Here is a 72,089-nt window from a genome sequence, read left to right on the forward strand (position 1 = left end):
GATGGGGATGCGGAGGCTCTGAATCGCGGCGCGCAACGGATCAGACGGCTCGATCCGATCCGCTGCGGCCCTGGCTTCGGCAGCCTTCCTCGTCTTGCTCGACGAGGAGGAGGCGCCGTCGCCGGCGACGAAGACCTCCACATGGACGTCCATTGCCCCGGCGGAAACGCCGCCGCCGAGGAAGAGGGGAGAGTCGGAGTAGCTGAGCACCTCGCTGCGGCACTCGTCGGCCGCGAACGCATCGGAGATGCGCAACGCGGCGAAGGAGGCGACAAGCGCGCCGACGACGTCATCCGCCAGTGCGACGGACTCGTCGCCGTTGGAGAAGGGCCCCGTCTGAAGCATGCTCCGGCCAGCTCCTCGAGCTGCCCCACGGTGGGCGCCAACTGTCGTGGTGGGTGCACGGCAGATGCCAAGGGATGGCTAAAGAGAGGAGGAGGCTCGAGGGCGCTGGTGGACTCCAGAGGCGAGGTTGGCATGAGCAGGCACGGGACGCCGGACATACCCAGGTTCGGGGCTCTCCGGAGAGATAATACCCCTAGTCCTGCCGAGTGTAGTTGGATGATCGATAGTACAATGTTGCTCCTAGAGCTGTATGAAGGAGGAAGGAAGCTAGCCAAGGCTTGGGCTGCTCCTTCTCTCCGGTGTTGCTGTTTCGTGGCTAGTCCTCTCGCTCGCCCCCCGAATGATCGTGGGCTCCCGGGGGTTTTATAGTCCAACCCCCCGGGGTACAATGGTAATGTTACAAGTCGGTGGGTCCGTATTGTCGGTGCCCGGTGACCCGGGCTGGGTCCCGCTGAGGGCTTGTGGTTCGCCGGGTTCCCCTAGGTGCGGGCCCCACATGCCTAGGAGGGACTGTGCGCCGTCTTGTCGATCGTCAGGGCGTGGCCGAGTCGAGTCGCGTACAGTGCTCTCCGTCAGGTTGCGGCTTGCTGTCGTCAGCGGTGAGGGCGGGGGCACTGTAGCCATGCCGGCCCTGGTCAGCAGGTAGGTGAGGGGCACTGTTGCCACGTTCCTGCTGACCAGAGGCATGGGCGGGGCACTGTTGCCTCGGTCATCGTTGATTGAAGTCTCGTCCCCATCATACGGCCTGGATGGGACGGGAGTTGACCTGCGGCTGGATTGCGTAGCACGCCATGGGTGACGCTGGCTTGGTGAGGAGGCTTTGGCCGTGCCGGGTTCGGCTGTCTTGCGCTAATTGTTGAAGCCGAGTCGACGTGTCTTGCCGGGTCGGCTAGTCTGGCCGGCTTGCGGGGCTTGGCCGGGTCGAGCGACCGGCCAAGCGCGTGCCGGTATTAAGGAGCGGTGCCAGCCCCGTTATTTTTTGAAGAGGATCCGGATTCCGTTGCCTGCCCGGGGTCCATCCCCGGACAGATGTATATAGACACGTTTTGTTGTTAACTCATTTCAGTTTGTGTGTAAAATATCCAAAACATCTTATAATAATGAACGGATGGAATATTACTGTTTTGCTGGTGGAATTCGAGTTAAAATTTGATGGGGTCGACGCTAAGCTTAAATTCCTTCTGATGAAACATCAATATTTCCCTTTGTTATGAAAATGGCATGCAGAAGTATCAAGTATCGCTTCTAGTCTATGGTCAGTCAAGAAATCAGACAATTTTGCAACTAACACATCAAACTCACGTAACCTGTGGCTTATCCAAGACCTTGCCCCCTTCGTGAGAGAAATCGAGCATTAAAAGGGAGAAAACACAAACCTCTGCGAGTGAAAATAGTGTTAGCGCTCAAAGATCTCACGGTGTCACTGTGGTATATGGATGAACGGAAGAGAGCCCGATGAATAGAGTTTGTGTATAAAGTACTCGTGATTGAATTATTGCATGATCATGAATAATTCTTGAGAGGGTATTTCTGAGAAACCATGTTTATGATATCGAATAAGCCACATGAGCATATTATGTTTATCATAATTTAGCGAGACTTCAACATTTGGGACGCCGGTCAATTGTGAGTCAAATTTATCATCTAAGCTGAGCTTTATAAAAAGGTTTATTTTCCCTTGACAATATTTGGTAATAGAGTTTGTAGGGGACTGTCTATCCTCCGTAATCAAGACGAAAACATGAACATCATTCTCGACTAGATAGCTAAGAGCATCTCCAAAATAGATTGGGGAAATATGCCCCCCATATGGACGCGGACGCGTCTACGGACAGGAGCCGACCGTCCCCTATATGTCCACCCCTACAACAACATCCACATTTTTAAATCTCAAATCCATGCGAACACATGTATGTTGATCCTTGAACGACAAGAATACACATAACAAAATATAACACACAAATAAAACTTATTCGAAGAGATAAATACATAGTTCAAACGTAAAATTTATTCAGAGTGCATAATTCAAACATAAGATTCAATGTTTTTCCGTGTGAATCCACATATGCTCCATTTGAGTAGTTTGTGTCTGGCATGTGTATCTCGAAGTTGTCGATGAATCTAAAGAAAGTTCAAAAAATGCTCTGCATCTTGTTCTGAAAGGCGGACATGAACTCCGCAGTTCTTAAAAGCATGTGTGTAGGTTGCCCCTTCGTCCTAATCCCCACAATCATGTTGTGCAAGATTACACAACATGTCATCATCTGAAACAGTATCTTCAGATTTCACATCATTGCAGCTTCAAGAACAATACCCCAACGAGAATGGAGAACTCTAGATACCCTTTCCACATCCTTCATAGCACCTATTTGCAATTGTGCAAAGAGATATCATCTGTTACCTTGGGGATCAGTTATAGTCTTCACAAATGTCGTCCACCGAGAATAGATACCATTAGAAAGGTAGTACCCATATTACAGTCATGCCCGTTGATGGTGTAACGTCGAACCATCCCTATCACAATGTCTTTTGAATAGCAAAAGCATGGTGAAGTCGTGAGAACCTGATATGCCAAATCCACAAGTACTTTGATGCCACCACTTCAAGTTATAGTGGTCTCTTTGGTGTGACCTTTGGTACTACTTGTGCAGATCTATTGGGGAGTTTTTCCTTTGGCAATGCATGTAATCGACTGAGCCGTGCATATCTGAAAAACCTCTTGATGCTTCAATTGCCAAGAATTTTTCTGTGTCCTAGACATTTGGTTCTCTCAATTACTCAGGTCCAAACACATTCCCCAAGGTGTAGGCAAATTTCTCCATGGCCTCATGCGTGTGCTCTCAACATTCCGGACGTACTTATCAACACCATCCGCAGCTTTACAATATGTAAGCATCCTTGGAGCAACCTTACATTTTTGCAGAGTAGAGGACAGTTGTCCACACCAATCCTTCCGTAGCAACCATATATATGCTTTTGCACCTCCCACAAATGCGCAAGAACAAATGAGTGTTCATCCGGAAGAGAAGCTGAAAAAAAAACCTCATAAATACCGGGTTGGGTTTGAAGTAGTCATTGTAGAGACTCCTCAATTATCCTATCCCGGGCAACAATTATCCTACCCTTTATCAAACCTTTGAAGTTGAGAATATGCTCGTCTTTGTTCTTCATGTCTTCATGGCTGCTCATCATCATCATGTCAACGGAGATTCACTAAGAAGTATTCCGCTATTTACCGGTGAGTGGTATTATTGGACCGATCTTTTGGTGAGAAATGTTCATCATATCTTGAAGCGGGCAAGAATAAACGATTCACAATATTAAATTCCATTACTAGAATACTCCTAGTTATTACTATAACTTAATAATCCATAGCCTTGATTTGTGGTCATTTTATATGAGTAATCGGTCCGAACTCAATTTCAAAAAAACTTTATCCCAGTTCAAATATGAGTGTCACCTGACCAAAAAATTACAACATTTTTGTCGTCATTGATGTCTGAATCTACTGAATCGAACTCTTTGAATATGTAGTCATCAAGCTTCTTGTACTCAAAATCAGGGAGGACGGGGGTCTTAAGGCTGCGTGCACGCCCTGTTCGGAGCCTGTGTCGACAACTGCTTCGGCCCCGACGCCTGGCTCCCCTGTCCTTGCCGATGCCGCCTCGGATGTGTTGCTGCCAGCCCCTGTTGCCTCTATCAATGGGGACGACGTAGGCTGTGAAGAGGAAATGGCCGTGACGCTGCCTCCACGGGCGGTGTTGTGGGCCTCCGCTGCTGACGACGATGACGATGAAGATGACGAAGAGGAGTTGGCTCCCCAGACACCGCCGGCTGCTACCAAGGCCCTCGATTCTGGAGGGATGTGCGTGGGGCTGACGCAGACACAAATGAGGGTTGGCAGGAGGTGCTACCGCGGCGCGGCCCGCGTCGTCCGACTTCGTCGCCTTCCTCGACAATGGCTCCTCGTCCCATCCCCGCTTGGCTTCGCGGTAGATGTTACAGATGCTTCGCTCATGGTCATCGCGCGGCTGTTTGCAAAGAGCCGTTGTGGTGCTCCCGTTGTTTGGAGAACGGTCATCGTGCGCGTGCATGTTGCAACCCATGGCGTCCTCTAAGCTCACTGCCATGCAATGATGTGCCGCTCGTGTCGCAGCTCGACGTCGCGCATCGTCCTGCTCTTGCTTCATGTGAGGGTCCGATGAGATCCGCACTCGCATCCAAGGCGCTTCATCGTGGGTCTTGGGCGTCTGTCGTCTCTGGTACCGTTGGCTCACCAACCTCGTCGGAGTTGATGTTGCAGTCCGCTTTGGTTGATCAGACCGCGTTGCTGCAAGGTTGTCTGGCGTGTGCTGGGAGCTTTTTAGAGCGAGCGGAGGCTGCTTTGAGTAGACTCTCCCTTGCGCCGGCTATGTTGCAGACCTCTCTGACGCCGCACTCTCCTTGTGCGGCCGGTGTTTGCTCCACGGAGGAGAGGGGGGCGGAGTTATATGGCTCCTTCTCCCCTCGTGTTGGAGACAATTCATCCTCAATGCCCACCTCCATCCTATGTTGTCTTCCACTAAGGGCGAGTCCATTGATGTGCTTGTGGCTCCGGTACTGCAGGTCATGCCCGAGCTTAGGGAGCTATGTCTGAGTTTGTCAGTGGATCATATGAAGGTGGACACGTCGACGACCTCGAGCGAGGGTCAGGATTCACCTTTGTCAAGTGAGCAGCTGGAGGTTCCTATGGTTGATGATGCGAGAGGGAAGGCGTCCGTGATATCATGATGGATTGTGCTCGGTTTCTCGTGTTGTCGACGTGGCCTTGGTATTTTGAGTCATCATTGCCGTTTTCTCACCCCGGGTTCCGTTGCATTGTAGAAGTGTTGATGGTTGTGCTTGTTGGGTGTTGGGAGCACTTGGCGGGCCATCTATGTGGCCGTGGTGCTTTGTGTTGAGTGAGTTTGTTTGTATCGGTTTTCGCCCGGTTTTCCGTAAATTAATTGGGCAATTATCTTCTTCTTAATTAATCGATGAGGCAATTCTTTTGCCTCCGTTTCGAAAAAAAATTCTCTGGCGAATTCATCGGTTGCCCACAAATGAGCAAAAGAATATTTAAAAAAATAGCTCAGACATTTCGTCAAACAAATGGCGGGCGAAGTGTAGGTCTGATGAAGTAGGACGTACACCAAAGTGGCGACCGTGTCTGGGGCGGCAAGGACGGACGGGAGCTCTTGGGACCCCTGGTGGCGGCGATGTGGTTTAGGGATAGCGGCGGAGCTAGGCAAGCGGCGGCGTGAACGAGACAAAGAAGAGAGAGGGGGCAGGTCGAGCGTAGGTTTGGTTATTGTTTGCAGAAATTTAGGGCGGGTCTGGCCTGTCAGCTTCAACTTGGCAGATGCATCCGGCAAATTTAAATCCGGCCCACATGTGAGCTGAGTCTCACATATGAGCAGAGTTTAAAGGGTGACGAACAGCCAGGAGATTCGAGCCTTGTTTTAATGGCATTTCTTGGTTCGGCCGGTGTGCGAGCTGCCCACGGGACATACGAGAGCGGAGCAGGAGGTCCGGTTGGAGATGGTCTCTAGCACGACACGAGATCTCTGCGTGCGTGGCCACAGAGACCGCGGCGTCCGCCTCTCCGCAGAAGGATCCCGTTGTCGTGGTCAGCCATGATCGATGCCGCCTCGCGGTTGCACCTAAAAAGCTAGTAAAACAGCCACGGAAGCTCTTCAACAATCCTATCGCTTTCCTCTCTCCCTCTCACACCCTTTTAGAGTACGTGCGGCTGTGCCGAGCCGCCGGGCGAGAGCACTGACGACGCAGCGCCACGACAACGAGGAGGCCGCTCGCCCAGCGCTCGGTGGAGAGCAACAGCAGCAGCACGAACCAGCTCCCGTCAACCTCGTTCATTCTCGACGCGCGTCGCGAGGTGTGATGACGGAAACAGAACGTGAGAGGGTTGACATGGATTATGGAGTGATTAGATGGGTAATTGACCTGATCAACACAAACAGCCGAACTTGTGGCGAAAAGACGCTGTGATTAGAGTTAGAGAGGCTGTTATAGGTCGGAGTGTCTTGCTGCTGCTCGCTGGCTCGCTCGTTCGTTATTTGGTCGTTCGTGGCACTGATCGGCCGGGTACCATGAAAGGGCAGTTTTTTTTTTTTTTGAACTCGTGAAAGGGCAGGTTCATCGAACGTGGACTTCTGGGCAGGTTCATCGAACGTGGATGCCACGGAAAACGTCGACGTTCGAGGTGGGCACGGCCTGCGTGGTGGGCCGCGAAGCAAATTCGGCTGTAAATAGTGCAGGCCTTGAGATCTCGCGAGCGCTATATCTCGCGTTAAGCGAGTGCTGAGAGCAGCTAACTAAAGAGCGCTCGTTTTCAGGGTCCTCAAGGGCCACTTGGGATGGACTGAGAGCACGTCATTTGGCGCTCTCAGCCGCCGCCACGTGTCGTCCCCTGGGTGCTTTCTCTGAATATTTTTATTTTTTCGCACGCGTTTTCGTCTGTTTAGATGGGTTTTTTTGTTTTTTCGGCTTTTTGGTTTTTCATCGATCTACCTTAGTTTTTGGACAAAAAAATGAATTTTTCTACGCGAAAACCCTGCTTTTTCCCTTTTCGCGAGAGGCATTGTTTTGCTTTCGCGAGAGGTACGGCCGTGCCTCTCGGAAAGGGAAAAAATGTGTTTTCTCTTTTTTTTCACGAAACGCGCGGTTTTGCTTCCGCGAGAGGCATGGACGTGCCTCTCGGAAACGGAAAAACGGGTTTCCTCTTTTTTATTTCTTCCGCGAGATGTCCGTGCCTCGCGAAAATGAAAAAAAAACACGATGCACCGTTTTGCATCCATGAAAGGCATGATTTTGCTTCCGCGAGAGGCACGGCCGTCCCTCTCGTAAACGGAAAAAAAATATGTTTTCTCTTTTTTATTTCTTGAGCGAGGCACGGTTTTGCTTCCGCGAGAAGCACGACTGTGCCTCTCGGAAACGAAAAAAACGCGTTTTTCTTTCTTTCTGTGAGAGGCACGGTTTTGCTTCCGCAAGAGGCATGGTTTGCTTCCGCGAGAGGCACGGTCGTACCTCTCGGAAACGAAAAAAATGTGTTTTTGTTTTTTCTTTTTCTTCCACGAGAGGCATGATTTTGCTTCCGCAAGAGGCACGGCCGTGCCTCTCGGAAACGGCTTTCAGAAAGGGGGAAAAAACGTGCTCCCGGTCCAGACTTTTTCGTCCTGTTTTTTCATGAAGAAACAAGTTTGTCAAAACCTATCAACATGGGATCTAATTTTGAAGATCTCGACGCGAGCAATCCAATGATGAAATTAGTTTCAGATTTGGACGCATGGTTTAAGAGATAAAATCGTTTTGAAAAAACAGATCTACGAAAAGGAAAATCTCCTAGGTTGCGACAAGTGGCGCACATGCAGCGCGCCACTTGTCGCGACCAGGGAGATGGAAGTGATCTTTGTAAGGAGTACTTCTCAATCAGTGATTTCGACGAGTGCTCCTTTCATCTCGCTGAAGCTTGTTGCCCCGCGCTGTAGCGACTAGGCCGACCCAGTTCTATCTGTTCTTTTTCTTTCTTCGCTGGTTCTTTCGCCAAGCTCGGTGGATTGGTTAGTTCGGGGCTTTTTTCCTTTTTCATTCATTTTTCTTTGTTTCTCACTTTTTTTGTTTTTCAGTTGTCTTTGCTTTTTCATCGGTTTGTTACTTTCTTTCCGAGTTTTCACATGTTTGTTGTTTTTTCTTTTTTTTAATTTTCTTTGTTTTCATTGGTTTTTGGCTTTTTTCTTTGTTTTTTATTTAATTCTTTCTTGGTTTCAACAAGTTTTTTTCATTATTTGTGTTTTTTTTCTTTGATTTTTATATTATTTTTCTTGGTTTATTTTTTTCTTTTTCGGCCTTCATTTTTTTTGGTTGTTTCTTTAGGTTTCATTCCACATTTTCTGTATATGTCAACAATAATTTTCACATTTAACATTTTTCCAACACAAATTTAACATTTTTTCAGTACATGGTGAACATTTTGTCCGTACACACTCTAAACATTTTTCAAATGCTTTATTAACATTTTTCATATACAAGATCAACATTTTTAAATACATGCTCAACATTTTTTCTATACACACTTTTAAACTTTTTCAAATGATTGGTTAACAATTTTCAAATACAACATTAAGATTTTCTAATACGTGGTCAACATTTTTTATGCACATTTAACATTTTCTAAATACTTGATTAACAGTTTTTTAGTGCAATGTTCACATTTTTTGGACACATGGTCAATATTTTATAAACACATTTAACTTTTTTCAGAAACTTGTTCAATTTTTTTAAATACTCGATTAACATTTTTATATCCATTATCTACTTTTTATTATTTTTTAATAAATATTCAACTTTTTTTGTATACGCATTTAACATTTTTCTAATGCTTGATTAACATTTTATAAATGTTTGATTAAAAAAATTAAATACATGATCAGAAAATTTTCATCATTTTTCTAATACAGGGTCAGCATTGTTCTATACAAATTTATCATTTTCGATATGCTTGCTTAATATTTTTCAAACACTTGTTCAATATTTTTTCGAATGCTTGATTAATTTTTTTAAAGTACATGAGCAAATTGTTCCATACACATTTTAATTTTATACATTTTTCTTATATGTGATAGACATTTTCATCATACACATTCAACATTTTTCAAATGTTTTATGTATAGTGGTTTCTGTAATATATTTTATATTTGGAAGTTTAAACAAAAGTAAATAAAAGAAAGCAAATACGAAAACAAAAAAGTGAAAAAAAAACATAATACGAGGTTATTGTTTCCCGCGTAATTGGGCCGGGCCAACCTGCAGCACCCAATCTTCGGCGATAGGGTTCCCTTTGTCTCGCTGAATGCATCGACCGAGTCGGGCTGCCCCATTGAGGTCTCGCTCGGACTGATTATGCGGATTTCCTATTTTACGCATTCCGCTTCAAATTGTCTGACCGGCTGGTCCATTTAGAAGCGAGGTGTTCCTGCCACCGCCCGGTTCTAGGAACGTTCTGGAAGGTTTCAGCTAGTTTTTTTTTTTGCAGTTTTGGGACCCATCTAAAATGTTCCTGAACCGGTTTTTTAATTTTCTGTTTTTCTCATTCTTTTCTTTTCCTCTTTTTTTCTTTTTATATTTTCTCGCTTTTAATTTTTCTTTTCGTTTCCTTTTTCATTTCCCTTTTTCTTCCTTCCATTTTTCATCTTTTTCCTTTTTCTGTTTCTCCTTTTCTTTCATTTTTATAATTTATTTCATTTTTTATTTTAGTTTTCAACAAATGTTCAGAAATTTAACAAATGTTTGAATTTTCAAATTTTTTTTTTGAAATTTGTTTAGAAAATTGGAAAATGTTTAGAATTTCGAATATTTATTTGCTTCTTATAAAGAAATTGTTCCAAAAAATTTAAGAAGTATAATATGATATTTCAACAGGTTCACATTCAAAAAAAAAGAGAAATCAAAATTGTTCCAAGTTTAGAATCTTGTTCACAAATTTAAAACATGTTCCCACTTACAAATTTTAAAAATGTTCATGTTTTGAAAATTTCTTCTCAAATCCAAAAATGTGTGGGGAATTTCAAAAAATGTTCGCATTTTTATTTTATTTTGTTCACGAATTCAATGCTTGGGAATTTCAAAAAATGTTTCAGATTTCCAATTTTGTTCACAATTTCAAAATATGTTCAAGTTTTCAAATTATGTTCGCACAGTCAAAAAATGTTCACGGAATTTCTTAAAATGATCGTCTTTTGGAAAATTGTTCGTAATTTCAGAGAATATTCCCGTTTCAGAAAAAAGCCTGTTTTCAAAAAATGTTTGAAAATATAAAAAATATGCATGTGTTCATGAAATGTCATTGTTTTAAAGATTTATTCACAATTTGAAAATTCACATTTCAAAAAATATTAGTTTATTAACAAGAAAATCACGTTCAAATTTCAACAAATTTTACATCTGTTGCGGCTTATAGGTCTTATACACCGGGCTGCCATTTTAGACACAGATTCCCAGGAATTATAGTGGCCAGCGATCTAGTTCACTAGCAGGAGGTCCTCGGTTCAATCCGTCACTGGGACTTTAGGTTTTGGGAGTTTTTGCTCATGTTAACATTTTTTCTTGTAGCAGATGAGGCTAATAGGCAATTCGGCTTTTCCTGTATCCTGTAATAAGTATCAACTAAGCATGCTATATACGCAAGGGTTTCTTAATGCTGTGTCATGCTCTTTTCGACAGTTTTTTATATGGACGTGGTGCTCCATTAGCTTCCAAATACGGCATTTGGAAAAGTTATTAATGGTGGAAAAAATGATGTGAACAATTATTAAGACACAACTGAGATGCAAAAACATACTGATGGTTAGTGTTTACTTGGTACCAACCACTTGCAGTAACATGAGTACTTATGTAGCAAATACTTTTATCGTCGTCGTTGCAGATCTTATAACCATGCATTCCTTTTGAAAGAAATATGCCCTAGAGGCAATAATAAAAGTTGTTATTTATATTTCCTTATATCATGATAAATGTTTATTATTCATGCTAGAATTGTATTAAACGGAAACTTAGTACATGTGTGAATACATAGACAAACAGAGTGTCCCTAGTATGCCTCTACTTGACTAGCTCATTAATCAAAGATGATTAAGTTTCCTAGCCATAGACATGTGTTGTCATTTGATGAACGGGATCACATCATTAGAGAATGATGTGATGGATAAGACCCATCCGTTAGCTTAGCATTATGATCGTTTAGTTTTATTGCTATTGCTTTCTTCGTGACTTATACATGTTCCTCTGACTATGAGATTATGCAACTCCCGAATACCGGAGGAATACCTTGTGTGCTATCAAATGTCACAACGTAACTGGGTGATTATAAAGATGCTCTACAGGTGTCTCCGAAGGTGTTTGTTGGGTTGGCATAGATCAAGATTAGGATTTGTCACTCCGTGTATCGGAGAGGTATCTCTGGGCCCTCTCGGTAATGCACATCACTATGAGCCTTGCAAGCAATGTAACTAATGAGTTAGTTGCGGGATGATGCATTACGGAACGAGTAAAGAGACTTTCCGGTAACGAGATTGAACTAGGTATGATGATACCTACGATCGAATCTCGGGCAAGTAACATACCGATGACAAAGGGAATGACGTATGTTGTTATGCGGTTTGACCGATAAAGATCTTCGTAGAAAATGTAGGAGCCAATATGAGCATCCAGGTTCCGCTATTGGTTATTGACCGGAGATATGTCTCGGTTATGTCTACATAGTTCTCGAACCCGTAGGGTCCGCACGCTTAACATTCGATGACGATTTGTATTATTAGTTATGTGATTTGATGACCGAAGTTTGTTCGGAGTCCTGGATGAGATCACGGGCATGACGAGGAGTTTCGAAATGGTCGAGAGTAAAGATTCATATATTGGAAGGCTATATTCGGACATCGGAAAGGTTCCGAGTGATTCGGGTACTTTTCGGAGTACCGGGGAGTTACGGGAATTCACCGGGAGAAGTAATGGGCCTTATTGGGCCATACGGGAAAAGAGGAGGCAGGCCAAAGGGGAGGTGGCGCGCGCCCCCCATGGGTCCGAATTGGACTAGGGGAAGGGGGCGGCGCCCCTTGCCCTTTCCTACTCCCTCTCTCTTTCCCTCTTTCATTCTCTCCTACTCCGAAAAGGAAAGGGATTCCTACTAGGACTTGGAAGTCCTAGTAGGACTCCATACTCTTGGCGCACCCCTAGGGGGCCGGCCTCTCTCCCTCCCTCCTTTATACACGTGGGCAGGGGGCACCCCAAAGGCACTCCAAGATTTGTCTTAGCCGTGTGCGGTGCCCCCCTTCACAGTTACACACCTCATTCATATCGTCGTAGTGCTTAGGCGAAGCCTTGCGCCAGTAACTTCATCATCACCGTCACCACGCCGTCGTGCTGACGAAACTCTCATTCGTCCTCAACTGGATCAAGAGCTCGAGGGACGTCATCGAGCTGAATGTGTGCTGAACACGGAGGTGCCGTACGTTCGGTACTTGGATCGGTTGGATCGTGAAGACGTTCGACTACATCAACCGCATTACTAAACGCTTCCACTTTCAGTCTACAAGGGTACGTGGACACACTCTCCCCGCTCGTTGCTATGCTTCTCCTAGATAGATCTTGCGTGATCGTAGGATTTTTTTTGAATTACTACGTTCCCCAACAGTGGTATCAGAGATAGGTCTATGCGTAGATGTTATATGCACGAGTAGAACACAATGAGTTGTGTGCGATAATAGTCATACTGCTTACCGCCAACGTCTTACTTTGATTCGGCAGTATTGTTGGATGAAGCGGCCCGTAGCCAACAATTACTCAAATAACATCACATAAGAGGGGTTCAAGAATTGTTACAACCCATCACGGAGACCATGATGGAGGAGGGAGAAGGGATGATGATGGTGGTGATGGTGGCAGTGCGGTGGATGATGGTGGCACGACGCCGGCTACCCATGGTCGCGCCCCACCAGCGGCGGCTCCCTCCCGGTCACCTCCAAGGTTGCAACAAGGGTGATGTGTTCTTGATGTGGATGGCGGCTGAACGTGGAGAGATGGAACTATGAATGGCGTTATAAAGATGGCTAGGATTGAAGGTGTATATAATAGCTCTCTGGTACCTCATAGCAGCTCTCCTTTGATCCAAGGGCTCTAAGTGAGACCAATCCTCTCCCAAAACATCCCTTGAAGGCCATGGAAGTCGTAGGAACAAACGGAGACAAAATCCATGAAGAATCCCGTGTGAAGAGGTAATTTTCAGAGTATTTTTTGCCTGGTACATACAAACTCGGAATTCTTCATAAGAACTTGGAATTTGATGTACTTGGGCTTGTTGGATTCTTATGAACAAAGCTGATCCATTTCTCATATTAGATCTTGATTTTGGGAGCTCTGGGGAAAATATTTTTTTCACTCTCTGAAATGGCTAGTTTGGGGCCTGAATGTCCTCCGTTTGAACTCCTTTCATTGTGTGCATGGGAAGTCCACATCACTACAAAACACACAAAGACAAAGAAAACTAATAAAACCCAACTAAGAATAAATAAATACTGAAAATCGTGCATGTGGCATTGTAATTGGCCCAATGGGACATGATATACGGAAAAAATGCTTAAAGTATGGAACCTTCAACCTCCCCAAGCTTAAACCTTGGTCGTCCTTGAGTAAGAAGGTTGACTAGCTAAGCTAATCGTTGCTAATTCTAAGGCATGCATTGAAAAGCAAAGTCCAAAAGTGTATCCATATCTTTCGTGCAAGCTTGCAAATGTTAGCTAGCATGGAAGTAATACCTACAATCCTCTTAGTTCCATTGCCACGGAAGTCAATGAAGAGGAAATATGTTTGTGAAATCCAAATTCTCATTACCATAGGTTTAGAGAGAATATCAACATTATGTCGGAACACAACAATGTCCGTCATAACAAAACAAATTATGCATTAGCGATAGCTTAAAAAACACCAACCCAAGGCATATCAAGTGATGGCTTGCAAGTGCACATGGTTTAGTTGTAGCTCTTTCGAAGTAAGAGTATCGATCCCACAAGGAGCACATGAATTGAGTTAACTGTTACGCATTTAGTTGTAGCTCTTTCGAAGCAATGATGCAACAACGAGAAGCAAATGACGTGAAAGCAATGAACAAGCAGTTACGCATTGTGAGGAAGGAGCTCATCAAGGCAAACTGTTGTGTACATACACCTGATGACCCATAAGATAGATCGCTAAATAGGGAACTGGCAGAACTTTCACTAATCAGGATAAAAACTGACAAAACTTTCGCTATGGGATAATCCGGATGAAAAGCTGTCAAATGCGGTAACTAGTGTGAAGTTTGTTAAACGTGAGGTAGAAACTGGAATTTTACTCTAAAAAAAGCTACTACTACACAGTTTTGGATGCAGCAGGTGAAGGAATCTGATAGGAAGCAGCCAAAGGCGAGCTGGCCCGCCGCGCGTCGCGTTCGATGGGGCAAAGTCTATCACCATTTGCAACTCCTTATCGGGACGGCTGGGCTGGACCACGCACGCGATCGACTTCACAAGACGCGGATCGATGGCGCGTCTTCGTTCCACTGCTTGGAGGGCGTGTGAGGCAGGAGACGGTGTTGGTTCCTGTGGCTTCCTGCAGATCAGTTTGCCGTGAGCTAGCGGCACCTTCCTCTTCCTGGGGTCCTGTATCTTTCGTTTGTAGCTGGCGTATGTGTGTGTGTGTGTGTGTGTGTGTGTGTGTGTTCGGCGTGGAATGAACTACTCTAGCTACGAGCCCTGCTAAAAAGAGTAAACTTCAGTTGTGTTCTGTGCACCAACTTAGCTACTCCTACTAATCTTGATGCTGCTCGCCACGTTTGGTTTTAATTCCACCGGACACTATTTGTTAATACTCTCCTATGAATGTTTTCTACAATAAAGTAGTCTATGTAGGAGTACAATATATTAGCAGTCGAAGATTTTAAACAGGGCTTGCATCCGCATTTGTCTTTGCTCTCCCGATCGAAACTCCGGTTTAATATGATTGTGTTCATTGGTTGTAAACGATACGACATCAGAAGTGATCGTATTAGTAAGATTCAGACAGTTAGCACCTGACTGGAGATAGCCAAAATCGTACCTCCTTGATATTGTTGCTGTTTGTGGTTCTTCTCTATGGCGTTTGTGTTTCTCCGTATGGGTGGCCAGGTCGGCCGGTTCTGCCATGTGCGGGTTGTTGTAACGGTTTTAGTCCGAGTTTTCGTTAATTAACCGGACAACCACCTTCCGTTTTAATGAAATCGAGATCTTTAGGGGCCGAGTTTGAAAAAAAAGAAGATATTGTAGCTGTTAGTGCCCTGATCTTGTTCTTTACCATCCTCTCTCATTCCCCCCTATATCCTACCCCCTTCCTCCCCTATCCGATCTCCTCTTCCACATGGGACTACCATCAGTTGCCCTGGCGTGGCCCGCTACACCCACCACTTGCATTGACTCTAGTTTCACCCCGGTGCCTCCTCTTTCATCATCCGAGTAAAAGATGGAAAACCTAACACTGGTACTGTCACTGGAGTTGGGGCTGCATGCGCCTTGGTTCAAATGGATTTTACATGAATTTTGGAGGATTGTAATTTTTGGAAAACAAATTTTACGTTCGATTTGTAGGAGTGAAAGAAGGAGAGAATTCCATAAACCGAAGAAATTATTCCAAGTGAAGCTACCACTTCTAGATCTAGCATATGGACGTGGCGGAGCGATCCGCGTCAAGGCGATACTACACAGGCATGTGAAAGAAGGAATGATTGGAAGGAGCCAAGCCCGAAGTGGCCCGCTGCGCGTCGCGCTCCGTCTATCCTATCGGATCACCGTGAGCAGATGCACCGTCGCCATTTACAATCCCTTCCTCTTGTTGCCCGTGCCTATCAACCGTCACCGTCTTGACCGGAGCGCGTGCCAACTCAACCATCTGCTTATTTAGAGTATTTCCAACAGACGCCCAAAAACTGCTCCGCACATTAAAATCTAGGGTTTTTGGGCGTCGGACAGCTCCAGCAGAAGCTATAAAATAATGCGCACGCAAAAAAGGGTTGGGCGTGCTGAAAAACGCTATCACATGCTGCAATTTTGAGGCGCCGGATTGCGCGATTCACAATTTACACTGCGTGCTTTTTTGGGCGCGCATTTTTTGGCATATGGTAAAGCAATGTTGGGTCCGACATGCTAAATGTGCTACAGTGGCGCGTTAAAACTATTTTAGGGCGCGAAACTTTTGTGCACGAAGATGCTCTTACGGCAGTTTTTCCCCTTCCTTCTCTGCCTTTGCTTCGACATTTCTCTCCTCAGTTAAGCTGCCAAGTTGCCCGCCCGTCAGGCCATGCACGGATGTCTCCCTATCGGCTCGATCTGGTCCCGTCCTGTCCACTTCGCCGTGGCAAATCTGGATCCCCGGCCGATCGCGGCACCACAAACCGCCCACCCGAAACGGCAAAGACGCTGTTCGAAAACATCGATCACCGATCGCTGAGCTGTGCTGCGATCACCGCATCGCATGTGATTGATTGATGATTCTATCCCCTCATCAGATCAGATCCGTCCAACCAACTGCCATGAGCCCATCAACTCCTCACCACGATCGAGGTCCACTCCGCTTCGAGAAAAAAGAATAAAAATCCATCTCGAGGTGCACGACGCTCACGTGTGCCACTATTGGCCCGAGTCGGACGGTGATTGCCTCCAGCTGTGAGCCGGACCCGCTCCCGCCGTATCCGGGTTACGAGGACGATTTTCTCTGTAGAGCGAGCCAAGCCATGGACGACTCGGGCCAGCTCCCTATATAACGGAGGGTGCGCGCAGCACATAGCCATAGGCAACCATTCATCCCATTGGCCGCAGTGTCCAACGGGTGGGAGGCAGCAGGGAGAATTAATGGGTAAGCGCCAGGTTCTCCCCGCTCTCCTCCTCGCCCTCCTGGCCCTTGCGTCCAGCGGCGGCGGTGCCCATCCGGCTACGCCGGTGAAGGCGCCGTTCAGCAGGCACAGCTTCCCCAAGGGGTTCGTCTTCGGCACCGGCTCCGCAGCCTACCAGGTCCGAGCATGCATTATTACCACGTACTCATCATCAATGGCTTGGCTTGTTGCCGGACACTTGCATGATTCTGTGGTGGCTTGCGTGCAGTACGAAGGCGCCGTCAAGGAAGGTGGCCGGGGACCGACGGTGTGGGACAAGTTCGCCCATACTCCAGGTACACACTCTGCCCGCTCGATCTACACTAAATAATGTGGCTTCCTCCCATATACAGTAGTTCATGTGCTTGCATCTATACACTGATAAACTAAGGCATGTCCATGGAAGCAGTGCTAGGCTCAAATACTACCTCCGTTTCAGTTTACAAGTCCTATGCATATACCTAGGTTGCCAATGTTATCATCCTAATATAAACTATATCACACAAAAATTGTACCTTTTAAAAGTAGAAACTCCAAAGTTTATGTTGGTATATTTTTGTAACATATGACTTGTATTAGGTTGGTCAAATTGACGACCTAGGGGTACACACACGCCCTGTAAACTAAGAGAGAGGTAGTAGCCTCTTCTCCGAAGACATATACATCCACTTTAAGCTTGAGATTATCAGTTAATGAAAAGCTAAAAACAAAGCTGTATGTTGCCCACTTGCCCTGCAGGCAAGATCGCAGACGGTGGCAATGGAGACGTAGCGCTAGATTTTTACCATCGCTACAAGGTGAGCTACTGTCATCTTCATGTGGCGAGTATTTAATCAAAAACTACCATATTTTACGGAAACGTGACAGAAAACCACCACTTTATAATTTTATGCGGAAAACTACCACTTTTGTCTTAATCCGTGGCAAAAAACTATCAAATCTCGAAACCGGTCGCTTGGCCCGCGCCAAGCACCAAACTAACCAGCCGGTCCCATGTTTCAGTTGCCACGGTGGCCAAGCGACGCCCGCCGCGCGTTAACGGCGCGTCCGCGGTCGGAAACGGCGTCGTCAGAGGATCAGCATCAAATGGGCGGTCCCACGTTTTGGTGTATTGAACGCAAACTGACAGCCGCCGTTTCCGACCGCGGACGCGCCGTTAACGCGCGGCGGGCATCGGTTGGCCACCGTGGCACCTGAAACGTGGGACTGGCTGATCAGTTTGGTGCTTAGCGCGGGCGAAGCGACCGGTTTCGAGACTTGGTAGTTTTTTGCCACGGATTAGAACAAAAGTGGTAGTTTTTCGCACAAAATCGTAAAATGGTAGTTTTCTGTCACGTTTCCGTGAAATGTGGTAGTTTTTGGTTAAATACTCTCATGTGGCAGTACCGTAGATCCTTCGCCATTCATTTTCGAAATTAATTAACTTGGCTTCGATCCGTGATTGCAGGAGGATCTGAAGTTGGTGGTGGACATGAACATGGATGCCTTCAGGTTCTCTATCGCGTGGAGCAGGATACTGCCAAGTACGTGACAGATTGCGAGAGAATAGCACTTCTCTAATTATGTTTTTCCTCAGGCAACTCATCAATGTATCATCTTTCTCTCTGCCTTACTACTCGCAGCTGGTTCTCTGAGTGGAGGAGTTAACAGACACGGGATTGCATTTTACAATAGCCTTATCAACGAGGTCATAGCTAAAGGTGCTTTTTTATCTCTCTGTCCTATTGGCTACATATTTTTCACGAAGAAAATAACTGTTGCTTCCACATGGTAGGGTTGAAGCCATATGTCACACTGCACCACTGGGACACACCCCTGGGGCTAGAGGACAAATACGGTGGCTTCCTCAGTGAAAAGATTGTGTAAGTGACGCAGTCACAGGACATCTCGTTTGCCCTACACACAGTTTCAGTGACGTGTGCCATAACATCAGTCAACTTTATAAACAGTTCCTTCCCGCAAAAAAAAAAACAATCTACCAATAACTAGTCTACAGAATGACAGAAACCCTGAGTTTCTAATCAAATTCCAGTGACGAGCTAAATAGTACTCCCTCCGTCAAAAGTTAGTGTAAAATTGAGTCACTTATTTTGAGATGTAGGGAGTATTCAGTTACTGTTTTACAAATCAAGATTTTGGCTACTAAATGCACTCGTTTTTATCAGAGGGCCATACCAGACAAGATCTCTATTCATATAGTTTTTCAAAAAGAAAGTTGAAACACAACTGGCCTATGCATCACTACGATGCACGTAGCCATACGATCCCTGTCATAATTCGGAGCTTTGTGGCATGCACTCATGCATTGACCGCTTGGTAACCACACATTTGTTTCGATAAATGATACTCATAATATAGTATGTTTTTCGACACTAGTGTAGTGTAAAAAAAAACGTCTTACTTTACACGGAGCGAGTAGTAACCACTTACCACACAATTGACTACAAGAAAATCTGTGCAGAAAAAAACAGCTTCCCGGCCGGTAAACGCTGCTGCAGGGCGGTAACCATCCCTGCTGGTTCAGATTCGTGTTGAGTCAAACGAGGCCTGAACGTCTAATCCTGCTAACATTAACAATTTCGCCGTGAGCGTAACGTGCAGTGAAGATGGGCCATGCATGATCGAATCAATTGAATTTTATTAATCCAAGAACGGATGATGCATGCATGGCGCAGGAAGGACTACGTGGACTTCACGGACGTGTGCTTCAACGAGTTCGGCGACCGCGTGAAGAACTGGACGACGTTCAACGAGCCGTGGACGTACAGCACCTACGGCTACGCCACCGGCGTGTTCGCGCCGGGGCGGTGCTCGCCGCACGTCTCCAAGTCCTGCGGCGCCGGCGACTCGGCCCGGGAGCCCTACATCGTGACGCACAACATCCTGCTGGCCCACGCCGCCGCCGTCCAGCTGTACCGGCGAAAGTACCAGAAGGCGCAGGGCGGCGAGATCGGCATCACGCTGGTGTGCCACTGGTACCTCCCCTACAGCAACTCCACCGCCGACAAGGACGCCGCCAAGCGCCGGGTGGAGTTCATGCTGGGGTGGTTCATGGACCCCATCGTGCACGGCGACTACCCGGCGTCCATGAAGAGCTGGCTCGGCGCCCGGCTGCCGAGCTTCACCCCGGAGCAGAAGGCGATGCTCAAGGGGTCGCACGACTTCTTTGGCCTCAACTACTACACCACCTACTACGCCATCGCCACGCCCCCGGCCAACGCCCTCCTCGGCTCCTACGACGCCGACAACCGCTCCAACGTCACCGGCTTCCGCAACGGCAAGCCCCTCGGCCCGCAGGCCTACACCGAGTTCCTCTTCGTGTACCCGCCGGGCATCCTCGAGCTCATGCTCTACGCCAAGCGCAAGTACAACAACCCGGCCATCTTCGTCATGGAGAACGGCATCGACGAGGGGAACAACAGCACGCTGCCCATCAAGGAGGCGCTCAAGGACCCCGCCAGGATCAACTACCACTACAAGCACCTCCTCTTCCTCAACCTCGCAATCAAGTACGTAATTCATTCAACTTCCCTGCAGCCATGTACTTATCGCTCGTTTCGTCCTCCTTAATTTGCTAGCTAGCTAGCTAGCTAGCTGAACTAACCTTCTGCATGCAAATCTCGGCAAATTTCTCCAGGCACAAGGTGAACATAAGGGGCTACTTCTCGTGGACGTTCATGGACTGCTTCGAGTGGGGGGACGGGTACAAGGACCGCTTCGGCCTCATCTACATCGACCGCAACACGCTCAAGCGCTACCCCAAGGACTCCAGCAAATGGATGGGCAGATTCCTCAAGAAATGATCCATGATCCATCTGCATGCGCAGGCCTGGTCTCATCTCTGGGGGGCGTTCGGGTTTAGCATCTGCATATGCTGCAAGCATGCATGGTTTGTGAGTTTGAGACTATGAGTTGCGGTGATACCGCCGTTATTAACTACAGTAACTAGTAGTACTTGGACATGTGGAGTGTCTATTATTTTATTTTATTTTTATTTATGCGGGGGATGTTGAGCGTGAGTCATGGCTGTTGAATAAGCGTTTGCTGCATTTGGCCGTCGATCGTGCGAAGGAATAAAACTTGAGGTTGAGGATGTGTTGTTCTTCCCAAGTCAGTTTGAGAAGTATTCGTAGACCTGTAGTTGTTTTCTAAAGCCTCCGATCAAATTACACTTGATTTCTATAATGTTTTTCTTTTTTGGAAAAGTAGGTTAAGTCCCACGGCCTCTGCATCAATCGATGCATACGGCCATCTTTATTTATTATTCAACATAGGTCTAACAAGAACATACATCAAGCCACCCGAAGCCACCACTCACATCTACAAAACTCGATGATGTGAGTGCTCTCACTCCCCACATCTAAAACCGGTTCCGTCGCCGATCCATCCACATAACGTATCGGAACCCACAGCCGGTGCAGCAGACCTAAAGTGTACATCACATGCACATGCTTTAGACGCCGCCATCATCATCGAACCGCTGACCCATCTTCAGGAGAGAGATCTGCATCATCCTTGCCAGTCCGTTCATCCGTCGACGCCACCGCCCCACGCTCGTTCGTCCAGATGTGAAGGTTCTGGAAGATCTGTCATGCGTAGCACCTGCCGACCAGGCATGACACAGCATAGCACCTGTCGGCCAGGCATGACTTGACATCTCCACCGAAAGCTTCGTGCAAGACGAAGCCACTCCACCTCCTGCCTCTGTCTTCCAGCTCTGCTCCACAGACGTTGCTCCCAAGAGAGAAAACGACACCGCAGTATCGCCATCGTCCGATCTGGAAGACCAGATCCTAGGGTTTCCCCCGGAGCAGCACGAGTGGGCCGACAGTAGTTACACGGCGATGCCTTCATCAAGGTAACGACGCAGAATGCCGCCATCGCCTGCCATTGGCTCGGTTTTCACCGGCAACTATGTCTTCCCGACTCGCAGCCGAAACTAGATGGCGGATCTCGAGATCTGACCATCCAGCCTCAGGCCGACCACCCCCGGCGAAGGAGATGGCCACCATCGCCAGCGGCACCGGACAGATCAGATCTGACAGGAGGCGACGCCGACCAGTCAACCATGGCCACATCCCCTCCTGAGATCCGCCCTCCCCACGAAGCCGCCAGAGTAGCGCCGAACCACCGGTAAAGACGAAGACCGAAGGGCGGTCTCGCGCCGCCGGTCCCTCCAGACCGCGAGGCTGCAGCCTAGATCCCCGCCGTCCCCATCACTGGCGGCGCCCGAACTTAGCCGACGCACGTCTCTGGGAACGGCGAGGTGGAGGAGAGGGGAGGGGCCGCGGCCGGGGCGTTGGGATTGGCCCCCTGATGTCCCTGGAGGGAGCGATACGCGGGAGCCTGGGAGCGATTTCTAGAATGTACAACTGCTCAATTTGTAACATCCCAATTTTTATTAAATTTGGATGTTAGTAGAATCATCATTTGTATCTCATGTTTTATTGCATTTCGGTTTTTTCTGAAATATTATAATATTTTTACACTCAAGAAAAATAAAAGAGAAAGGATAAAATGACTTCCTCAAATATTAAAGAGTTCGAAAAATTATTAGAATCTTATTTGGAGTTTTAGAAATTTATTTGATAAATAATTTTATTGGTAAAAAGTACATTTATTGCATTAGAAAAATACTTTCAAAATTTTCTGTGCTGGAATTAATGTTCAGTGCGCTCTATATTATAACTAGTGATTTTAGAAATTATTGTAGTATTTTTATAAATTCGTTTGGAGTTGTTTTGGGCCTCAAAATGTTTTCTGTAAAAACACACACACACGCAGTGTCTGGACCGAAACTGCGTTCGGCCGAGGAGCACGCCAGCCAGCCCATTGGCCATTCAGCCCAAGGCCTGCTCCCGCCCAAATTTCTTTAGCGTCGACCGACCGCTGCCTCCCTCGCTCGCCCGCACTCGCCAACAGGTGGCACCCGCCCCCACCTTAGGGCATCTCCAATGGGAGACGCTTAAATAGGCGCTTATGGTAAGGATTTTAGGCTAAGCGTCTGTGCTAGAGTCTGCACCTCCAACACAGGTCGCAAATAACAGGCGCTCCACGAGTTAAAAATGAACAGAAACGTCAAGCGAAAAGGCTGGAGCGTTCGACGCCTAATTTTGCTGCGGCGCTAACAAATGAGCGGGATTTGGCTGGGAATAAGACGTAACGGATGGGATTTTGACCCTGGCGTCCCGTCTTAGCGCTCCCGTTGTGGATGCCCTTATCATCCCCAACCTCCCGCTTAGGGCACAGTGGGGACGCCGCGTGCGCCGCCCGCAGCCTCGCGGATGAGGCTTATCCGCAGCGCTCCTAGCATCGCCTATAAATGCCCTCGAATCCCCTCTGTTCTTCTCGCCGTCTCGCTTCTCCTCACGCCACTCGTAGCCGCCGCCTCGCTGCTTTGCATATCGCCGGAACCGAAGTTCTTCGTCGTCGTTTCCGTCGCCAGTGGCACACCCGAGCCCTCATTTTCTTCGTCAACCTTCTTATCTCATCGAGGCGCACCATTTTGACACCTTTTTGCCGCGTAGGTCACGCCGGAGACGACGCCCCGACGACCTCGAGCCCCGCCGGAGCACCGGAGCGCCGCCGCCCGTCCCGACACCGCCGACGCCCCGCGCCACCACCAACCGAACGCCCGCGTCACGCTCGACCTCGCCATCTACTTCCCCAACGCCGGAGCCGCCGCCCCGTTCGACGCCGAGCCACCTTGCCGTCATCTTCTTCGCCGCCGATGCCGTTGGCACGCTGTAAGCCACCGCCCGCCTCTCGTCTGTTAGATCGTAGATCAACAGCGCATATTAGATTAGGTCTATCCAGTGAAACTATCTTAGCAAATTTTGTTAATTTCAAATTTGAATTTGTTTCAGATTCAAATTCAAACCCCACTTGGCCATACCTCCTAAACCGTAGCTTTGTTTGAATTAATTCTTTTTGCACTTTGTCACCCTAGCCAAATCCTATGACTCGAACCGATGTCACGATATTTTACCACAATTAGGTTCTAACCATGATAAATTTTACTCCTATGCCATATATAGACTTTAGTTCACATCACAAATTTTGAACCCTATTTCACACGTTGCCTTTGCACTTAGAAATTTTTTGTGGTAGTTAAGTGTGTTGGATTTTCATTTGGGTTTTCTGAATCTTTTCATGTTGCATATTATTTTGGTTCTCTAAATGATTGCTTATGTGTGTTTATTTACTTTGGCGATAGATTGTCTGGAGTGCGAAGCTGAATACTATCATTCTCTAGAGTTGAACCACCAGTATCAAGGCAAGTTTACATCTTGATCATACTTTTATTACCTATGTTGTTTATATGCACTTAGCCCTTTGTGATAGGATTGCATGGTACTCCCTCCGTTCCTTTATATAAGGTGTGTTTGATTTTTGATAAAATTCCACAATGTAAGGTGCATTTCTTCTAATTCTTCGTAATTTCTTCGTGAGCCCTTCAAATAAAGAAAAGTATCTCTCCCCTGATTGCATGCATCTCTTCTTGTAAAGAGAAAAAGGAAAGTATCTCTCTCCTGATTGTGTGCATCTCTTACTTTCCTAGCATAAATGATTTAGTTGCCGCTAATCAATGATTTAGACAAGGTTAATTTCATCCTAATATGTGCATAGTTATGTGTCTTGGTCACCGTGCCAAAAATAATACACCTTACATAAAGGAATGGATGGAGTAGGAATTTATGCTGGATCTCTATGCTTTACACCCAGTAATTCATTAAAGTAGGTCTGAACCTTACAACATTGTCACCACCGTTTAATCATATTGCTTCGCTAAAGTAGACGTGGATTGGGGAGTGATTCATCATAAAGTATGAGAGACAATGTAGCAATAGGACCAAGATAATTTAAAGAACAATCTGGGCGGAACTGGTCTGAATGGTGGCGAAGTACAGTGGGAGCATTCATGGGGAATCCGTGGGAGTGCACACTAGTGGTCCGTCCGCTTAGGATCAAAGGGATCAAACGTGTTTTCATGTCTAGAAGCTTACGTGCGCAGCCACACATCATTATTGGCTCTGGCTTAGTTGAGTAGTTAGTGTAACCTCTTCCAGGATAGGCTAGCATATGTAGAATATATAGGTGTACCGGCCTATCCGTGGGTTAAGGGGGGATACTTTCGAAAGACTATGTTTCGATCTTCCGATCAAGGAGGTGGTCGAGTCTTGTGGGAAAAAATGCGCAACCTCTACAGAGTGTCAACCTAATCGATTAGCAGTGTCTCCAGTTAGAGGCATCTTGAGCATCTAGAAGTGGAAATGTCGGGATATCTCATCACCTTAATTTAATCATTGGGTTTTAAATAAACTTTGGGAATAGATTGAGTTGGGGGTACCATCTCAATCATATGCTATTTTGTAGTGGTAGTATAATTTCTTTTATAATAGGGGAAAATTCAGCTTTACGCAAAATTGAACTTAGAGTTTTCCTCCAGCCAGATTGCATGTACAAGTAGGATTACTATACTCGTATGATGTGACTTGGTGGTACATTCAATTTATTGACCTAATATGGCTGCAACTTATCACATTGCAGATTTATCCGACGACGATTAAGGTACAATAGGTCGATGTTCTACACTCAGCTTTTGCTCATGGAGTTGATGGACTCATTTACTTCTATGCTTCCGGCGGCAACAAGTGTGTGGCGGTGCGCTACGTGCCCCTCATGCTGCTCGGCTCGGCCCGGACGTGGCTGAACAGCCTACCGGCTAACACGTTGACATTTTTGAATTTTAATAAAAAGATTAAACTACACGAACATTTATATTACATCGTATAAACATTTGTTTAGATATCACAAACATTATTTTGAAATGCGAGAATATTCCTTTGAAATGTCACATACATTTTTAAGGGTACAAAAACCTTTTTTATACTACATAATTTTTCACGTTGTATAAACTTTTTTCATAAATTTCACATACATTTTTATGTAACACAGGAACATTTTTTTCATGTCGACAACATTTGTTTTGAAAGGTATCAATTTTTTAAAATTCTGCAGCAACATTTATACTATATTATATTTTTCAAATTCTGCAACATTTTTAAATTACGCCTATGATGGCCTAAGTCACTCTGATAAAACTTTACTTCGAACTACTACTAGTGAACCTCTAATGTGAAGATAGCATTCGCCTACCTATGGTCGTTTCAGATGTAATCAACATGTGGAAGCTCATGGTTTTTCCTCTGGTCTTCCCCAAAATGCTATCTACTTCTCACAACGCAGAGATCTCTCATAGACTCAAAGGATCATTCTTCCTTAATCTCCCTTAGGCTTGGAGGCCATCTTCTACACCGAACCCTGACACACTACAAAGATATCGTAGTGTAAGAGCATCTACTGGTGCAGTCACCAAATCTGGCTCCTCAAACACCCGTTGGACTTCTCTGTTGGCTTGTGCGTTGTTTTGTGCCGTTCGTCGGACGTGGTGCACATTGGCCTTCCTCTCGCTTCGTTTTGCAGGGGCTTCTTTGAGCTTACCGGGCGTCGGCGGCTTCGAGCCTACTCGGCGTCGCCGGCGTTCGGCTCCCCGTTGGTTTATTGTAGGACCTCAGGTTTGTGTTCGTGCTCTGTTTGATGTCGCTGGGGGCGTCGTCCTTCTGTGCCGAGTTTTTTTTTTTCCCTATATGCAACTCTATTAGGCCTGGTGCTCACTTGCTTTTTTTTGTATTTCTTCGTCTTGCAGAATTGGACTTGTGTTTCACCCAGCTTTGCACGCGTATTTGGAGTTACGTTGAATCCGTCGGATGCATGATGGGGGAGGAAAGTGTGAGCGGACAGGTCTCGTAGACAAAATGTGTACTGAAAACATGAAATGTGTGGCAATGCACGCCCATTTGATGCTCTCAATGGTCTTGGGATGGTGTTCGATGTCGTTACTTCAGGAAATGTTTTGTTGAGTGTTGCCTTTTTGTATGTCCTTAATCATTCGGGTTTATTCAAGTGAATTGCATAACTTGTCGCTTGAAAGAGATGTAAAGTTGTCATTGGATTTCGTTGCTTGAAGCGCACGGACTTTGGTTCGTCTGTCTAGAGGTGCTGCAGTCATCGGAGCAACGCACGAGAATTTAACAAGAGATAGAGAAAAAAGGCGAGCAAAACAAGGACAGGTCTAGCGGATGGCCGTTGGCCCAGTAGCGCTTCAAAGTGGCCGACCCAAAAAGGAAGTATTGGGTCTCCCTAATCTATAAATGGGAATAGTTTGTCCTCCCTGTTTTGTATTAACAAAAGTGAACAAGTGTGAACATATGTGAACAGGAAAAACAATAATAATTGAAAAGCAATCACGTGAACAGGTGTGAACGTACTCAATTTGAATTTTCAAATTTAAAAAAAAATACATAACTTTCAAACCGCTCAACGAAATTAAGATCTGTTTTCACCGTTGAAACGCTCGCGACGTGCTTTTTGAAAATAGACCCCGCATGGATATGTTTCGACGATTTTGTGTGTGCAATTTAGTCCCTGTTTTGTGCAACTGACTAGCAGTCGATGTGCAACTATCTAGCAGTGGATGTGAAACTATCGGTCTACCCCGTGGACGTGCAATTTTTACTGATGGCACATCCATCCCCAAACTACCTCTTTCCAGTGAGATGTGTAACTTCGTTTGTTACCCAGGCCAACTGCCTAGTAGTTGATGTGCAACTTTTCCTATTCCCTTGGATGTGCTTTCACTATTTGTTGCATCGGCCAACCGCCTACCAGTGGAGGTGCAACCTCGTATACTACCACGGCCAACTGTCTAATAGTGATGTGCAACTTTCCCTCATACCCCCGTAAATGTGTGGTTTCCCTGCTAAGACCCGGTCCAAACAAACCCTGTTAGTGAATGTGTAACTTTGTGCCATGCCTATATGCAACTTTTTTACTACTGTCATAAATGTAGAATTTTCATCATCCAACTATTCATTTAACTTCGTATGTTGCCCCGGCCAACTGCCCAGCAGACTATGTGCAACTTTGTTTGTTGCCCCCGCCAACTGAAACTACATATCCACAAGTAGGGAGGAGAAAGAGTTGCACATCAACTAATAGGCAGTTGGCTTGAACAATAGATTAAGTTGCACATATCGCTGGTGGTGGAGGCGGGGCAGGATGTGCCAATAGTGAAAAACTACACACCTCCACGAGTAGCGAGGAGGGTTGCACATCGACTACTAGGTAGTTGGCCGGGGCAGTAGACTAGTTGCACATTAGGTTGTCATGGTTGCTAGGTTACAAACTCATAGAAGGTTGGGTCATCCAGCTCCAAAAAATGATTTTGAAAAAAATTGCACCATGCAGTATTAAAGTTGCACAATGCAGTACTAAAGTTACACCATACCATATGACATCACATTTGACATAAAAAAATTCATCAAAACATACCCACGCGGGTCTAGTTTCAAAAATCTTGTCGCGAGGAATCCAGCGGTGAAGACGGATTTGAATTTCGACGCGCGACTTGAATAATATGACTTTTAAAGATTTGAAAACCCGAAATAAATACACAAGGATTTTTACTTTTCTTTCCGATGTATCCAGTCTGATCACATGTAGTGCCAACAATCACATGCATTGTAAAAAAAATACACATGCATGTGAGTAGTTGAGCGCCGTTTGTTCTCTCCAATAAGCGCACGCGTACTTTTAAGATTTTAGGAACAAACTACCTTTTTTTTTAGAAATAGGAACAAACTAACTAAGGCGAGCGAACACACTCGTGGGCGATCGAGCGAGCAAACCGCTCTACTTTGATTGGGTAGGCCCATGTGTGAGAGCGCCAACGCGGATCACAAAACCACCTTCTCACTTATAGCGAGTGTTCCTTCTGCCTCGTTGAACCTTTTTCCCTGCGATGTAGCTATTGGGCCGGGTCTATTTTCGTCTGTTTTTCTCGTTCGCTAGGTTTTCGATCGACCTAGTTGCGCTTCGTTCGCTCGTTTCGCTAGGTTTATTTGGACTTTTTTTTTGTTTCCCTTTGTTATTTTTATTTATTTCCTCACTATTTTCTCCAGTTTTACCTTTTTATTTGCTTTTGACCCTTTTTTGTTTCTTTCTTGATTTTCACTGGGGTTTTTTCCTTTGTTTTCACCATTTTCCTTTGTTTCTTTCCAGTTTTTCACTGGTATTTTTTACTTCTCTTTTCCATGTTTTCTTTGGTTTTTTTCCTTTTTGTCGGTTCTAATTGGTTTTGTTTTTTAACACGCCTACTTTTCTCCAATACAGAACATACATTTTTAGTGTGCATGTGAAATAGTTTTTGATACACATTGAACATTTTTTAAATACACAATCTACAGTTTTAATACATTTTTAACACTTTTTTAAACGTACAGTCAACATTTTGCAAATACACGTTGACATTTTTAAATTTTTATAAAAAGTAAACTACACAAACATTTATATTACATCGTATAACATTTTTTTAAATATCACAAACATTCTTTCGAAATGCAAGAATATTCCTTTGAAATTTCACATACATTTTTTGAGGGTACAAAAACCTTTTTTTATACTACATAATTTCTCACATTGTATAAACTTTTTTCATAAATTTCACATACATTTTTCTGAAATGCAGGAACATTTTTTCTTGTCAGCAACGTTTGTTCTGAAAGGTCTCAATTTTTAATTCTGTTGCAACATTTATACTATATTAATATTTTTCAAATTCACGGATTTTTAATAAAAATGGAATTTAAGTTTTTAAAATATATTCACTTAAAATATAAAAAAGTAGAAGAAGGAAACTGGAATTGGTGTGAGGGAGCGCTGCTCTAGCGCTGGGCCACGTCGTGCTCGCACGCGGGCGAGAGAGAGGGTGTGTGAGCGAGCGAGCGCTACTCCAGCGATGGCCCGGCCAGTGTAAGGATCGCACTTTTTCAGCGAGCAGGCAAGGTCCAAGTGAATCGGGCCATGGTTGCCCCTAAAAAAACTGAATGATTCTAAAAAAAATGTATACTACGGCACATCAGCTCTTGAATCCAGAAATGCACGCTATGCATTGAGAGTTTCGTTGGACAAACAAAAGATATTCTTCCAATCCTATATATGAACGACTTGATAGATGTTTAGCAAATGCAGAATGGTGTGCTCTTTATCCTGTCACTAATGTTTATAATATGCCTATCACTATTAGTGACCATGCTCCCATTCTTGTCTCTACAGAAGGCAAGTTTAAAAAGCCTTTGCAAAATTTTAAATTTGAGAATTGGTGGCTTATGGAAGAAGATTTTCAACCTTGTGCAAAATCTGCTTGGCAAAGCACTGCTCATAGGCCTTTTTATGCAAGGACTAACCACCTTGCAGGAACATTGAAGGAATGGTGCAGAAAGAAAAAACCAATTAACCAGGAACTCAATCTATTGGAGGAGCAAATAAAAAATATACAAATGAAGCCGATGCAGGAACAAAATCATAAGCTTGAAGCATCTCTCGTGAACAGGTATGAAGAAAATCTAACAAAGTTGACAGAATTTTACAGCCAAAGGGCAAAAAAACATTGGGCAACTAAAGGAGACAGGAACACAAGTTACTTTCATAATGCTGTCATCAAGCGCAGAAGAAAGAATCAGATTGTTTCAATCACAGATACTAATAATGTGACTCATTTTAATCCTGAAAAAATTGCTCGTGTATTTGTGGACTATTTCAAACAAATTTTCCAGACTAATAATGCAGATCATGGAAGGCCATACCTACGAACTCAACCAAATGTTCATCAGCAAGATCCTACTACTAGTATTCCCGACAAGCAGGAGATTTGGCAGATACTAAATGAGATGAGAAGAAATGCTTCACCAGGCCCAGATGGACTAAATGTAGCCTTCTATATGGCAGCATGGGAATGGATTGGAGATGATGTAACTGATTTGGTAAGGAAATTCTATATCACAGGTATCATGCCTAGTCATATTAATAATACAAACATTGTCTTGATACCAAAGAAAATTGTTTGCAAGACTCCTGCTGATTTTAGACCTATTAGTCTTTGTAATGTTATTTACAAAATCATTGCTAAAACTTTGGCTAATAGGTTAAAGCCCCATCTCCCTGATTACATCCATCCCTCTCAGCAAGCCTTCATTCAAGGAAGGAGAATCAGTAACAATATCATTATTGCTCAGGAAATTACTCATTCTTTTCCCTGAGATCGTGGAATTCTCCTGCCTTTATGCTAAAAATTGATCTTGCTAAGGCTTTTGACTGTTTGCATTGGAGCTTCATTTTCTCTGCCCTAACTCGTAAAGGACTTCATGATCATTTTATTAATTTAATCCATGCATGTATTTCCACTCCAATGTTCTTTGTCATAATAAATGGCCAATCATATGCGAGATTCCGTAGCAGCAGAGGAATCAGACAAGGTTGTCCCCTCTCACCTTATCTTTTTGTTCTTGCCATTAATGAGCTTTCTATCTCTATGCAAGAGGCCATGATGTCCAAGCATTTGACAGGTATTTCTCTTGGACCAAAATGCCCCTCAATTCATTCTCTCATGTTCGCTGATGACTTATTAGTCTGTGGCCAGGCCACCATCCAAGAAGCAACTACAATGAACCAAATCATCCAATCTTTCTGTACACAATCTGGTCAAACTCCAAATTGGAGCAAATCTGCTATTCTATTTAGCAAAGGAGTTGACATCAACACTTAGAATGCCATCAAGAATATCTTTCATGTTCCTACTATAGATCAAAAATCCATTCACTTGGGACATCCTCTCATTCTTCCTGCCAAAGACAGGGCATCTGCCTACAACTTTGTCATTGACAAATTCAAGGCCAAACTTCCTAGCTACAAAGCAAATAAACTCTCGCATGCAGGAAGACTCACCCTAATTAATTCTGTTTTTGCTTCAATCCCTGTTTATTATATGTCTAACATTCTTTTTCCTAAGAAATTCTTGTCAAAGCTTAATGCTATCATTAGAAATTTTTGGTGGACAGGGATAAAAGAAGAAACCAGTGCTAAATCTCTTTGCCTTAGAGCCTGGAAGGACATATGTTCCCCTAAGAATGAAGGTGGATTAGGTATCAACAACATGCAAGCCACTAACAGAGCTATGATTCTATCTGCTGCTTGGAGAATAGTGGAACAACCCAACAGTCACATTTCCAAAGTCCTTCAATCTAAATATTTTCCTGATACTTCCTTTTGGAGAGCCAACCATAATGTTCCTAAATCTGCTTTTTGGACAGCTATTCTCAAAGTTAGACCTATGCTCATCAACAACTCTTTTTATCAACTTACCGAAGGGAACATATCTATTTGGAGCTCTCCCTGGTATAAAGGCTGGAGCACAATCTACGATCATCTGATTATCCAAGATAGTCATTTTGTTTACCCTGCAATAGTCAGAGACCTTTGGCTGCCAAATCAGAAACTTTGGAATACTAATCTTATTTGCAACCTTTTTGATCATGATACTGCCGCAGAAATAATCCGAACGCCCATTATCCAATCCGGCGGAGAAGATCTTTTGTGTTGGAAACTAACTCAAACAGGACAATTCAACTCCAAAAGTGCTTATAAATTATGCCTACAGGTGATGCAACAGGAAGGAGAGCCGCAGCCAAGGGTCATTCCGGACAATACAAAAGCCCTTTTAAAGCAGATATGGAAGGCCAAAGACATTGCACCGAGGGTTCAAACATTTGCATGGAGGCTAATTAGAAAAGCGCTTCCAACAGGTAAAAGAGCAGGTAAATATTCGAAGCATATAGATAAAGAATGCTCAAGATGCAGTGCTGAAGAAGATGAACGACATATCTTTTTTACTTGTCCTTATGCTAGAGCAGCTTGGTTTGCAAAACCATGGTACATTAGAATGGACAACTTTATTAGTAATTCCACTTCAATCATCACCATTATTTTAAATCTGCTCAGTTCAGACCATCCTCATGCAAGTTTAAACAATATTTTCACATTCATGTGGTGTCTATGGAAAGTTAGAAATGAGAAGCTTTTCCAAAGGAAAGAAGGCTCCCCTGTACAGGTCTCCTTTGCAGCACAAGCAATTACAAACTCTTTTAAATTAGAAACAAGTCATAATAATCTATGCAAGAATAAGATACCTATGCAGGACAAAAGGGAGGAACTAAGGCAGGGAAACACAATTGATGCATCCAAGCTTTCTACACAAAACACATTCTTCACAGATGCAACATGGAATCTACAGGAGAGCCAAAACGGAAATGAAGGAGCACAAGCAGGAATAGGTGTCTACATTCAACTAAAGCAAGGTTACTTAAACCTTCAAGCATCAATTTCAGCCACATGGATGATAGCTAATTCAGCTGTTCAAGCGGAAGCACAGGGTCTAAAGTTGGCAGCAAATCTTTTGGAATCTCTGCACATTCAGGAAGCTGCGGTGCTAACAGACAACCTCACTGTGGTAAAAGCTGCAGCAGCAAGATCGCCAAGGAAGGAACCAGGGAATTGGCAGATAAGAAACTATATAGCAGACTTTTGTGCAATGACAGAGTTCAAGAACATTCAGGTCTACCATGTTAACACAGATCAAAACAGCATAGCGCATGAAGCTGCAAGGTTAGCAATCACACAGGATCATGTAGCTTCTCCTATCCATAGGTTTAGTTGCACTAATCCTGTTCATACTAGAGGGCATTGTCCCCTGCATCAGAGATTAATGCACACTCAAATGCAGGGATTTGTACTTCTACGTGTAAATTGTTTCTCAGATTAATGCAATAGTATGGGCACCTGGTGCGCCATTTGTTTGTTCAAAAAAAAAACTTGTGCAGTAAATAAAAAATTTATTCGCAGAAAAAAGGAAGCGACACATGTAAATACCAGCACTACTTCCAATGACTACTTTGTACGTCTACCACGACAGCCAGCCAGCCCACCTTGCCTCATCTCCGATGTCGGCGGGACGGCCGCCGCTATGCCCCGCGGGGACGGAACGAGGCCAATTTGGGAGCGGCTTTGTGAATGGTAGACATGCCAGACTCAAAATCTCGACGGCCGGCACAGGGTTGCACTGGCAGCCGGCTGGGGGACCGACGCGCGCGGCCTCCTGCGCAGAGCGCACCGGGGGCAGCCCTTCAACCGCGCGGATGCGGTCCACGGCCAAGTGCATCGCTTCCACGACGTGCCCGAAACACTGGGCGGGCCGGGACGGCTCTGCTTTTCCGGTGAAGCCGGCGGCGACGGCGTTGTTGCTGTCGCGCGAGCTGCCTGGACGGACGCGCGTTGCCATGGTGTTCGTGGTCGAGGTCGTGCTGTTACTCGATGGATTGTGGCCACGACGTGAACGATTGGTAGTGTTTATAGCCTGGAGCCAACATTTAATTTTGTTATTGATATAAATAGCGGAAATCCCTTTTGGTGACCGAGCTCCAATGAGGCCTCCAAATTCAAAATTCAAAATTCATATTTTTACATTTCAAAAAATTCTGAAAAAAAACACAGCTATACATGAAGGCATAACACACATGTGTGTAAATTTTCAGGGCAAAATACGTTCAAATGAGGGCTGTGCAAAAAAGACAAATCTAGGGCTGTTTAACACATGATACTATTCATTCTCTGAGGCCATGAATTTGTCTTTTTTGTACAGGTCGCAATTCAAGGTATTTCATCATGAATTTTTACACACATGTGGGTTACATCCTTACATATACGCATATTTTTTTCAGAATTTTTTGAAACATAAAAATTTCAATTTCAATTTTTCAAAAATAAAGGGCTCCATGGAGCTCGGCCTCCAAAACGCCATTCTCTATAAATAGGAGGTTTTAGAGGTTTTTACATCTAGTACTGCTGGATTCAAACTCCTCTATCTCTTTTCCCTTCCATTTAAACTCTCACGGACTCTGATGTAGAGTACTCCGTTGGCGATGGACCCTTCCTTTTAACCCACGACAGGGATGTTTCCTGTTCCTACCGGTCTCTGTCAGGAGGTGAGAACGCTTCATTGCTCGGTATGTTCGGTTCATGCCATATCATGGCCTACCAATTTTTGCCGGCCATTGGCTACTTGACTAGACATACCTTTTATCATTTGTTGGCCAAAATTTTGACAAGATTTGTGAAGGAAATGTGAGAAGAGTACTCGCACCTCACCTCAAGGCACTTTTCATATCCCTACTTAGAGCGTCAAAAGGACGAGCTTCCGCGCAGGCGCGATCTAAATGGGCCGGCCCATTCGATGGCATCATGGCAAAGACGGTACTGGAAATAAAAGAAAAACAAAGATCACACCAAGATTCGAACTCGTAACCAGGCGATAGCAGGTCAGCGTTCTCAACCAGTTGAGTCTTTGTGGTTAGTGGGCCGCGCAAACTTTTATGAACTCACGCGTTGGCAGATCCAGAAAAAACTGAAACTTTTCGACCATTGAACATTTTTGTAAAAATACTATGAACAATTTAAATACACATCGAACTTCTTGATATATGCTGAACAACTTTAAAATACACATATTTTTGTGATATACGCTGAAAATTTTATTAAATATACATTAAAACATTTTTTATTCATAAAGGGTGCACATTTTTTGAACTACACATTGAACTTTTTTGTGATATAAGCTGAACAATATTTAAATAGACATTGAACATTTTGGTGATATATCATGAACAATTTTGAAATATACATTGAACTTTTTGTAATATACGTTGAACAATTATTGAATTGTGATTTTTTTTCAAAACTGTGAAGCAAATTTGGAATTTTGAATTTTTTTGAAAACTAATAATAAAAAAAACTAAAAAGGATGAAAGGAACTAAAAGGAAAAATAGAAGTTATAGAAAAAGAAGCAGGAGAAAAAGAAACAGAAACAACAAAAAAAGAAAAGAGAAACAGAAAAAGCGAAAAACCAGTAAAAGAAAAAAACAAAGGAAAAACCGATTGAGGGAATCCACTAGAAGGTTCCCAAAACCGGTTTGCGCTTCGACGCTTAATATGGGCCGGCCCGTTTCGCGCTGCTCGCTCGCGCGCTTCAGCGAAAGGGCTGCAGTCGGCCGCACGCGAGCGTCAAATAGGATTCACCTTAGAGCATCTATAGCCGGGCACCCCAACCGGCCTCAAACGCTCGGGCGGTCCGCCCGGTCACTAACCGGTCACGAAATTTCGACCCAGCCGGACGCCTCAAACGGGTCTCAAACTTCTGGACTGACCGGCACCCCTCATATCCAGCCCAAATATGGGGCAGATATGAGAACGCCTGGGGCGCCCGCCACGTCACTGATTTTGGGTCTCACACGGAATCTCCCGGAAACCTGGCGGTCTGAAGCTCGTCCTCCGTCAGACGATGTCGCTGCGTGGCGCCGCTTGGACGGGCCGCGTAGTGCCTAGCCCGGCTATTTAAGGCGACCGCCGGCACCGAAACCCTACCCCTCCACATTTTCCTCCGCCCATCCGCCGCCGCCGACACTTTCCACTGCCCGTCCCCCCATCACTAGTAGCCATGCCCCACGCTGCCGGATAAGGGGCCACCCATTTCTAACGCCGGAGCGTCGGTTGCAGCTCCTTGAGCAGGTCCGGGCAAGGCGCGAAGACCGGATCGTTGTGGGGCTACCTCCGGATGTAGTGGATCCGGAGGAGGAGGAGGATGTGGGGGACGCCGGAGATGCGGATCTGCAGGCGGAGCAGCAGGCCATCCTTGATTCCCTCCGCTCGAAGTCAGATGCCGAGGCGAGACACCATCACCGACAGGAGATGGAGGCGCAACACGTCGCAAGGGAGGAGGAGATGCTCACCTACATGGATGAGGTCGAGCAGGAGGAGGAGGAGCCAGAGTCCTTCTACGCGTCCGTCCACCCGGCGCCCAACACCGACGTCGTGGACATCTCCGACGACGAAGATTAGTTAGTGTAGTATGTAGTATGTAGTACGTAGGATTTCTTTTGTATAATTTGTATGGATTTAGGAGTTCAAATATGAGAGACTCGGATGCAGTGGAGCTAATTTGTGGCGTGAACGGTCACTGTCCGCGGACGCGCCCAGTCGCTTCCGCAGGGGTTTGAGGGACCGAATTTGTCAAGTCCAGCTGCAGATGCTCTTACACTGGAAATGCAAGCTCACCTTGTGTCCTCAAATACATAATCATCTTTAGGTTAACCTAGCTCCCCCATCACTCCGTACCAACAAGGTGTGGTGCAGGAATATTGACTTGTTGTTCTTTTTTTTAGGACACCTCAAGAGGGGCAGGGGTTCCTGCATTTCATTAAGAAGAAGAGAGATGATCTAGTCTATAAGAAAAACCGGGCCTAAAAACCGAATATTTCTCGGTTATTAAAGAAAACCGAGTGAAAACCAAAAAAACACAGCAAAAAAACAAAAGCTTGGCTGGAGGGAAGGCAAAGACTCGACATCATGGGACATCGTCAGAGCAACTTGTTGTTCATTGATTACACCTTCCGGTTTGATAGACTCAGGCTCATCTATCATGGACGAACTATAAGATTTCATGGGCCAAAAAAAGTTCGAAAACACTAATGCCCACATGCGTGCAACATTGCAACTCACCCACACGTCTGGATCACCGTCCAGTTAAGTTTGCCTGAATCTTGACACACCGAGGCAGTTTTCGCGTGCCACGTAGGATAAGGCCGGTGTGTGGGCGTTTCAAAGGTCGCCCACACGCCCCACAGCACGCGGTTGCCAGCTGCTCTGTGTAGGCGAACTAGTTTCTGCCCACACAGCCATCACCTAGTCCACGGGCGTGTGGGCGAATTACTTTTCGCCCACACGACAGTCGTACGTTGTTGGATGGCAACTGCAGTTGCGCGTACATGGCAACTAGGTAAACACACATGGCAACTATGATTCGTTTGCTAGACGGCAACTGCAGTTGCGCGTACGTGGCAATCAGGTAAACACACATGGCAACTGTGATTAACCACACGTGGCAACTAGGTAAACACACATGACAACTATTGTTTAACCATATGTGGCAAGTAGTTAATCACACACGACAACTATGGTTTGATTACACGCAGCAACTACCATAAATTAGACATGGCAACTATAGTTAACCAAAACAGAGAGAGTTGCCATGCTTTTACAACCATATTTGCCATCCCAGATAACTACATCTGCCATTCCGGATGGCAACTAAATCGTCATCCCGCGGGTACCTATTGTAGCTGCGCCAGGACGTGTGGGCATATTTGCTTTGTGCCACACGTGCTGGGTGGGCATGAATAGTACTTGTTGAGTGTGTGGCACGAAGTAGCTGCGCCTACACGTGTGGGCAATTCTACTGTTCGCCCACACACAGTCCGTGTGGGCTGCCCTCTGCTCATGCCACACACGATGTGTGGGCGAATGCCTATTATGCCACACGTGTAGTGGATATCAGTGTCCAAAAAGTTTTGGTGACGAGTGAAAGCGAAATTGCTTGTTTGGATGGTAACCGCCAGCCGCCTACTAAATCAGGGGCATGAACTGATGGGCTAGGCGTCCATTTGGGTGGCACCCAAATTTTTGGATCCGAGCCTATATTTTGGTTGTCACTTCTAAATTTGCACGCAGAGCCAATCGACTCGCCTGATAGCAAATTTGTTCGCCAATAATTCGCGACACCCGCATTTTGGAAAGGTTGGTGTGGGCATAATGTAAACGAGGCTGAAATATCATTGGCTGCCAAATTTTCGGTATCGTAAATTTAACCGAACACACCTTAACATATTTCTTTTCAGGAAACATGTTGTTGAACATGTGAGCAATTTTTCATGTAGTTTTATTCATAAACACAAAAGATAAAATAATAATGAACACAATAAACACTATAATTATGCTAACAGAAGTACTAAGCAAAGTAGTCATGTAATCAGGTATGTACGATAAACATAACATGTATACATCAATAGTTAGTATCAAAGTCCAAAAGTGTCCTCATGCTCTCGAGCTCAAATAAGCTCGGTGAACAGTAAAAAAATACAAAAAAAAATCTGAATTAATTTGTGACAAACATTGACAAAAGTTTTAAGTGCTTGCAAAAATTTGTTAAGGAATCACATTCCTGTAAGGCGTGGCAAAAAGAAAACAAATTCAATGCTCCAAAATGCTTTTGAAAGTAGCATTTTGAGAGTACCGGTTTCTTTGCCACGCCTTCTAGGAATGATTCCATGACAAATTTTTGCAAGCACTTGAAACTTTTGTCAATGTTTTTCACAAAAAACAGATCTTTTTTCGATTTTACTGTTCACCTGAGCTCATTCGAGCTCGGGCTCTCAAACTCCGCATCCTAAGTTGATCCTTGAAAGGATCGATATGGTTGACTAGAGGGGAGGGGGGTGAATAGGCAACTACCAATTTTTTGCTTTTCTTAACAAATAAGTTAAGCAACAAATAGGTTGTCTAGATATGCAACTAGGTGAGCAACCTATATGATGCTAGCGACAACAACAACCCAAGCAAGCAAAGGATACAACAGAAGTAAAGCTTGCACGAAGTAAAGGTAAGAAGTAACCACAAGTGGAGCCGGTGAAGACGAGGATGTGTTACTGAAGTTCCTTCCCTTTGAGGGGAAGTACGTCTCCGTTGGAGCGGTGTGGAGGCACAATGCTCCCCAAGAAGCCAATAGGGCCACTGTATTCTCCTCACGTCCTCACACAATGCGAGATGTCGTGATTCCACTAGTGGTGCCCTTGAAGGCGGCAACCGAACCTTTGCAAACAAGGTTGGGGCAATCTCCAACACCGAATTGGAGGCTCCCAACACCACCACTAAGCTTCACCATAATGGAATGTGGCTCCGAGGTGACATCAACCATCTAGGATGCTCAAACACCCAAGATTAATAAGATTCGCAAGGGATTGGTGGGAGAAATAAAATTTCTCTTGGTGGAAGTGTAGATCTAGGCCTTCTCAACCAATCCCTAGAGAATCAACAAGTTTGACTGGCTAGGGAGAGGGATTGGGCGAAAAACAGCTTGTAAGCAACAATGGAACTTAGGGGAGGAAGAGGTAAGTCAACTCGAAGAAGATAACTCCCTTTTATAGTGGGGAAAATAATCCAACCATTATGCCCCTTCAGCCTATGCACAAGCCGTAGTACCGCTGGGGCGAGCGGTACTTCCGCTGGCACGGAAGTTTCGGCAGCTGCGTTCAACTGAACATGTTAGGGAGGCGGTAGTGCCGCTGGAGCGATACTATCGCTCCCACCAGCGGTATTACCGCTTAGTGTTGAGCAACCAGAAGAAACGACGATAGTAGAGGAGGGTAACGCGGTAGTGCTGCAAGGAGCGGTACTACCGCAAGCTACTGCCGCTCTATTTCTGCTCGAAGGACAAAGCAGTCTAGAGGGTGAAAAATAAGCAGTACTCCGAGCGGTAGAGGAGCAGCGGTAGTTCCACCGGGGCATTACTACCGCTCCGCGGGAGCGGTACTTCCGCTTTAACTCACAGATGCCTAGTAAATTTGTGGTAGTGCGGTGGCGAAGCCACACATGACCTGTGTAGTCCATTGACTACACAGATTTCTGCAAAAACATCATACAACAAGGAGAAATTATGGAAAAAGTTCTCATACATTCATACATTGACTACACAATGCCAAATTGGCTACAGATGATATTTTTCCTGGCACCTCCACTGCGGTAGTAGGGTGGTAGCCAGAACCGCGGGACCGCTGGAGCGATACTACCGCGTTGAACTACCTCCCTACTACCACTCATTAACAGAGCACTGTAAATAGGTGGAAGTCCTAGCAGTGCTGAACTGCGGCAGTACCTGTTGGAAATATGCCCTAGAGGCAATAATAAAATGGTTATTATTGTATTTCCTTGTTCATGATAATTGTCTATTGTTCATGCTATAATTGTATTAACTGGAAACTGTAATACATGTGTGAATACATAGACCACAACATGTCCCTAGTAAGCCTCTAGTTGACGAGCTCGTTGATCAATAGATGGTTATGGTTTCCTGACCATGGACATTGGATGTCATTGATAACGGGATCACATCATTAGAAGAATGATGTGATGGACAAGACCCAATCCTAAGCATAGCACAAGATCGTGTAGTTCGTTTTCTAAGAGCTTTTCTAATGTCAAGTATCATTTCCTTAGACCATGAGATTGTGCAACTCCCGGATACCGTAGGAATGCTTTGGGTGTACCAAACGTCACAACGTAACTGGGTGGCTATAAAGGTGCACTACAGGTATCTCCGAAAGTGTCTGTTGGGTTGGCATGAATCGAGACTGGGATTTGTCACACCGTATGACGGAGAGGTATCTCTGGGCCCACTCGGTAATGCATCATCATAATGTGCTCAATGTGACTAAGAAGTTAGTCACGGGATCATGCGTTACGGAACGAGTAAAGAGACTTGCCGGTAACGAGATTGAACAAGGTATAGGGATATCGACGATCGAATCTCGGGCAAGTAACATACCGATAGACAAAGGGAATTGTATACGGGATTGATTGAATCCCCGACATCGTGGTTCATCCGATGAGATCATCGTGGAACATGTGGGAGCCAATATGGGTATCCAGATCCCGCTATTGGTTATTGGCCGGAGAGGTGTCTCGGTCATGTCTGCATGGTTCCCGAACCCGTAGGGTCTACACACTTAAGGTTCGGTGATGCTAGAGTTGTTATGGGAAATAGTATGTGGTTACCGAAGGTTGTTCGGAGTCCCGGATGAGATCCCAGACATGACGAGGAGCTCCGGAATGGTCCGGAGGTGAAGATCGGTATATTGGACGAAGGGTATTGGAGTCCGGAATTGTTCCGGGGGTACCAGGCTATGGCCAGCATGTCCGAAAGGGGTTTCGGAGGCCCCGACAAGCGTTGGGGGCCTTATGGGCCAAGGGGAGGGGGCACACCAGCCCACTAAGGGGCTGTGCGCCCCTCCCAACCCCTCTCACGTAACGTGGAGAGGTGGGGGCGCCTCCCCTAGGGCAGCCACCCCTCCCGGCTTGGGGGGCAAGTTTCCCAGGGGTGGGGGCGCCCAAACCCATCTAGGGTTTCCCCTGTGGCCGCCGCCCTCCCCTAGGGAACCCTAGGGCGCCTCCTCCACCCCCTTCCCCCTATATATAGTGAGGAAGAGAGAGGGCAGCCGGACCCCTGGCCTGGCGCAGCCCTATCCTCCTCCAACTCCTCCTCCTCCTCCTCCTCCGTAGTGCTTAGGGAAGCTCTGCTGGAGAACCACGAGCTCCATCGCCACCACGCCGTCGTGCTGCTGGAGTTCTCCCTCAACTTCTCCTCTCCCCTTGCTGGATCAAGAAGGAGGAGACGTCCCCGGGCTGTACGTGTGTTGAACGCGGAGGCGCCGTCCATTCGGCGCTAGATCGGATCTTCCCGATTTGAATCGCCGCGAGTACGACTTCATCAACCGCGTTCTTGTAACGCTTCCTCTTAGCGATCCTCAAGGGTATGAAGATGCACTCCTCTCTCTCGTTGCTAGCATCTCCTAGATTAATCTTGGTGACACGTAGGAAAATTTTGAATTATTGCTACGTTACCCAACAGTGGCATCATGAGCTAGGTCTATGCGTAGATTCTATGCACGAGTAGAACACAAAGTAGTTGTGGGCGATGATTTCTTCAATTTCCTTGCCGTTACTAGTCTTATCTTGATTCGGCGGCATTGTGGGATGAAGCGGCCCGGACCGACCTTACACGTACTCTTACGTGAGACAGGTTCCACCAACTGACATGCACTTGATGCATATGGTGGCTAGCAGGTGTCTGTCTCTCCCACTTTAGTCGGATCGGATTCGATGAAGAGGGTCCTTATGAAGGGTAAATAGCAATTGGCATATCACCGTTGTGGTTTTGCGTAGGTAAGAAACGTTCTTGCTAGAAACCCATGGCAGCCACGTAAAACATGCAACAACAATTAGAGGACGTCTAACTTGTTTTTGCAGGGTATGCTATGTGATGTGATGTGACGCCCGGATAATTAAGCTACAGTAATCCCACGTTAACGATGCCACATCACCCCGTTTATTGTTGTTAATCTCACGTTAGTTCGAAACCGATTCTAAATCAAATCCAAAATCAAGCAAACAATAAAAGTTTTCAAATATTAAAATTAAATTGTTCGGAGTGAACCAAATATTGCATAGATAATTATGGTGGAGAAACCACACCTTTATAAAATGTTTAAATAATATGAGATGAATAAAACAGCAGCAAAATAATTATTTAAAAAACCTTTTGTAATTAATAAAATGTCAAACTAATTTATTGAGGACTGGACTTTTGAGTATGGACTAATTTGAAATACTAATTTATAAACAAAGTATATATTTTACTAAAACTAAAATAATAGGATGCAAAACTATAACAGAAAAGGAAAATAAATAAAAGGGTAAAAGATTAAAAAAGAAAAAGAAAAAGCAGAGAGAGAGAGAGAGCAACCCCCCTCCCTAGACCGAACCCACCTAACCCACCCGAGCCAGCCCAGTGCCCCTTCGCAGCGGTCTCTCTCCCCCCGCCCTGTTCCTCGGTCTCAGACCGCAACAGGGGCGTCGCCGCCGAACCACCTCGTCGGCCACGCTGCTACAAGCGCCGCGGGGAGGATAAGGACGCCAGCGACGGCCCCCCCGCCTCCTCCGAGAGATCTTTTCCCCCCTTCCCCACGAGCTGCTGCTTGCCCTCTCCGCCTCTCTCATTCCCCACCTCACCTGAAGCGCTCGCCGCCGCCGCCGCTCGATTCCGTGGCCACCGTGCCTCTCGCGCCTCGATCTGGAGCTCACCGTCTTCCTCGTCATCGTCTACGTCGCCTACGCCATCGGGACCGAGCCGAGCGCCTCTACTCCGACCGAAACGAGCTCGTCTTCAACCTTTGGATCGCCGGCGTTCGTCGCCGATTCCGGCTACCTCGCGCCCTCCCCGAGCTCACTGCCACTCCCTACGGCTCCGCTGTGAGCTCCCGCTTCTCCTCCCCCTCTCCGTTAGCTCGCCCACGTTCCGTAGCCGCCGTTGCCATCGCCGCCCGAATCCCACTCCGCAACGGAGCTCGTCACCGTCGTCCTCGTCGATGTCGTGCTCACCCGAGCTCGCCACCGTGCTCTAGGCCTCGCCAGGACCCTGTAGAGCCTCCCAAGTAGTCCTGCCGTGCCCTCTAGCCGCAGTTCGCGCGAGGGCCGAAGTCCGGCGTCCGCCTCGCCGCTCGCCGTCGACGTTCCCGACCACCGCAGCCTCTGCCACCACCCCAGATCGCCTCGCCGTCGTCTTCTTGTTCGAACGAGTCCAGCCGCGCCCGATTTGAGCCACCGTAGCGCAAATCCGACGGCCTCCCGTGCGCGCCGCCGTGCGTTTTGGTCGTCGGCGTTGCTCCGGCCGCCGTGCTGACCTGGCGCCAACGTGGCCCTATGGGGGCCACCCCAGTGAGGCTGCCAGGGGGCTCCGGCGCCCCAGTTGACCGCGTTGACTCTGGTCAACGCAGTTACTGTGCACTGACAGGTGGGCCCCGTCTGTTAATTAGGCTAATTAAACATTTTTATAAATAAAATTAACTTATTAGATTAAGCACTCACTGACATATGGGGCCCACCCCTCTAAGTAGACTGTTAGTTTAGTTTAAATTACTGATAGACTAACAGAGGCTGACATGTGGGTCCCACTGGACCCACCTGTCTGGTTTGACTGGTCAGCCGACCTGTTGACCTGCTGACGTCAGCGTTACCTCATGCTGACGTCATAATTCATTTTTGCTAAATTCAAATAATTCCAGAAATTTAAATAATCTTTGAAAATTCATATCTTTTAAACCGTAACTCGGATGAAAATGTTTTCTACATGAAAGTTGCTCAGAACGACGAGACGAATCCGGATACACAGTCCGTTCGTCCACCCCACCTCCCTAACCTATCGAACTCGCAACATTCCCCCTCCGGTCCGTCTGTACGAAACGCGAAACAGCGGGAATACTTTCCCGGATGTTCCCCCCTTCACCGGTACCACCTACTGTCGCGTTAGGACACACCTAGCACTGCTCATTGTCATGTCACGCATCGTCATGTTTATGTTTGCATTGTATTACTGTTTATTCCCCCTCTTCTCCCCGGTAGACTACGAGACCGACACTGTTGCTGCCCAGTTCGACTACGGAGTTGACGACCCCTCCTACTTGCCAGAGCAACCAGGCAAGCCCCCCCCTTGACCACCAGATATCGCCTATTCTTCTCTATACTGCTTGCATTAGAGTAGTGTAGCATGTTACTACTTTCGGTTAATCCTATACTGATGCATAGCCTGTCATTGTTGCTACAGTTGTTACCCTTACCTGCTATCCTACTGCTTAGTATAGGATGCTAGTGTTCCATCAGTGGCCCTACACTCTTGTCCGTCTGCCATGCTATACTACTGGGCCGTGATCACTTTGGGAGGTGATCACGGGTATATACTATATACATTATATACATGACACATGTGGTGACTAAAGTCGGTTCGGCTCGAGGAGTACCTGCAAGTGATTCTGATGAGGGGGCTGAAAGGACAGGTGGCTCCATCCCGGTAGAGGTGGGCCTGGGTTCCTGACGGCCCTCGACTGTTACTTTATGGCGAAGCGACAGGGCAGGTTGAGACCACCTAGGAGAGAGGTGGGCCTGGCCCTGGTCGGCGTTCGCAGATACTTAACACGCTTAACGAGATCTGGGTATTTGATCTGAGTCTGGCCATTTGGTCTATACGCACTAACCATCTACGCGGGAGTAGTTATGGGTATCCCGACGTCGTGGTATCAGCCGAAGCTCTTTTGACGTCAGCGACTGAGTGGCGCGCGCCGCATTGGACCGTAAGCTCGCGCTTGTATTAAGGGGGCTAGGTCTGCTTCCGGCCGCGTACGCAACATGCAGGTGTGTATAGGGCGATGGGCCCAGACCCCTGCGCGCATAGGTTTAGACCGGCGTGCTGACCTCTCTGTTGAGCCTAGGTGGGGCTGCGACGTGTTGATCTTACGAGGCCGGGCATGACCCAGAAAAGTGTGTCCGGCCAAATGGGATCGAGCGTGTTGGGTTATGTGGTGCACCCCTGCAGGGAAGTTTATCTATTCGAATAGCCGTGTCCCTCGGTAAAAGGACGACCCGGAGTTGTACCTTGACCTTATGACAACTAGAACTGGATACCGAATAAAATACACCCTTCTAAGTGCCAGATACAACCCGGTGATCGCTCTCTAACAGGGCGACGAGGAGGGGATCGCCGGGTAGGATTATGCTATGCGATGCTACTTGGAGGACTTCAATCTACTCTCTTCTACATGCTGCAAGATGGAGATGGCCAGAAGCGTAGTCTTCGACAGGACTAGCTAGCCCCCTCTTATTATGGCATTCTGCAGTTCAGTCCACTGATATGGCCCTTTACACATATACCCATGCATATGTAGTGTAGCTCCTTGCTTGCGAGTACTTTGGATGAGTGCTCACGGTTGCTTTTCTCCCTCTTTTCCCCTTTCTATACCTGATTGTCGCAACCAGATGCTGGAGTCCAGGAGCTAGAGATCCCGAGGATGATGCTACATGGAGTTCGGCTTCGAGGAGTAGTTAGGAGGTCCCAGGCAGGAGGCCTTGCCTTTTCGATCATTGCTACTTTTGTGCTAGCCTTCTTAAGGCAAACTTGTTTAACTTATGTCTGTACTCAGATTGCTGCTTCCGCTGACTCGTCTATGATCGAGCACTTGTATTCGAGCCCTCGAGGCCCCTGGCTTGTATTATAATGCTTGTATGACTTATTTATGTTTTAGAGTTGTGTTGTGATATCTTCCCGTGAGTCCCTGATCTTGATCGTACACATTTGTGTGCATGATTAGTGTACGGTCAAATTGGGGGTGTCACATGTGATATGGCCAAAAGGATGTGATGAATTATATATATGTGATGTATGAGATTGATCATGTTCTTGTAATAGGAATCACGACTTGCATGTCGATGAGTATGACAACCGGCAGGAGCCATAGGAGTTGTCTTAATTTATTGTATGACATGTGTGTCAATGAAAAACGCCATGTAATTACTTTACTTTATTGCTAACCTTTAGCCATAGTAGTAGAAGTAATAGTTGGCGAGACAACTTCATGAAGACACGATGATGGAGATTATGGTGTCATGCCGGTGACGAAGGTGATCATGCCGCGCCTCGAAGATGGAGATCAAAAGGCGCAAGATGATATTGGCCATATCATGTCACTTTATGATTTGCATGTGATGTTTGTCATGTTTACATCTTATTTGCTTAGAACGACGGTAGCATAAATAAGATGATCCCTCACTAAAATTTCAAGAGATGTGTTCCCCCTAACTGTGCACCGTTGCGAAGGTTCGTTGTTTCGAAGCACCACGTGATGATCGGGTGTGATAGATTCTAACGTTCGCATACAACGGGTGTAAGCCAGATTTACACATGCGAAACACTTAGGTTGACTTGACGAGCCTAGCATGTACAGACATGGCCTCGGAACACAAGAGACCGAAAGGTCGAACTTGAGTCGTATAGTAGATACGATCAACATGGAGATGTTCACCGTTGATGACTAGTTCAGTCCACTGATATGGCCCTTTACACATATACCCATGCATATGTAGTGTAGCTCCTTGCTTGCGAGTACTTTGGATGAGTACTCACGGTTGCTTTTCTCCCTCTTTTCCCCTTTCTATACCTGATTGTCGCAACCAGATGCTGGAGTCCAGGAGCTAGAGATCCCGAGGATGATGCTACATGGAGTTCGGCTTCGAGGAGTAGTTAGGAGGTCCCAGGCAGGAGGCCTTGCCTTTTCGATCGTTGCTACTTTTGTGCTAGCCTTCTTAAGGCAAACTTGTTTAACTTATGTCTGTACTCAGATATTGCTGCTTCCGCTGACTCGTCTATGATCGAGCACTTGTATTCGAGCCCTCGAGGCCCCTGGCTTGTATTATAATGCTTGTATGACTTATTTATGTTTAGAGTTGTGTTGTGATATCTTCCCGTGAGTCCATGATCTTGATCCTACACATTTGCGTGCATGATTAGTGTACGGTCAAATTGGGGGTGTCACAAGTTGGTATCAGAGCCGACTGCCTGTAGGAATCCCCCTTTCCACACTCCTTGGCCGAAGTCGAGTCTAGACATTACAAAACTTTTACTAACATGGCTGTGTGTCTTACGGGCCCATGTCGTCATTGGGTGGTATTAGGATCTTTTACTCCTTGTCTATACTCTGGGACTCTGATCTCTCTTCTATTCGGGTTAAGTGAATTTTACTAAATCTAACATTAGGATCTCGTTATCACTTTCACCCGGAGAGCCCCTTATTACTGATGATCGTCTGCTGCACGTGAAGACCCTGAAGATACTCTCCGCTGATAACCCGAGAACTTGTGTTCATCGCTTTTGCAATTCCCTTTCATCGATAAACTCCTATGGATAACCGCGTATACTCGCCATTCTTACAATGTTTCCCAGTTGATCTTGTTATTACAAGATACCCCGAAGTTATCTCTGTTGTTCCGAGAATCCTTAAGCTTACTGCCTTGCTGTTCTTTGTCACCTGAGTACCCCTACGGATAATTTCTCGCCCTTATCGAGTATCTGCTCATCCCCAGTTGATTCAAGTATTTCACAAAAGTGTTCAAAATACCATTCGATCTACCAAAAATCCTGAGCAGCCTATTGCTCTTGAAATTCTTGCTTGCTTGCATTATGGATAATCCCATAAGTCTCGTAATCTTATAGTCATTCCTTGTCATTATCATTTTGAGTCTGTTGATTCAAAATATTGCGAATGCTCACAATCATCAATTAGATCCTAGAATTCTTCCTTCTGGCTCAAACGTCATTTTTAACATGAGCTGGATCTCGACCTATCAAATTGCCATCGATTGTACCCCTAAGCCTACTCACTTATCCATCCTTGATCAGAGCGTTGCTTCTGACCCCCCTGATTTGGAAATCATAATTCTTTTGCATTCGAACTTTGAGTTAGTCAGTTGTTTCTATAATCAGATCTCCTTGCCTTCTTCTTCCTCTGGTTGAGTACCGATGCTCACATCAGATCCCTTGTGGACCATCGGTTCCTTTGTTGGATTTTATCCGACAGTGTCCTTCATATTGAATAACCTTGTGAGTTCTTTCCCTGATACATAATGCCTTTAGTAAATTGTATCCTCTCGTTTTGACACCCATGCTCTACTTTTGAGCTTGTATTATTTACTCCGAAGTTTGTGGTATAAGTTCCTAAGATGCCCTGATGGGTTGAACCCATACCTTCCCTAAAAAAACCGTATGAACCCGAAGGTTTACACAAGCCATACCCTTCTGGTATTTTACCAGATAATTTTCTACTAAATAACTTCATCGAACGCGAGAAGTAAATGAAAGGTTATGCATTGGAGAAGTGGGAGTCGACCTTGAACTTTGCGTTCATGCCCATGGACACGATGTAGATCTTATCATTAAAGCTTTTCTTAAATTAATTATTCCATTGGTATAAGTTCATCTTATATCTGGGATCTGGCCTTTTTCAATCGTGGTTCCGACCATGTTCTCCTGTAAATACCATTTCTCGTGCAAGTTTAAGCACTTGTCTTCTGCAGAGCAATACCCTAGTCCAACCTCTACTTTGATCTGTCGTCGAGCATTACCCCCCTGGTATCTCGAGATTATCACGGAACTGCATAACTTATTATGAGTTCTCCATCAAGTGCTACATTCTCATTGATTCCAATTTTCCACGGGCTCTGAGTTATTAATCACGCAAAGACACCGATAACTGAACCGAGTCCGCACTACGGTTCAACAACTCTTAGTAATCTTCCTTAAGTACGAGTTTGTACCCGATCACGCCATTCCTAGCCTGTTTGGCTATATCATTACCTTGATGATTTTAACTGTGTTACCTGGACCTTCCCAGCGCACAAATTTCGAGAGTGAGCTAATCTTGCGTCGATCTCCCTCGTCATATCACTTCTCCTTGAATAGCAAACTTGAATTCGAGTTTGTGCCCTACCCGTGGTTCCAATAACCTTTCGCTTTCATCATTCCTTTGACTTGATGTCATCGTCGATCAATTACATCTTCTTGAAAACCTCTCGACAAATTTGTCGTGATCATTGTCAACAATTTGATTTCTTCCAAGTTGTGTGTCGAAATTCAGGACGAGAAATACCATCCTTGCCCCTCGATGAATTGTGTTATCATCGACAACATTCTTGCCTCCCCTCAACACAAACTTGTTCATATTTTGTGTTGTATCTTGATTTCCCTGCTATCCAACCTATGTTCTGTTCTACCGTGGAGTATTACCATCTTCGATGTCAAGAATGTCGTGAGGATTACTCCACCTCTTAAGAATTCTTGGTACAGTGATACTTCTCACCATCACCATTCTTTCTTGGTCCCCGTGTTGTTTCTAAACGAAATACCGACAAATGGTCTGTGACGTGTAAATTCTAAACTTCTAGCAACCCTATTGCTTTGAAGTTATTGGTCTATAGTTTGATTCTACGTCTATGGCTTAATGAATCATCATTCGAACATTGATCGTGCTACCTAGCCCACATTTCGGGTGCACATTTCAACCAATGTTTAACTGTGTATGTTTTCCTCGAGCATACATCATTAAGTCATTCGATCTAGCTATTGTTATCTCCTTGTTCTCATAGTTGTGGAAATCCATCTTTTGGAACTCTCAATGGAATGTCGCTGAGTCCATCAGCCACCTCCTATCCCTCTCTTTGGTTTAATGAAGAACTCTGGTTTCGGAACTTGCTTTCATAGTTCATTTCCCGAGAATCTTATAATGTCATCCCATCAATTTGTGTTGCACTTTTGTTCTCAGACATCCTAAGTCTGAGGTATCCTGACACCAATCAGATCTGAATCTCGGTCAGATATGATGGTTGGAACATATTTCCAAGAGTTATAACATTGGCCTATTTATGACCCGGTAAGGTGATGATACCCAGCACACCTGGCGGGAGGACCTATTGTTATAAGTTTTCCCTTTTAGCAAGGTTAGCTATTCTTCCATGAGAAAGTGGTAAGACTTATTCTATAAGTTGTTTCCGATGGATCCTTTGTATCCAAAGTCTGACCTTTGCTTGAAGACCATGCCAATGTTATCTCGAAGCATGTCTGTGGTACTCCGATTTTCAATAAGAGCATTTGAAGAACAATGCAAAATTTTCTTTGTCCATTATCCAACACCGTTGTATGGGTGATGTCATGAAATTTCTCTCACCTTACCTAATGAGTTTTCTACATTATATCCTGTCCTGGATATCATGCTCTGCATGTCCTTGGGGAGGATACACCCTTGAAATATGTGTTTAAACACATTTTCCTTTCCATTCTTTTGTTTAATCTGATAATCATATTTTCCTTTCCATTGTGTGGTTTAACCTTTCTGGTGATCTATATGATCTAAGCAGTAGTATTCTCCTGCTTATGTAAACACCCCGGTGTACAATTCTGTCAGTAAGACCCTGTTACTATTGTCGATGATATTTCGGTAACCACCGATGGACGAGAACTTTGCCTATTGGTCCGCCTCGTTTCAACGAGCAGGAAAATGGTTCTCTTCGTCCCTCGCCCTTGGTACCGATGTGGTTGCCGACATAAAAGACATGCTATCCTCTGACATGCCTTGCTTACATGATCATGCAATACGTCTCCGCCCTTCCTACTTTTAACCCACATGGTGGGCCCATAACCCACAGTTCCACAGGATCAAAACCTGACTCTCCTGTACACCCTTTTGTCAAAGTTATTCCTCGTGCTTGACTTTGTATGTAATTCACGGGCCACCTGCCTATTGATCTATTCTGGTATAAGACGCAATACTTATTCCCGATTGCTTTGAGCCCCTTTCACGCCCTGTTTCAGGCAACGAACGATTGCCTGGCCGCTTGAAACTCCTTATTGTACCTTCTTACTTTGCTCTCGATGTTTTCCTAAGTTTCGACTCAAGGGATACCTTGGTCCAAAACCCCAGAGCTAATTGCCGAATATCAGCCCTTGCAGACACCTGTCCTTGTAGTTTCCCTCCTATCCTTTCGTAAGTACGATGGAGTCCCCGAGGAAAGGATGCCAGCTTCATCATGTTGACCTGAAGCAGGAAAATGAAGACATCAACGTAATGGATCAACCGCTTCGAGAAGAGCAACCAAGATCTAGGACGCTCGTTAGAATTTCGCGACCAAATCCCTTTCCCGTCACTTCCCCTCTTAAATCTCGGGACGAGATTTCTTGTAGTGGAGGAGACTTGTGACGCCCGGATAATTAAGCTACAGTAATCCCATGTTAACGATGCCACGTCACCCCGTTTATTGTTGTTAATCTCACGTTAGTTCGAAACCGATTCTAAATCAAATCCAAAATCAAGCAAACAATAAAAGTTTTCAAATATTAAAATTAAATTGTTCGGAGTGAACCAACTATTGCATAGATAATTATGGTGGAGAAACCACACCTTTATAAAATGTTTAAATAATATGAGATGAATAAAACAGCAGCAAAATAAATATTTAAAAAACCTTTTGTAATTAATAAAATGTCAAACTAATTTATTGAGGACTGGACTTTTGAGTATGGACTAATTTGAAATACTAATTTATAAACAAAGTATATATTTTACTAAAACTAAAATAATAGGATGCAAAACTATAACAGAAAAGGAAAATAAATAAAAGGGTAAAAGATTAAAAAAGAAAAAGAAAAAGCAGAGAGAGAGAGAGAAACCCCCCTCCCTGGACCGAACCCACCTGGGCCGGCCCACCTAACCCACCCGAGCCAGCCCAGTGCCCCCTCGCAGCGGTCTTTCTCCCCCCCGCCCTGTTCCTCGGTCTCAGACCGCAACAGGGGCGTCGCCGCTGAACCACCTCGTCGGCCACGCTGCTACAGGCGCCGCGGGGAGGATAAGGACGCCAGCGACGGCCCCCCCGCCTCCTCCGAGAGATCTTTCCCCCCCTTCCCCACGAGCTGCTGCTTGCCCTCTCCGCCTCTCTCATTCCCCACCTCACCTGAAGCGCTCGCCGCCGCCGCCGCTCGATTCCGTGGCCACCGTGCCTCTCGCGCCTCGATCTGGAGCTCACCGTCTTCCTCGTCATCGTCTACGTCGCCTACGCCATCGGGACCCAGCCGAGCGCCTCTACTCCGACCGGAACGAGCTCGTCTTCAACCTTCGGATCGCCGGCATTCGTCGCCGATTCCGGCTACCTCGCGCCCTCCCCGAGCTCACTGCCACTCCCTACGGCTCCGCTATGAGCTCCCGCTTCTCCTCCCCCTCTCCGTTAGCTCACCCACGTTCCGTAGCCGCCGTTGCCATCGCCGCCCGAAGCCCACTCCGCAACGGAGCTCGTCACCGTCGTCCTCGTCGATGTCGTGCTCACCCGAGCTCGCCACCGTGCTCTAGGCCTCGCCAGGACCCCGTAGAGCCTCCCAAGTAGTCCTGCCGTGCCCTCTAGCCGCAGTTCGCGCAAGGGCCGAAGTCCGGCGTCCGCCTCGCCGCTCGCCGTCGACGTTCCCGACCACCGCAGCCTCTGCCACCACCCCAGATCGCCTCGCCGTCGTCTTCTCGTTCGAACGAGTCCAGCCGCGCCCGATTTGAGCCACCGTAGCGCAAATCCGACGGCCTCCCGTGCGCGCCGCCGTGCGTTTTGGTCGCCGGCGTTGCTCCGGCCGCCGTGCTGACCTGGCGCCAACGTGGCCCTATGGGGGCCACCCCAGTGAGGCTGCCAGGGGGCCCCGGCGCCCCAGTTGACCGCGTTGACTCTGGTCAACGCAGTTACTGTGCACTGACAGGTGGGCCCCGTCTATTAATTAGGCTAATTAAACATTTTTATAAATAAAATTAACTTATTAGATTAAGCACTCACTGACATATGGGGCCCACCCCTCTAATTATACTGTTAGTTTAGTTTAAATTACTGTTAGACTAACAGAGGCTGACATGTGGGTCCCACTGGACCCACCTGTCTGGTTTGACTGGTCAGCCGACCTGTTGACCTGCTGACGTCAGCGTTACCTCATGCTGATGTCATAATTCATTTTTGCTAAATTCAAATAATTCCAGAAATTCAAATAATCTTTGAAAATTCATATCTTTTAAACCGTAACTCGGATGAAAATGTTTTCTACATGAAAGTTGCTCAGAACGACGAGACGAATCCGGATACGCAGTCCGTTCGTCCACCCCACCTCCCTAACCTATCGAACTCGCAACTTTCCCCCTCCGGTCCGTCTGTCTGAAACGCGAAACAACGGGAATACTTTACCGGATGTCCCCCCCTTCACCGGTACCACCTACTGTCGCGTTAGGACACACCTAGCACTGCTCATTGTCATGTCACGCATCGTCATGTTTATGTTTGCATTGTATTTACTGTTTCTTCCCCCTCTTCTCTCCGGTAGACTACGAGACCGACACTGCTGCTGCCGAGTTCGACTACGGAGTTGACGACCCCTCCTACTTGCCAGAGCAACCAGGCAAGCCCCCCCTTGACCACCAGATATCGCCTATTCTTCTCTATACTGCTTGCATTAGAGTAGTGTAGCATGTTACTGCTTTCGGTTAATCCTATACTGATGCATAGCCTGTCATTGTTGCTACAGTGTTACCCTTACCTGCTATCCTACTGCTTAGTATAGGATGCTAGTGTTCCATCAGTGGCCCTACACTCTTGTCCGTCTGCCATGCTATACTACTGGGCCGTGATCACTTTGGGAGGTGATCACGGGTATATACTATATACATTATATACATGACACATGTGGTGACTAAAGTCGGGTCGGCTCGAGGAGTACCCGCAAGTGATTCTGATGAGGGGGCTGAAAGGACAGGTGGCTCCATCCCGGTAGAGGAGGGCCTGGGTTCCTGACGGCCCTCGACTGTTACTTTATGGCGAAGCGACAAGGCAGGTTGAGACCACCTAGGAGAGAGGTGGGCCTGGCCCTGGTCGGCGTTCGCAGATACTTAACACGCTTAACGAGATCTGGGTATTTGATCTGAGTCTGGCCATTTGGTTTATACGCACTAACCATCTACGCGGGAGTAGTTATGGGTATCCCGACGTCGTGGTATCAGCCGAAGCTCTTTTGACGTCAGCGACTGAGTGGCGCGCGCCGCATTGGACCGTAAGCTCGCGCTTGTATTAAGGGGGCTAGGTCTGCTTCCGGCCGCGTACGCAACGTGCAGGTGTGTATAGGGCGATGGGCCCAGACCCCTGCGCGCATAGGTTTAGACCGGAGTGCTGACCTCTCTGTTGAGCCTAGGTGGGGCTGCGACGTGTTGATCTTACGAGGCCGGGCATGACCCAGAAAAGTGTGTCCGGCCAAATGGGATCGAGCGTGTTGGGTTATGTGGTGCACCCCTGCAGGGAAGTTTATCTATTCGAATAGCCGTGTCCCTCGGTAAAAGGACGACCCGGAGTTGTACCTTGACCTTATGACAACTAGAACTGGATACCGAATAAAATACACCCTTCTAAGTGCCAGATACAACCCGGTGATCGCTCTCTAACAGGGCGACGAGGAGGGGATCGCCGGGTAGGATTATGCTATGCGATGCTACTTGGAGGACTTCAATCTACTCTCTTCTACGTGCTGCAAGATGGAGATGGCCAGAAGCGTAGTCTTCGACAGGACTAGCTACCCCCCTCTTATTCTGGCATTCTGCAGTTCAGTCCACTGATATGGCCCTTTACACATATACCCATGCATATGTAGTGTAGCTCCTTGCTTGCGAGTACTTTGGATGAGTACTCACGGTTGCTTTTCTCCCTCTTTTCCCCTTTCTATACCTGATTGTCGCAACCAGATGCTGGAGTCCAGGAGCTAGAGATCCCGAGGATGATGCTACATGGAGTTCGGCTTCGAGGAGTAGTTAGGAGGTCCCAGGCAGGAGGCCTTGCCTTTTCGATCGTTGCTACTTTTGTGCTAGCCTTCTTAAGGCAAACTTGTTTAACTTATGTCTGTACTCAGATATTGCTGCTTCCGCTGACTCGTCTATGATCGAGCACTTGTATTCGAGCCCTCGAGGCCCCTGGCTTGTATTATAATGCTTGTATGACTTATTTATGTTTTAGAGTTGTGTTGTGATATCTTCCCGTGAGTCCCTGATCTTGATCGTACACATTTGCGTGCATGATTAGTGTACGGTCAAATTGGGGGTGTCACAAGTTGGTATCAGAGCCGACTGCCTGTAGGAATCCCCCTTTCCACACTCCTTGGCCGAAGTCGAGTCTAGACATTACAAAACTTTTACTAACATGGCTGTGTGTCTTACGGGCCCACGTCGTCATTGGGTGGTATTAGGATCTTTTACTCCTTGTCTATACTCTGGGACTCTGATCTCTCTTCTATTCGGGTTAAGTGAATTTTACTAAATCTAACATTAGGATCTCGTTATCACTTTCACCCGGAGAGCCCCTTATTACTGATGATCGTCTGCTGCACGTGAAGACCCTGAAGATACTCTCCGCTGATAACCCGAGAACTTGTGTTCATCGCTTTTGCAATTCCCTTTCATCGATAAACTCCTATGGATAACCGCGTATACTCGCCATTCTTACAATGTTTCCCAGTTGATCTTGTTATTACAAGATACCCCGAAGTTATCTCTGTTGTTCCGAGAATCCTTGAGCTTACTGCCTTGCTGTTCTTTGTCACCTGAGTACCCCTACGGATAATTTCTCGCCCTTATCGAGTATCCGCTCATCCCCAGTTGATTCAAGTATTTCACAAAAGTGTTCAAAATACCATTCGATCTACCAAAAATCCTGAGCAGCCTATTGCTCTTGAAATTCTTGCTTGCTTGCATTATGGATAATCCCATAAGTCTCGTAATCTTATAGTCATTCCTTGTCATTATCATTTTGAGTCTGTTGATTCAAAATATTGCGAATGCTCACAATCCTCAATCAGATCCTAGAATTCTTCCTTCTGGCTCAAACGTCATTTTTAACATGAGCTGGATCTCGACCTATCAAATTGCCATCGATTGTACCCCTAAGCCTACTCACTTATCCATCCTTGATCAGAGCGTTGCTTCTGACCCCCCTGATTTGGAAATCATAATTCTTTTGCATTCGAACTTTGAGTTAGTCAGTTGTTTCTATAATCAGATCTCCTTGCCTTCTTCTTCCTCTGGTTGAGTACCGATGCTCACATCAGATCCCTTGTGGACCATCGGTTCCTTTGTTGGATTTTATCCGACAGTGTCCTTCATATTGAATAACCTTGTGAGTTCTTTCCCTGATACATAATGCCTTTAGTAAATTGTATCCTCTCGTTTTGACACCCATGCTCTACTTTCGAGCTTGTATTATTTACTCCGAAGTTTGTGGTATAAGTTCCTAAGATGCCCTGATGGGTTGAACCCATACCTTCCCTAAAAAAACCGTATGAACCCGAAGGTTTTCACAAACAATACCCTTCTGGTATTTTACCAGATAATTTTCTACTAAATAACTTCATCGAACGCGAGAAGTAAATGAAAGGTTATGCATTGGAGAAGTGGGAGTCGACCTTGAACTTTGCGTTCATGCCCATGGACACGATGTAGATCTTATCATTAAAGCTTTTCTTAAATTAATTATTCCATTGGTATAAGTTCATCTTATATCTGGGATCTGGCCTTTTTCAATCGTGGTTCCGACCATGTTCTCCTGTAAATACCATTTCTCGTGCAAGTTTAAGCACTTGTCTTCTGCAGAGCAATACCCTAGTCCAACCTCTACTTTGATCTGTCGTCGAGCATTACCCCCCTGGTATCTCGAGATTATCACGGAACTGCATAACTTATTATGAGTTCTCCATCAAGTGCTACATTCTCATTGATTCCAATTTTCCACGGGCTCTGAGTTATTAATCACGCAAAGACACCGATAACTGAACCGAGTCCGCACTACGGTTCAACAACTCTTAGTAATCTTCCTTAAGTACGAGTTTGTACCCGATCACGCCATTCCTAGCCTGTTTGGCTATATCATTACCTTGATGATTTTAACTGTGTTACCTGGACCTTCCCAGCGCACAAATTTCGAGAGTGAGCTAATCTTGCGTCGATCTCCCTCATCATATCACTTCTCCTTGAATAGCAAACTTGAATTCGAGTTTGTGCCCTACCCGTGGTTCCAATAACCTTTCGCTTTCATCATTCCTTTGACTTGATGTCATCGTCGATCAATTACATCTTCTTGAAAACCTCTCGACAAATTTGTCGTGATCATTGTCAACAATTTGATTTCTTCCAAGTTGTGTATCGAAATTCAGGACGAGAAATACCATCCTTGCCCCTCGATGAATTGTGTTATCATCGACAACATTCTTGCCTCCCCTCAACACAAACTTGTTCATATTTTGTGTTGTATCTTGATTTCCCTGCTATCCAACCTATGTTCTGTTCTACCGTGGAGTATTACCATCTTCGATGTCAAGAATGTCGTGAGGATTACTCCACCTCTTAAGAATTCTTGGTACAGTGATACTTCTCACCATCACCATTCTTTCTTGGTCCCCGTGTTGTTTCTAAACGAAATACCGACAAATGGTCTGTGACGTGTAAATTCTAAACTTCTAGCAACCCTATTGCTTTGAAGTTATTGGTCTATAGTTTGATTCTACGTCTATGGCTTAATGAATCATCATTCGAACATTGATCGTGCTACCTAGCCCACATTTCGGGTGCACATTTCAACCAATGTTTAACTGTGTATGTTTTCCTCGAGCATACATCATTAAGTCATTCGATCTAGCTATTGTTATCTCCTTGTTCTCATAGTTGTGGAAATCCATCTTTTGGAACTCTCAATGGAATGTCGCTGAGTCCATCAGCCACCTCCTATCCCTCTCTTTGGTTTAATGAAGAACTCTGGTTTCGGAACTTGCTTTCATAGTTCATTTCCCGAGAATCTTATAATGTCATCCCATCAATTTGTGTTGCACTTTTGTTCTCAGACATCCTGAGTCTGAGGTATCCTGACACCAATCAGATCTGAATCTCGGTCAGATATGATGGTTGGAACATATTTCCAAGAGTTATAACATTGGCCTATTTATGACCCGGTAAGGTGATGATACCCAGCACACCTGGCGGGAGGACCTATTGTTATAAGTTTTCCCTTTTAGCAAGGTTAGCTATTCTTCCATGAGAAAGTGGTAAGACTTATTCTATAAGTTGTTTCCGATGGATCCTTTGTATCCAAAGTCTGACCTTTGCTTGAAGACCATGCCAATGTTATCTCGAAGCATGTCTGTGGTACTCCGATTTTCAATAAGAGCATTTGAAGAACAATGCAAAATTTTCTTTGTCCATTATCCAACACCGTTGTATGGGTGATGTCATGAAATTTCTCTCACCTTACCTAATGAGTTTTCTACATTATATCCTGTCCTGGATATCATGCTCTGCTTGTCCTTGGGGAGGATACACCCTTGAAATATGTGTTTAAACACATTTTCCTTTCCATTCTTTTGTTTAATCTGATAATCATATTTTCCTTTCCATTGTGTGGTTTAACCTTTCTGGTGATCTATATGATCTAAGCAGTAGTATTCTCCTGCTTATGTAAACACCCCGGTGTACAATTCTGTCAGTAAGACCCTGTTACTATTGTCGATGATATTCCGGTAACCACCGATGCACGAGAACTTTGCCTATTGGTCCGCCTCGTTTCGACGAGCAGGAAAATGGTTCTCTTCGTCCCTCGCCCTTGGTACCGATGTGGTTGCCGACATAAAAGACATGCTATCCTCTGACATGCCTTGCTTACATGATCATGCAAGACGTCTCCGCCCTTCCTACTTTTAACCCACATGGTGGGCCCATAACCCACAGTTCCACTGGATCGAAACCTGACTCTCCTGTACACCCTTTTGTCAAAGTTATTCCTCGTGCTTGACTTTGTATGTAATTCACGGGCCACCTGCCTATTGATCTATTCTGGTATAAGACGCAATACTTATTCCCGATTGCTTTGAGCCCCTTTCACGCCCTGTTTCAGGCAACGAACGATTGCCTGGCTGCTTGAAACTCCTTATTGTACCTTCTTACTTTGCTCTCGATGTTTTCCTAAGTTTCGACTCAAGGGATACCTTGGTCCAAAACCCCAGAGCTAATTGCCGAATATCAGCCCTTGCAGACACCTGTCCTTGTAGTTTCCCTCCTATCCTTTCGTAAGTACGATGGAGTCCCCGAGGAAAGGATGCCAGCTTCATCATGTTGACCTGAAGCAGGAAAATGAAGACATCAACATAATGGATCAACCGCTTCGAGAAGAGCAACCAAGATCCAGGACGCTCGTTAGAATTTCGCGACCAAATCCCTTTCCCGTCACTTCCCCTCTTAAATCTCGGGACGAGATTTCTTGTAGTGGAGGAGACTTGTGACGCCCGGATAATTAAGCTACAGTAATCCCATGTTAACGATGCCATGTCACCCCGTTTATTGTTGTTAATCTCACGTTAGTTCGAAACCGATTCTAAATCAAATCCAAAATCAAGCAAACAATAAAAGTTTTCAAATATTAAAATTAAATTGTTCGGAGTGAACCAAATATTGCATAGATAATTATGGTGGAGAAACCACACCTTTATAAAATGTTTAAATAATATGAGATGAATAAAACAGCAGCAAAATAATTATTTAAAAAACCTTTTGTAATTAATAAAATGTCAAACTAATTTATTGAGGACTGGACTTTTGAGTATGGACTAATTTGAAATACTAATTTATAAACAAAGTATATATTTTACTAAAACTAAAATAATAGGATGCAAAACTATAACAGAAAAGGAAAATAAATAAAAGGGTAAAAGATTAAAAAAGAAAAAGAAAAAGCAGAGAGAGAGAGAGAGCAACCCCCCTCCCTGGACCGAACCCACCTGGGCCGGCCCACCTAACCCACCCGAGCCAGCCCAGTGCCCCCTCGCAGCGGTCTTTCTCCCCCCGCCCTGTTCCTCGGTCTCAGACCGCAACAGGGGCGTCGCCGCTGAACCACCTCGTCGGCCACGCTGCTACAGGCGCCGCGGGGAGGATAAGGACGCCAGCGACGGCCCCCCTGCCTCCTCCGAGAGATCTTTTCCCCCCTTCCCCACGAGCTGCTGCTTGCCCTCTCCGCCTCTCTCATTCCCCACCTCACCTGAAGCGCTCGCCGCCGCCGCCGCTCGATTCCGTGGCCACCGTGCCTCTCGCGCCTCGATCTGGAGCTCACCGTCTTCCTCGTCATCGTCTACGTCGCCTACGCCATCGGGACCGAGCCGAGCGCCTCTACTCCGACCGGAACGAGCTCGTCTTCAACCTTCGGATCGCCGGCGTTCATCGCCGATTCCGGCTACCTCGCGCCCTCCCCGAGCTCACTGCCACTCCCTACGGCTCCGCTGTGAGCTCCCGCTTCTCCTCCCCCTCTCCGTTAGCTCACCCACGTTCCGTAGCCGCCGTTGCCATCGCCGCCCGAAGCCCACTCCGCAACTGAGCTCGTCACCGTCGTCCTCGTCGATGTCGTGCTCACCCGAGCTCGCCACCGTGCTCTAGGCCTCGCTAGGACCCCGTAGAGCCTCCCCAGTAGTCCTGCCGTGCCCTCTAGCCGCAGTTCGCGCGAGGGCCGAAGTCCGGCGTCCGCCTCGCCGCTCGCCGTCGACGTTCCCGACCACCGCAGCCTCTGCCACCACCCCAGATCGCCTCGCCGTCGTCTTCTCGTTCGAACGAGTCCAGCCGCGCCCGATTTGAGCCACCGTAGCGACAATCCGACGGCCTCCCGTGCGCGCCGCCGTGCGTTTTGGTCGCCGGCGTTGCTCCGGCCGCCGTGCTGACCTGGCGCCAACGTGGCCCTATGGGGGCCACCCCAGTGAGGCTGCCAGGGGGCCCCGGCGCCCCAGTTGACCGCGTTGACTCTGGTCAACGCAGTTACTGTGCACTGACAGGTGGGCCCCGTCTGTTAATTAGGCTAATTAAACATTTTTATAAATAAAATTAACTTATTAGATTAAGCACTCACTGACATATGGGGCCCACCCCTCTAATTAGACTGTTAGTTTAGTTTAAATTACTGTTAGACTAACAAAGGCTGACATGTGGGTCCCACTGGACCCACCTGTCTGGTTTGACTGGTCAGCCGACCTGTTGACCTGCTGACGTCAGCGTTACCTCATGCTGACGTCATAATTCATTTTTGCTAAATTCAAATAATTCCAGAAATTCAAATAATCTTTGAAAATTCATATCTTTTAAACCGTAACTCGGATGAAAATGTTTTCTACATGAAAGTTGCTCAGAACGACGAGACGAATCCGGATACGCAGTCCGTTCGTCCACCCCACCTCCCTAACCTATCGAACTCGCAACTTTCCCCCTCCGGTCCGTCTGTCTGAAACGTGAAACAGCGGGAATACTTTCCCGGATGTTCCCCCCCTTCACCGGTACCACCTACTGTCACGTTAGGACACACCTAGCACTGCTCATTGTCATGTCACGCATCGTCATGTTTATGTTTGCATTGTATTACTGTTTCTTCCCCCTCTTCTCTCCGGTAGACTACGAGACCGACACTGCTGCTGCCCAGTTCGACTACGGAGTTGACGACCCCTCCTACTTGCCAGAGCTACCAGGCAAGCCCCCCCCTTGACCACCAGATATCGCCTATTCTTCTCTATACTGCTTGCATTAGAGTAGTGTAGCATGTTACTGCTTTCTGTTAATCCTATACTGATGCATAGCCTGTCATTGTTGCTATAGTTGTTACCCTTACCTGCTATCCTACTGCTTAGTATAGGATGCTAGTGTTCCATCAGTGGCCCTACACTCTTGTCCGTCTGCCATGCTATACTACTGGGCCGTGATCACTTTGGGAGGTGATCACGGGTATATACTATATACATTATATACATGACACATGTGGTGACTAAAGTCGGGTCGGCTCGAGGAGTACCCGCAAGTGATTCTGATGAGGGGGCTGAAAGGACAGGTGGCTCCATCTCGGTAGAGGAGGGCCTGGGTTCCTGACGGCCCTCGACTGTTACTTTATGGCGAAGCGACAGGGCAGGTTGAGACCACCTAGGAGAGAGGTGGGCCTGGCCCTGGTCGGCGTTCGCAGATACTTAACACGCTTAACGAGATCTGGGTATTTGATCTGAGTCTGGCCATTTGGTCCATACGCACTAACCATCTACGCGGGAGTAGTTATGGGTATCCCGACGTCGTGGTATCAGCCGAAGCTCTTTTGACGTCAGCGACTGAGTGGCGCGCGCCGCATTGGACCGTAAGCTCGCGCTTGTATTAAGGGGGCTAGGTCTGCTTCCGGCCGCGTACGCAACGTGCAGGTGTGTATAGGGCGATGGGCCCAGACCCCTGCGCGCATAGGTTTAGACCGGCGTGCTGACCTCTCTGTTGAGCCTAGGTGGGGCTGCGACGTGTTGATCTTACGAGGCCGGGCATGACCCAGAAAAGTGTGTCCGGCCAAATGGGATTGAGCGTGTTGGGTTATGTGGTGCACCCCTGCAGGGAAGTTTATCTATTTGAATAGCCGTGTCCCTCGGTAAAAGGACGACCCGGAGTTGTACCTTGACCTTATGACAACTAGAACTGGATACTGAATAAAATACACCCTTCCAAGTGCCAGATACAACCCGGTGATCGCTCTCTAACAGGGCGACGAGGAGGGGATCGCCGGGTAGGATTATGCTATGCGATGCTACTTGGAGGACTTCAATCTACTCCCTTCTACATGCTGCAAGATGGAGATGGCCAGAAGCGTAGTCTTCGACAGGACTAGCTAGCCCCCTCTTATTCTGGCATTCTGCAGTTCAGTCCACTGATATGGCCCTTTACACATATACCCATGCATATGTAGTGTAGCTCCTTGCTTGCGAGTACTTTGGATGAGTGCTCACGGTTGCTTTTCTCCCTCTTTTCCCCTTTCTATACCTGATTGTCGCAACCAGATGCTGGAGTCCAGGAGCTAGAGATCCCGAGGATGATGCTACATGGAGTTCGGCTTCGAGGAGTAGTTAGGAGGTCCCAGGCAGGAGGCCTTGCCTTTTCGATCATTGCTACTTTTGTGCTAGCCTTCTTAAGGCAAACTTGTTTAACTTATGTCTGTACTCAGATTGCTGCTTCCGCTGACTCGTCTATGATCGAGCACTTGTATTCGAGCCCTCGAGGCCCCTGGCTTGTATTATAATGCTTGTATGACTTATTTATGTTTTAGAGTTGTGTTGTGATATCTTCCCGTGAGTCCCTGATCTTGATCGTACACATTTGTGTGCATGATTAGTGTACGGTCAAATTGGGGGTGTCACATGTGATATGGCCAAAAGGATGTGATGAATTATATATATGTGATGTATGAGATTGATCATGTTCTTGTAATAGGAATCACGACTTGCATGTCGATGAGTATGACAACCGGCAGGAGCCATAGGAGTTGTCTTAATTTATTGTATGACATGTGTGTCAATGAAAAACGCCATGTAATTACTTTACTTTATTGCTAACCTTTAGCCATAGTAGTAGAAGTAATAGTTGGCGAGACAACTTCATGAAGACACGATGATGGAGATTATGGTGTCATGCCGGTGACGAAGGTGATCATGCCGCGCCTCGAAGATGGAGATCAAAAGGCGCAAGATGATATTGGCCATATCATGTCACTTTATGATTTGCATGTGATGTTTGTCATGTTTACATCTTATTTGCTTAGAACGACGGTAGCATAAATAAGATGATCCCTCACTAAAATTTCAAGAGATGTGTTCCCCCTAACTGTGCACCGTTGCGAAGGTTCGTTGTTTCGAAGCACCACGTGATGATCGGGTGTGATAGATTCTAACGTTCGCATACAACGGGTGTAAGCCAGATTTACACATGCGAAACACTTAGGTTGACTTGACGAGCCTAGCATGTACAGACATGGCCTCGGAACACAAGAGACCGAAAGGTCGAACTTGAGTCGTATAGTAGATACGATCAACATGGAGATGTTCACCGTTGATGACTAGTTCGTCTCACGTGATGATCGGACACGTCTAGTCGATTCGGATCATGTATCACTTAGATGACTAGAGGGATGTCTATCTAAGTGGGAGTTCATTAAATAATCAGATGAACTTAATTATCATGAACATAGTCAAAAGGTCTTTGCAAATTATGTCATAGCTTACGCTTTGGTTCTACTGTTTAAGATATGTTCCTAGAGAAAATTTAGTTGAAAGTTGATAGTAGAAATTATGCGGACTGGGTCCGTAAACTGAGGATTATCCTCATTGCTGCGCAGAAGGCTTATGTCCTTAATGCACCGCTCGGTGTGCTGAACCTCGAGCGTCGTCTGTGGATGTTGTGAACATCTGACATACACGTTTTGATGACTACGTGATAGTTCAGTGCGTAATGCTAACGGTTTAGAATTGAGGCGCCAAAGACGTTTTTGAAACGTCGCAGAACATATGAGATGTTCCAAAGACTGAAATCGGGATTTCAGACTAGTGCCCACGTCAAGAGGTATGAGACTTCTGACAAGTTTCTTAAGCCTCCAAACTAAGGGAGAAAAGCTCAATCGTTGAGCATGTGCTCAGATTGTCTGAGTACTACAATCGCTTGAATCGAGTGGGAGTTAATCTTCCAGATGAGATAGTGATGGTTCTCCATAGTCACTGCCACCAAGCTATTAGAGCTTCGTGATGAACTATAACATATTAGGGATAGACATGATGATCCTTGAGCAACTCGCGATGTTTGACACCGCGAAAGTAGAAATCAAGTAGGAGCATCAATTACTGATGGTTAGTAAAACCACTAGTTTCAAGAAGGGCAAGGGAAAGAAGGGATACTTCATGAAACGGCAAATCAGTTGCTGCTCTAGTGAAGAAACTCAAGGTTGAACCCAAACCCGAGACTAAGTGCTTCTGTAATGAGGGGAACGGTCACTGAAGCAGAACTACCCTAGATACTTGGTAGATGAGAAGGCAGGCAAGGTCGACAGAAGTATATTGGATATACATTATATTAATGTGTACTTTACTAGTACTCCTAGTAGCACCAGGGTATTAGATACCGGTTCGGTTGCTAAGTGTTGGTAACTCGAAATAAAAGGCTACGGAATAAACGGAGACTAGCTAAAGGTGAGATGACGATATGTGTTGGAAGTGTTTCCAAGGTTGATGTAATCAAACATCGTACGCTCCCTCTACCATCGGGATTGGTGTTAAACCTAAATAATTGTTATTTGGTGTTTGCGTTGAGCATAGACATGATTGGATTATGTTTATCGCAATACGGTTATTCATTTAAGGAGAATAATGGTTGCTCTATTTATTTGAATAATACCTTCAATGGTCTTGCACCTAAAATGAATGGTTTATTGAATCTCAATCGTAGTGATACACATGTTCATGCCAAACGATATAAAATAGTAATGATAGTACCACATACTTGTGGCACTGCCATTTGAGTCATATTGGTATAAAACGCATGAAGAAGCTCCATGTTGATGGATCTTTGGACTCACTCATTTTTGAAAAGATTGAGACATACGAACCATGTCCATTAGTATATATGCATGAAGAAAGTCCATACAGATGGATCGTTTGGACTCATTTGATTTTGAATCACTTGAGACATGCAGATCATACCACATGGGCAAGATGACTGAAAGGCCTCGTTTTCAGTAAGATGGAACAAGAAAGCAACTTGTTGGAAGTAGTTCATTTTGATGTGTGCAGTCCAATGAGTGCCGAGGCACGCAGTGGATATCGTTATGTTCTTACTTCACAGATGATTTGAGTAGATGCTGAGAATATTTACTTGATGAAACACAAGTCTGAATTATTGAAAGGTTCAAGTAATTTCAGAGTGAAGTTGAAGATCGTCGTGACAAGAGGATAAAATGTCTATGATATGATCATAGAGATGAATATCTGAGTTACGAGTTTGGCACACAATTAATACATTGCGGAAATCATTTCACAACTAATACCGACTGGAACACCATAGTGTGATGGTGTGTCCGAACATCATAACTGCACCCTATTGGATATGGTGCATACCATGATGTGTCTTATCGAATTACCATTATCATTTATGGGTTAGGCATTAGAGACAACCGCATTCACTTTAAATAGGGCACCATGCAATTCCATTGAGACGACATCGTATGAACTATGGTTTAGAGAAACCTAAGCTGTCGTTTCTTAAAAGTTTGGGGCTGCGACGCTTATGTGAAAAAGTTTCAGGCCGATAAGCTCGAACCCAAAGCAGATAAATCCATCTTCATAGAATACCCAAAACAGTTGGGTATACCTCCTATTTCAGATCTGGAAGCAAAAGTGATTGTTTCTAGAAACGGGTCCTTTCTCGAGGAAAAGTTTCTCTCGAAAGAATTGAGTGGGAGGATGGTGGAGACTTGATGAGGTTATTGAACCGTCACTTCAACCAGTGTGTAGCAGGGCACAGGAAGTTGTTCCTGTAGCGCCTACACCAATTGAAGTGGAAGCTGATGATAGTGATCATGAAACTTCGGATCAAGTCACTAACAAACCTCGTAGGTCGACAAGGATGCGTACTATTTCAGAGTGGTATGTAATCCTGTCTTGGAGGTCATGTTGCTAGACAATAATGAACCTACGAGCTATGGAGAAACGATGGTGGGCCCGGATTCCGACGAATGGCTCGAGGCCATAAAATCCGAGAGAGGATCCATGTATAAAAACAAAGTATAGACTTTGGAAGAACTGCTTGATGGTCGTAAGGCTGTTGGGTGCAGATGGATTTTAAAAGGAAGACGGACAATGATGGTAAGTGTCACCATTAAGAAAGCTCGACTTGTCGTTAAGATGTTTTCCGACAAGTTCAAGGAGTTGACTACGATGAGATTTTCTCACTCGTAGCGATGCTAAGAGTCTGTTGGAATTATATTAGCAGTTACTGTATTATTTATGAAATCTTGCAGATAGGATGTCAAAAAACATTGTTTCCTCGATGATTTTCTTGAGGAAAGGTTGTATGTGATACAACCAGAAGGTTTTGTCAATCCTGAAAGATGCTAACAAGTATGCAAAGCTCCAGCAATCCTTCTAAGGACTGGAGTAAGCATCTCGGATATGGAATGTACGCTTTGATGAGATGATCAAAGATTTTGGGTTTTTACAAAGTTTATGAGAAACTTGTATTTCCAAAGAAGTGAGTGGGAGCACTATAGAATTTTTGATGAGTATATGTTGTTAACATATTGTTGATCAGAAATGATGTAGAATTTCTGGAAAGCATACAGGGTTATTTGAAAAGTGTTTTTCAATGGAAAACCTGGACAAAGCTACTTGAACATTGAGCATCAAGATCTATAAGGATAGATCAAAAACGCTTAATAGTACTTTCAAATGAATACATACCATGACAAGATTTTGAAGGAGTTCAAAATAGATCAGCAAAGGAGTTCTTGGCTGTGTTTCAAGGTGTGAGTATTGAGTAAGACTCAAGACCTGACCACGGCAGAAGAGAGAGAAAGGACGAAGGTCGTCCCCTATGCTTTAGACGTAGGCTCTACAGTATGCTATGCTGTGTACCGCACCTGAAGTGTGCCTTGCCATGAGTTAGTCAAGGGGTACAATAGTGATCCAGGAATGGATCACATGACAGCGGTCGAACTTATCCTTAGTATCTAGTGGACTAAGGAATTTTCTCGATTATGGAGGTGGAAAAGGAGTTCGTCGTAAAGGGTTACATCGATGCAAACTTTGACACTAATCCAGATGAATCTGAGTAGTAAACCGGATTCGTATAGTAGAGCAGTTATTTGGAATAGCTCCAAGTAGCGCGTGGTAGCTGCATCTACAAGATGACATAGAAATTTGTAAAGCACACACAGATCTGAATGTTGCAGACCCGTTGACTAAAACCTCTCTTGTAAGCATAACATGATCAAACCCTAAAACTCATTGAGTGTTAATCACATGGTGATGTGAACTAGATTATTGACTCTAGTAAACTCTTGGGTATTAGTCACATGGCGATGTGAACTTTGAGTGTTAATCACATGGTGATGTGAACTAGATTATTGACTCTAGTGCAAGTGGGAGACTGTTGGAAATATGCCCTAGAGGCAATAATAAAATGGTTATTATTGTATTTCCTTGTTCATGATAATTGTCTATTGTTCATGCTATAATTGTATTAACTGGAAACCGTAATACATGTGTGAATACATAGACCACAACATGTCCCTAGTAAGCCTCTAGTTGACGAGCTCGTTGATCAATAGATGGTTATGATTTCCTGACCATGGACATTGGATGTCATTGATAACGGGATCACATCATTAGGAGACTGATGTGATGGACAAGACCCAATCCTAAGCATAGCACAAGATCGTGTAGTTCGTTTGCTAAGAGCTTTTCTAATGTAAAGTATCATTTCCTTAGACCATGAGATTGTGCAACTTCCGGATACTGTAGGAATGCTTTGGGTGTACCAAACGTCACAACGTAACTGGGTGGCTATAAAGGTGCACTACAGGTATCTCCGAAAGTGTCTGTTGGGTTGGCACGAATCGAGACTGGGATTTGTCACTCCGTATGACGGAGAGGTATCTCTGGGCCCACTCGGTAATGCATCATCATAATGAGCTCAATGTGACTAAGGAGTTAGTCACGGGATCATGCGTTACGGAATGAGTAAAGAGACTTGCCGGTAACGAGATTGAACAAGGTATAGGGATACCGACGATCGAATCTCGGGCAAGTAACATACCGATAGACAAAGGGAATTGTATACGGGATTGATTGAATCCCCAACATCGTGGTTCATCCGATGAGATCATCGTGGAACATGTGGGAGCCAATATGGGTATCCAGATCCCGCTATTGGTTATTGGCCGGAGAGGTGTCTCGGCCATGTCTGCATGGTTCCCGAACCCGTAGGGTCTACACACTTAAGGTTCAGTGACGCTAGAGTTGTTATGGGAAATAGTATGTGGTTACCGAAGGTTGTTCGGAGTCCCGGATGAGATCCCAGACATGACGAGGAGCTCCGGAATGGTCCGGAGGTGAAGATCGGTATATTGGACGAAGGGTATTGGAGTCCGGAATTGTTCCGGGGGTACCAGGCTATCGCCAGCATGTCCGAAAGGGGTTTCGGAGGCCCCAGCAAGCGTTGGGGGGCCTTATGGGCCAAGGGGAGGGGGCACACCAGCCCACTAAGGGGCTGTGCGCCCCTCCCAACCCCTCTCACTTAACGTGGAGAGGTGGGGGCGCCTCCCCTAGGGCAGCCACCCCTCCCGGCTTGGGGGGCAAGTTTCCCAGGGGTGGGGGCGCCCAAACCCATCTAGGGTTTTCCCTGTGGCCGCCGCCCCTCCCCTAGGGAACCCTAGGGCGCCTCCTCCACCCCCTTCCCCCTATATATAGTGAGGGAGAGAGAGCGCAGCCGGACCCCTGGCCTGGCGCAGCCCTCTCCTCCTCCAACTCCTCCTCCTCCAACTCCTCCTCCTCCTCCGTAGTGCTTAGCGAAGCTCTGCCGGAGAACCACGAGCTCCATCGCCACCACGCCGTCGTGCTGCTGGAGTTCTCCCTCAACTTCTCCTCTCCCCTTGCTGGGTCAAGAAGGAGGAGACGTCCCCGGGCTGTACGTGTGTTGAACGCGGAGGTGCCGTCCGTTCGGCGCTAGATCGGATCTTCCGCGATTTGAATCGCCGCGAGTACGACTTCATCAACCGCGTTCTTGTAACGCTTCCGCTTAGCGATCTTCAAGGGTATGAAGATGCACCCCCTCTCTCTCGTTGCTAGCATCTCCTAGATTGATCTTGGTGACACGTAGGAAAATTTTGAATTATTGCTACATTACCCAACAGTACCGCTGGGGCGGTACTACTGTCTAGCAGAGCGGTACTTTCGCTTATGTGCCTCAAGAAGGCCCAAGCACAAGGGAGGACAAGCTCAATTGGCTGCAAAAGAAAGAGGGTGCAAAAAGACCATGTACGTGTTGATTCCACCCAAACCGTTCCGAAGCGGACCCACTCTTAATAGTGCGATGGTCCTACAACTCCCACCAAAATTGAAACGTATGAAAAACGTGGTCTTCGCAATGGCTCCGAGGGGCACGAATCATCTTGTGCCACATGATAGATTCTCTAAAATGCTCAATGCACACGATTAGTCCGCAAAAGTATTGTCATCAATCACCAAAACCACTAAGGGAGAAATATGCCCTAACAATCTCCCCCTTTTTGGTGGATTGATGGCAACACAGGATTTGAACAAAGATGGAACAAGATAATATGCAACCTCAACATCTAAAAATTATAGACAGGCTCCCCCTAGATGTGTGCACTAATAAAGTATGCCTTTGGAATGCAAATCGCATAGACTAGAATCAACACCCACCCTATGTTTTATAGACTGACAACACTTGCATCAACTACATAAGAGAGATAAGCATGGATGCAAGGAAATAACATCCGAGCATAAAGATAGGGCACAAGATAGATAACATCTCACAAGCTAATAAGGTACTTGACATAAAGATAAAGATAGGGTAGCATATGTTGTTGAGGAACGTAGTACTTTCAAAAATTTCCTACGTACACGCAAGATCATGGTGTTGCATTGCAACGAGAGGGAGAGTGTTGTCCACGTACCCTCGTAGACCATAAGCAGAAGTGTTATAACAACGCGATTGATGTAGTCGTACGTCTTCATGATCCGACCGATCCAAGTACCGAACGCACGGCACCTCCGAGTTCAACACACGTTCAGCTCGATGACGTCCCACGAACTCACAATCCAGCAGAGTATCGAGGGAGAGTTCCGTCAGCACGACGGCGTGACGACGGTGATGATGAAGTTACCGGCGTAGGGCTTCGCCTAAGCACTACGACGATATGACCGAGGTGTGTAACTGTGGAGGGGGGCACCGCACACGGCTAAGAGATTGTTTGTTGTGCCTTTGGGGTGTCCCCTGCCCACGTATATAAAGGAGGGAGGAGGAGGAGGCCGGCCCTAGAGGGGGCGCGCCAAGTGTGGGGAGTCCTACTAGGACTCCCAAGTCCTAGTAGGATTCCCTTTGTTCCTTTCCGGAGTAGGAGAGAAGAAAAAGGGAAAGAGAGAGAGGGAGTAGGAAAGGGCAAGGGGGGCCCCGCCCCCTTTCCCCTAGTCTAATTCGGACCCATGGGGGGCGCCTCCTTCCCTTTGGCCTGCCTCCTCTATTCCCGTATGGCCCAATAAGGCCTAATACTTCTCCCGGCGAATTCCTGTAACTCTCCGGTACTCCAAAAAATACCCGAACCACTCAGAACCTTTCCGATGTCCGAATATAGCCTTCCAATATATCGATCTTTACGTCTCAACCATTTCGAGACTCCTCCTCATGTCCATGAGCTCATCTA

At 46.0% G+C, this 72,089-nt stretch overlaps 1 protein-coding gene and 1 long non-coding RNA gene across 2 annotated transcripts; both read left to right on the forward strand.

Annotated features, from left to right (window-relative positions):
- The first annotated feature begins 16,686 nt into the window (after positions 1 to 16,686).
- Positions 16,687 to 20,903, forward strand: LOC109773704 (beta-glucosidase 30). The gene is made up of 8 exons (XM_020332410.3): positions 16,687 to 16,949; positions 17,040 to 17,106; positions 17,549 to 17,607; positions 18,258 to 18,333; positions 18,433 to 18,510; positions 18,585 to 18,672; positions 19,486 to 20,319; positions 20,448 to 20,903. Exons 1-8 carry the CDS (start codon positions 16,791 to 16,793, stop codon positions 20,611 to 20,613), a joined length of 1,527 nt encoding a protein of 508 aa, XP_020187999.1. The 5' UTR covers positions 16,687 to 16,790; the 3' UTR covers positions 20,614 to 20,903.
- Positions 20,904 to 23,060: 2,157 nt separating this feature from the next.
- On the forward strand, positions 23,061 to 26,803 carry LOC109773705 (uncharacterized). Its single transcript, XR_012184964.1, has 6 exons — positions 23,061 to 23,257; positions 23,338 to 23,556; positions 24,027 to 24,086; positions 25,361 to 25,806; positions 25,985 to 26,388; positions 26,520 to 26,803. It is a non-coding gene; the product is annotated as an uncharacterized lncRNA (long non-coding RNA).
- The last annotated feature ends 45,286 nt before the right edge of the window (positions 26,804 to 72,089 follow it).

Source organism: Aegilops tauschii, chromosome 5 (assembly GCF_002575655.3).
Source record: "Aegilops tauschii subsp. strangulata cultivar AL8/78 chromosome 5, Aet v6.0, whole genome shotgun sequence".
Classification (NCBI taxonomy): domain Eukaryota; kingdom Viridiplantae; phylum Streptophyta; class Magnoliopsida; order Poales; family Poaceae; genus Aegilops; species Aegilops tauschii.

Excerpts from the sequence above, each read along its gene's own strand:
- LOC109773704 (XM_020332410.3), top strand. The coding sequence starts at position 16,791 with ATGGGTAAGCGCCAGGTTCTCCCCGCTCTCCTCCTCGCCCTCCTGGCC. Across the intron at positions 17,608-18,257 it reads ATTTTTACCATCGCTACAAG|GAGGATCTGAAGTTGGTGGT; the intron begins GTGAGCTACTGT and ends CCGTGATTGCAG. Across the intron at positions 18,511-18,584 it reads CAACGAGGTCATAGCTAAAG|GGTTGAAGCCATATGTCACA; the intron begins GTGCTTTTTTAT and ends TCCACATGGTAG.